The sequence below is a fragment of the Carlito syrichta genome, unplaced genomic scaffold (genome assembly GCF_000164805.1).
Source record: "Carlito syrichta isolate Samal-C Ts95f unplaced genomic scaffold, Tarsius_syrichta-2.0.1 Scaffold135610, whole genome shotgun sequence".
In the NCBI taxonomy this organism is placed as follows: domain Eukaryota; kingdom Metazoa; phylum Chordata; class Mammalia; order Primates; family Tarsiidae; genus Carlito; species Carlito syrichta.
Window position 1 is genome coordinate 138,768 of NW_007079706.1, and position 52,712 is coordinate 191,479.

Here is a 52,712-nt window from a genome sequence, read left to right on the forward strand (position 1 = left end):
GGGCTCCGGCGATCCTTCCGCCTCAGCCTTCCAAGTAGCTGGAACTACAGGCACGCGTTATCATGCCTGACTAATTTTTTTGATTTATTAGAGAGATGAGGTCTCGCCAAGTTGCCCAGGCGGGTCTCGAACCCGCGAACTCAGGCAATTCACTCACCTCGGCCTCCCAAAGCGCGGGATTACAGGCTGAGCCACCAAGCCCGGCTGCCATCACCTTTTTGATGGCTTTGTCCAGGCCACCATCAGCCTGTTCCCTACAGGGACTCGAGGCCTGCCTGTGGGCCCAGGTAGGCCACCTGCCAGTGCACAGGGGGCCCCTACTCCCCAGGAACTCTGCCAGGCTGGCACAGCTGGGCATGTGCTCGAGGCAGGGACTCACCTTCCTGAGCCCTGGTTGCTGGACCCCACTGAATCCAGGTGTTCTGCCAGCTCCCCACCTCCACCTGTTTTTAGGATGCCAAGTGTGGGTGTTGGGGAGGGGGCTTCTGGTCATGGGGCCTTGCCCAGATTTCACATCACGTTTTCTTTAAAAGCAGCAGCTAAGGAGACAGCCTTTCTTGTTGAGTCTGCCTCTCTCGCCTGTTTCCGAGAGCTTGTCCTGTTGACTGCCAGAGTTCCCCTTGTCCACTCTGCTCTCCTGCCCCACGCCCCTTAGCAGGGCCTAGACTCTTCAAGAGGGAGCAGTGCAAGGCTGCTGGACAGAGACCAGGAAGTCCCCCAGGGGCAGGGACACTCACTCGTTTCATTTGATGCTTTGGTCTTTTAGACTCACATTGGCCCCTTCACCAGGTCCCAACGAGCTGAGCTGCCCCATCCCCTTTCTCGGAGCTGTCTCCGTTTCATTTAGGGGCAGGGGGTGGCGGCCATATCCAGGCCCCTTCCCTCGGAAGGCCTTGTCTTCTCCTCCCAGGACTGAGGCAGGCTGATCCCTAAATAACAGGGAGGTGCTTGTGGCAGGGGAGGGCAGCAGGCAGGCCGAGGGAGGTGGAGAGACTGATTCTTACTGATCGTTTGGATTCGCCAACATGGTCTGTACATTAGGAGAACAACAGAACACTGCAGTTTAAAGGCTTTCTCTCTCGGGCTGATCTTGTGTGTGTAAGATTAATGCTGTATGCTTTTCATGGGTCCCCTCTGTTTCAGCCCACTTGGGAAATTGAGCCGTACAGGCCTGCTTGTTGCTGCAGCTGAGAACATTTAGGAGACTGCCAAGGTAATTTTTCTATGCCACTCAGAAACTCACGTGACTGTTCATGATTGTTGTTCAGTTGTGGCCTGTGACTGTAGCCCCGTACTGAGTAGAGTTTGAACGAGGTGGTTTTGTGGGACTTAAGACTGTAAGTTGTTGCCACGTTCTGGAAGGATAGCCTCCAGAAAGAAATCTGTAACTCTGTGGCCTTGATTCCATGCCCTGGCAGCCATGCTGAAATTGACATTGCCATAACTGATCTCACTGCTTCCGAAGAGAGAGGCATTTCGGAGGCGGTGTTGTCTGTCGGAAAGGGTGGTGGCACTTCTGTCATCTGTAGGCCTGACGAGAAAACAAAAACCTTTGCGTCTGGGGAGAAAACAACTTAGATCATGTTCCTTCCTCCGTCCGTTGTTTAAAAGAGAAAGCGAACCCCATTCCTTGCTGTGGGAGCCCCACATTTTCTGGTCCCCGTGGCATCTCAGCCACCCCCTTGCTCTCGCCCCAACCAGCCTCTGCTGCTCTCGACACAGCAAGCATGCTCCAGCCTCAGGGCTCCAGCGCCTGCTTTCCCTCTCTGGAGGGCTCCTCCTGCGGAGTCTTCATCTCTGGCTCCCTCGGTTCCTCTGGTTCCGGGTCTCCTCCTTCGGAGGCCTCCCTGCTCAGCCTGGCTGTGGCGATCCTCCCCCTCCCCCTCGTCTCCCTTCCCGGGGTGGCTTTCTCCACGTCGCATCGCGTGTCACTCTGAAATGGTTTTGTCTTCTTTCTTCCCCCTTTGATATGTTTCAGGAGAACAGGGACTCACCCGCCTACTGCTTTGCCCACGTGGCTTAGTGTCCAGCATCTCAGTAGCGGCTGGCGTGTGTGAATGACGATGCCAGAGTACTGTGCTAGGCTCTGACAGCATGAGGAACAAGGAGGCATGGCTCCTGCCCATGGGGTCTCTGCTGGGCGTAGAGTGGGGTGGCAAAGGGGGACCGTGTGGCTTGTTGTCCAGCTGGGTCACATCTGGGAGTGGAAGGGTCACCACAAACACTTAGGCCAGGACAGGAGGCCACCCCAAGGATACGCCACCCAGCTACGTCCAGCTTGGCATGCAGCTCGCCCCACGTGCACGTGACGAAGGTGGAGCTGCCTCTGAAGTTGGGACCCTGGAGCTGGGCTCTGAGCAATGGGCAGGAGTTTAGGAGGTGGGGCTAGAGAAGGGAATCCTGGCAGCGCAAACAGCATGAGCAAAGGCCCTGGGGCAGAATACTGACAGCGTGTTTAGGGCACAGCATGTTCCCTGGGCGTGGCTGCTTGGGAGAGGCAAGGCTGAATGGGTAGATTGAGGCTACAGCAGCAGCTGGAGAGGCCACTTTCCGAAAACAGGAGCTCGGAATGCCAAGCCTAAGGCATTATCCTGTGGATAGTAGGATGGGGTATCAGAAGTGGTTCAGAGGTGGGGTAACCTCGCAAGAGGCAAAGGGAGAAGTGTCTGCAATCCCAGATTGCTGGTGTCTCTAACTGAGCCTTATTTATCCATCCAGTTCGCAGCTCTTCCAGGAAGCCCTCCGTGATTGCCCCAGCCCACAAAAATCTCTGCCATCTCCCAAGTCCAGCCTAAAACCAGAATTTGGGCACCAGTGTCTGGCTGGGCTGCACCCTCCAGGTGTCTGTTGTGCCAAATGCCTGTTCCCGATGCTCCCGGGGAGTCAGGGCAAGCCGCTAAGCATCCTCCTGATGGTCCTGGAAGGCAGTGAATCCTGTGGCTTGCGGGTACACTCTGGCCCCTGCAGCCCCAGCATGCCCTTCCGAGACGGTGGCCCTGCGCTAGGCTCCGCAGCAACTGCATGGCCCGCCAGCCCTCTGGGGCGTGAGCCTCGTCCTCAGCACCCAGCCGTGCTTGCCCAACCCGTTCACGCCTGGTCATTTGTTTGTTCATCTCAGCACCTCTGTGGTGGGCTCGGCTGCTCTGGCTGCTGCCCTCAGCAAGTTCGGGTCCGGTGGTGAGGCTGATATATGGTGACGACCACCACCGTTTATTGAGCACCCACTACGTGCCAGAGCATGTGTGGCTGCAGCAGGCAGTGGCTCCAACCCGAGTCAGACGTATGCTCCTGCTCACACCCAAAGGCCCTTGTCTCGCCCAAGCAGCAGCTGCGTGCCTGGCGGCTTGCAGCAGCCCAGAATCTGACCTCCAGCCGCCTCGTTGCTTCATCCCGACGCGTCTCCCCTCCAGGTCCCTTTCCAGCGATGCCAGCCTCTTGCCAGTTCTCGAGCCTTGCTTAGTCTTGAGACCTATTCTCTCTGTCCAGAATGTTCATCTCCAAATATTTGCATGCTGGCTCCCGGCGTCCTTCAAGGTTTCCTTCCTGGTGCTCATGTTCCGGTTTCACCTCTTCTGGAGAAGCCTTCTGTGGCCCCCTCTCTAGCAATCACCTGTCGCTCTCCCTCCTTTTCGGAGTTGGATTTGTTCCAGCACTTCCAGCCACCTGAGATTATACTGTGTGTTCATTCATTTGTTTTTCTTTCTACACTCTTCAGGGCTTTATTCACTGCTGACTCTCCCTTACCTAGATTAACACCTGACACAGTTGGGGGCTCAGTAACTCTTCATGAGATGAATGAATCTCCACATCTTTGAGGCTCAGGAGGGTCTTCCAGGTGGGCAAGGGGAAGACAGGCAACCTGCCAAGGGGACAGCACATACAAAGGCCTGGACACAGGCAGGAGGTTCCCAGTGGAGGCTTTCTCAGGGCAGGAGCTTGCTGGACAGAACTCCAGCGTCCAAGGCAGAACTGCTCTTTTCCAGGCAGTCCTGGAATTGAAGCAATGAATGTCCGCAGGCCTGTTCCAGACCCCTGCAGCCTATACGTCCCAAGGGTGGAGGAAGGAGGCCAGGTGGGGAGGGGCTTCCTCACCTTCTGCCTCGGCTGTCTCCCTGTCTTGTTGGCCTGGGAAGGAACTTTGGACAATTTCTTTTTCTTTTCTTTTTTTTTTTGAGTTGTAGTCTTACTCTGTCACCCTGGAGTGCAGTGGCTCGCTCACAGCCACTGAAACCTCGACCTGCTGGGCTCAGGCGATCCTTCTGCCTCAGCCTCCCAAGTAGCTGGAACTATAGGTGCGTGCCATCATGCCTGGCTAATTTTTCTGATTACAGAGATGAGGTCTCACCAAGTTGCCCAGGTGGGTCTCAAGGCCCTGGACTCAGGCAATCCTCTTGCTTCTGCCTCCCAAAGTGCTAGGATTACCGGCATGAGCCACCGCGTCCAGCTGGACGAGTTCTTTTCAATCTGAGAAAAATCAATCTTGGAAGTACGTGCCATCTGCTGCTGCCCTGATTACAGCTTGGGGGACTCTGACATTTCCTTCAAGGACACCATTTCAGCACAAAACTCAACAAAGTCCCGGCGCCGACCTGTCCTTGCTCAGCAGGACTAAGCGCTGCCTTGATCTGGGGAACTCTGAGGCCCCGCCATCAAAGCTCAGTCTCGGAGTGGAAGGCCGCAGGCCACGAGGGGCTACCACTGATTCAGGCCTGTTCCCCACCGAGCCGCCTTGGGCATGTCTGTTTGCAGGTCTCAGCCGTTTCCTCATCCAAAGGAGAAGCCTGGAGTCCCTGGCAGGGGAAGAGCAGCCTTCCCCTCCAAATACACCCCAGCCCTCCAGGTGGCTGGTGCAGTGACAATGCCTTTGGGGGCATTTCTAAACAATAGACTTGTCCCCCTAATGTTAATATCCAGAGAGGAGACAGGTTGGGGGTTGTTTGATTCATCAGCTAAACGATGTCTCCAAGGACTTGACCTTCTTCTCTGGCCTGCCCTCCTTTTTGTTGGTTCCACCCTCAGGATGGTGCCAAGATGGGGGCAGCAGGTCCCAGTGTCACACTGCAATATGGCAACTCCAGAGGAGGAAGACTCTTTCTTCCCATGACCCCTGTTAGAATGGAGGAAACAAGGCCTGGTGCAATAGCTCACGCCCGTAATCTCAGCGCTTTGGAAGGCTGAGGCGGGAGGGTCGCTTGAGCCCAGGAGTTTGAGACCTGTTTGGGCAACATTGTGGGATCCTGTCTCTGTAAAAGCATTTAAAAAATTAGCTGGGGGCGGTGATGCACGCCTGCCGTCTTAGCTACTTGGGAGGCTGGGATGAGAGGATCATGTGAGCCCAGGAGATCAAGGCTGTAATGAGCTATGCTTGTGCCACTGCACTCCAGCCTGAGTGTCAGAGCAAGACCATGTCTCTGGAAAAAACAAGAGCAAAAACTGGAGGAAACCTTTTCCAGAAGCCACTGTGGACTCTCCTGGTCCTGTTACCTTACTGGCCAGAGCTGGGTCACATGCTCACTCTTGAATCAGTTACCGGCAAGGAGGCCCACGACTTGCTTAGACCAAGCACTGGGGGAAATGGATGTCTGCTTGTAAGGTTGGTGGGTAGACCATGGCTCCTGGAGCATAGTCATAATTTGGCCCTTCTGTGGGACCCTAGCTGGCATTTTCACCCATGATGGCCCTCAGGGCTAGAGGGTGCTGACTTCTGGACCAGTGCAGGGCCAGTGGCAAATGTTCTGGACCCAGAAATTTCCTTGAGCTGGAGCCACTGCCAAACGGACTTCTAGGAGGCAGGCCCTTTAGGATCCCCTTCAGGGGGTGAAGAGGGAATAATGACCGAGCACCTCCTGTGTGAATGGCCCTTTCACTTACGGAACTCATCCAGTCCTTCATAGAGACTGATTTTTGTTTTGTTTTGTTTTTGAATTGGAGTCTCACTCTGTCACCCAGGCTAGAGTGCAGTGGCACACTCATGGCCCCAGCATCGACCTGCTGGGCTCCGGTGATCCCTCTGCCTCAGCCTTCCAAGTAGCCGGAACTACAGAAGCATGCTACCATGCCCTGCTAGTTTTTTATTTTATTGTAGAGACAAGGTCTCGCCAAGTTGCCTGGGATGGTCTCGAACCCATAGGCTCAGGCAGTCCACTCGTCTCAGCCTCCCAAAGTGCTGGGATTACAGGCTGAGCCACCGAGCCTGGCCGAGACTGATCTTACAGGTAAAAAAGTCAGCCACAGAGACTTCTGTTTCCAGCCAAGATGAAGTAACAGGGATCAGATTTACCTGTCTACCCGAAACAACCAGAAAAACCAGATGTAATACCCGAAACAGTGGTTTTCAAAGCACCGAATGTCGAACAATAAAGAACAGAGTCCAGAGAGATGGGAAGTGAGGCGACCCCCATGATCCCCCAACCTTGAGGAAGTTTTCAGGCTGCATAGGAGGAACTGAAGGGAGCCAGGGAATGCTTTGAGTTGAGATGGAGCTGAGCATCTGGGGAGACCAAGTAACTAGAGTTAAAGGACAGAAGACCCGAGAGGAACAAGCCGCACAGAGAAACCTCTGGCAGCCTGCAGAAGGCCCCCTTAATATTCAGCAGAATGTTAATCTGCACACGTGTGAGGGACCTGCCCAAGGGCAGGTGAAGAACATCAGGAGGGGTGAGTGCAAGCAGTGCCTGCTGCTCACAGGTGGGGAGTTGTGTCACTCCCACCAGCCACTGCAACGTCCAGAGCATCATGGGATATTATTAGGGAGACCTCAGGGAGGTCTTGCCTCAGGAATGTCAGATCATCACCTCTAGAGTGAACACTGGCTGGCTTTGCCTTTAAAAAAATCTTGTGAGCTTGAGCCAAAAGGATTAAACTGTTCCCAAGGAACTCAAATGTCCCAGAACAAAGTTCAAAAGGATTTAGATTCCAAATAAATCTGGCACCCAACAAGGTAAAATTCACAACGTCTGGCATCCGGTCAAAGATGATCAGGCTTACAAAGTGGCAAGCAATACAATCCATAGGACGGAAATAAGAAACAAGCCAGCTCACAACAGAAACAGTTGCTAAGAGGGAGTTACTGTCTAATGGGTACAGAGTTTCAATTTGAGATGATGAAAAGTTCTGGAGATCGATAGTGGTGATGGTTGTACAACATCGTGAATGTGCTTAATGCCAGTGAATTGTACACTTTAGAAAAGTTAGAAGAGTAAAGTTTTATGTTGTGTACATTTTTCTGCAACAAAGGAAAAGTAGAGATGGAAGACATGGAAAAAAACAGCTAACTCAAATATCTGGAGAGAAAAAATTCACCGGGATGGGATTAATGGCAGATGAGCGAATTGGAAGTCATAGCTATAGAAACTATCCAAAAGGAAACACAGATAATCAAAACAAAGGAAAAGAAAAAGAACAGAGTGGGCAGGACATAAGTGGTTGGAGAGTTCAAGCAGCCTAACGTGGTTGATAAGACTTGCTGAAGGAAAGAAGAGAGATAAGGTACAGAAAAATAGTTCAAGAAACAGTGGCCTAAAACTTTTCAAGTATAATGAAAACTATAAATGCACAAAAGCAAGAAGCTCAACAAATTTTAAGCACAAGAAACATAAAGAAGCTGGGCCCAGTGGCTCACACCTGTCATCCCAGAACTTTGGGAGGCTGAGGTGACAGGATTGCCTGAGCCCATGGGTTTCAGACTAGTCTGGGCAACATGGTGAGACCTCATCTCTACAATAAATTAAAAAATCAGCTGGGCATCGTGGTGCGCGCTTGGGGAATGGTTCCAGCTACTTGGAAGGCTGAGGTGGAAGGATCACCTGAGCCCAGCAGGTTGAGGCTGTGGTGGCCATGGGTGTGCCACTGCACTCCAGCCTGGGTGACAGAGTGAGACTCCAACTTAAAACAAACAAAAACAAAAACACAAAAAATACACTAAAGCATCACATAAATGGCTCAAAAACAGTAACATTCTTTCTTGGAGATATAAGAGGAAAGGAGGAGGAGAAAGAGGAGAAGAAAAAGTAACAGAAAAGCTTTTAAAAGCAAGCAGAGAGAAGACTGTTACATATGTAGGGAACAAAGATAAGGACAAGATCACATTTGCTGTTGGAAACCATGTAAGGGAGAAGACAGTACAGTAACATCTTTAAAGTACTAGGAAGAGCCGGGTTCGGTGGCTCAGCCTGTAATCCCGCAACTTGGAAGGCTGAGGTGAGTAGATTGCCTGAGTCCGCAGGTTCAAGACCCGCCTAGGCAACTTGGTGAGACCTCATCTCTACAATAAATAAACTAGCCGGGTGTGGTAGTGCACGCCTATAGTTCCAGCTACCTGGAAGGCTGAGGCAGAAGGATCGCCGGAGCCCAGCAGGTCGAGGCTGCGGTGGCCAGGAGCTGCCACTGCACTCCAGTCTGGGCGACAGAGTGAGACTCCAACTCAAAAAATTAAAAGAGCCAGGCTCGGTGGCTCAGCCTGTAATCCCGCGTCTTTGGGAGGCTGAGGTGAGTGGATTGCCTGAGCCCGCGGGTTCGAGACCTGCCTGGGCGGCGAGATCTCATCTCTACAATAAATCAAAAAATCAGCTGGGCGATGGTAGCGCATGCCTGTAATTCCGGCTACTCAGAAGGCTGAGGCGGAAGGATCGCCGGAGCTCAGCAGGTGAGGCCAGTGGCCACTGCACTCCAGACTGGGCGACCGAGTGAGACTCCATCTCAAAAAAAAAAAAAAAAAAAAATTAAAAGAAGCCGGGCTCCATGGCTCAGCCTGTAATCCCGTGCCTTTGGGAGGCTGAGGTGAGTGGATTGCCTGAGCCCACAGGTTCAAGACCCGTCTGGGCAACTTGGCAAGACCCCATCTCTACTATAAATCAAAAAATTAGCCAGGCGTGGTAGTGCGCGCCTGTAGTTCCAGCTCCTTGGATGGCTGAGGCGGAAGGATGGCCGGAGCCCAGCGGGTCGAGGCTGCGGTGGCCGGGAGCAGCCACTGCACTCCAGTCTGGGCGACAGAGTGAGACTCTAACTCAAAAAAAATAAAATAAATAAAATAAAGTACTAGGAAAGAAAAAAAAACCTTTCAACCTAGAATTCTATACCCCGCAAAAATATCTTTCAACAATGAAGGCAAAATTGAGATGTTTTAGACATCCAAAAGCTGAGAGCATTCATCATCATCAGATCTTCACTACAAGAAATGTAAAAGGACATCTTTCAGGCAGACGGAAAATCACACCAGATGTAAATCTGGATCTACACAAATGACTGAAGGTCATTGGAAATGGTAACTACCTGGGTACATATATAACATGTTTCTATCTAAATTATTTAAAGACAATTGTTTAAGAATTACAACAATGTATTGTGAGGTGGTTTTTTTTTGAGTTGGAGTTTCACTCCATCGTGCAGTGGCACACTCACGGCCACCCCAGTGTTGACCTGCTGGACTCTGGCGATCCTTCCACCTCAGCCTTCCAAGTAGCTGGAACTACAGGCATGCGCTATCATGCCTGGCTAATTTTTTATTTTATTGTAGAGACGTGGTCTCAACAAGTTGCCCAGCCTGGTCTTGTGCCCACGGGCTCAGTCAATCTACTCGCCAATAAGCCAATAAAGGGATTAAATGCGATCACAAAGCATACTTTATTTCTCTAAAAGAAGGCAAGATTATAGAACACAACCAAATCAATCATCACTTCAAATATAAATGATCTAAAAAGCAGAGATTTCAAGACTGGATAAAAAAGCAAGACCAAGCTATATGCTGGCTATAGGAAAAAAATTTTTTCTTTTGAGTTGGAGTCTCACTCCTTTGCCTAGGCTGGAGTGCAGTGGCACGCACACTCACAGTCACCCGTGTTGACCTTCTGAGCTCCAGCAATCCTTCTGCGTCAGCCTTCAAAGTACCCAGAAATACAGATGTGTGCTGCCATGCCCATCTATTTTTTATTTTTATTGTAGAGACAAGGTCTCACCAAGTTGCCTGGGCTGGTTTCACACTCGTGGGCTCAGGCAATCCACTGCCTCCACCTCCCAAAGTGCTGGAATTACAGGCTGAGCCACTGAGCCCGGCCAGAAAACACATTTTTAAATATAAAAATGCAAATAGGTTAAAACTAAAAGGATGGAAAAGACACACTATGCTAACATTTGTCATTAGTGTTGTAGTGAGTAAAAGAAAAAAATGAAAGACAATGGATTGGCTATATCAGTACCAGACAAAATAGATAAACTAGATAAATTACAAGGGATACATTGATCCAAAGAATAATATGTACCTAACAAAATACATATAAGCAAAGACAACTGCCAGGAGAAATATACAAATCTACAATGACAGAGATTTTATCAGCCTTCTCTCAATCACTGACAGAATAAGCAGGCAGAAAATCAGCAAGAGTATCACAGAACTGAACACCACTATCAGTAAACTTGACCTGACTTACATTTACAGAAAACTTTGCCCAAGAACACAGAATATCCATTCTTTTCAATTGTACAAGAATGTTTACTAAAATAGAGCATTTTGGGGCCCTAAAACAAGTCTCAATAAAGACAAAAGGATTCAAGTAATACCAAGTCTCTGCCCACAATATAATTAAATTAGAAATCAGAAGTAAATAAGTTAGATCCTTGAAAAAAATCCCCCAATATTTGGAAACTAAACATGAATCAAAAAAGAAATCAGGCAAGTGCAGTGGCTCATGCCTATAATCCCAGCACTTTGGGAGGCCGAGGTGGGAGGATTCCTTGAGGCCAGTTTGAGACCAGCCTGGGCAACATAGCAAGACTTCATCTCTTTAAAAAAAAAAATCATGTAAGAACAAGGAGGAATCTCAAATAAGTATGCCGAATGATAAAAGTCAGACAAAAAATACAGTGTATGACTCCATTTATAGAAAGTTCTAGGAAATGCAACCCAACCTGTAGTGACAAAGACCAGTGATTTCTTGGGACAGTGTCTTAGTCTACTTTGTGTTGCTATAAAGGAATACTTGGGGTTGGGTAATTTATAAAGAAGACGGCTGATTTGGCTCATGATTCTGGTGACTGGAAAGTTCAACATTGGGCATCTGCTGCTGCTGAGGGCCTCGGGTTGCTTCCACTCACTGCAGAAGATGGAGAGCTGGCACGTGTGGTGATCGCATGGTGGGAGAGGAAATAGGGTGAGGGCACCAGGCGGGAACTAAGAGTGAGAACTCACCCCCGAGGAGGGCATCATCTACTCACGAGGGATCACATTTCAACATGAGGTTTGGAGGAGACAAACATCCAAACCACAGGAGGTGGTGAGAGACAAGAGGGCAAAGTCATGAAGGGGCCTGAGGAAACTGGGACATGCCCACCATGATTGTGGTGATGGTCTCAGGGGTGCATCAAAATGCACCAAACCATGTGGTTTATTTTACATCAGTTACATACAATTTTATACATGCACACACATGCATATGACTTTTAAAAGGCAGCACAGTTGGAAGCACAGGCTCTGGAGACCAGCTGCCCAGCTGAACACTTCTTCACCACTCACCTGCCATGGGACCCACAGCAGGTCACCTCAACAGCTTGGTCACTTTCTGGTGACCTCCTCTGCAAAAGTGTGATAGTGGAGCCTGTCAGCAGCAGATCTTCTCTACTGTGGAACAAATCTGAGATCCATGGCATGTCTGGAACAGTTGGGAACCCAGGCAGCAGCACTTCTTGAACAGTGGCCAGCACCCTTTTCCCTGCAGGTGAGGAATCTGAGGCTGGAATGGCAGCTGTTGATTTTGTCTGAGTTGCATCCATGGCCATGGGAAAGTGCCATTACCCATCCCAAGTGGTTCCAGTGGGGCAGAAATCCATCTGATACCTTCAATGTGGCCCCTAATCATGCTGTCCCCCCAGACATAGTGATTGGTGCAAGAGTAATGTAAAGAGTAATCCAAGCTGGGCCAGTCAGAGATGTTATGCTTCCTGGGACTTATCTATATAAGCAAACATATATTGATTTTTTTTTTTGAATTGGAGTCTTACTCTGTCACCCAGACTGGAGTGCAGTGGCCGCTCCCGGCCACCACAGCTTTGACCTGCTGGGCTCCAGCGATCCTTCCGCTTCAATCTTCCAAGTAGCTGGAACTACAGGCTTGCACTACCACACCCGGCTAATTTTTTTTATTTACTGTAGAGATGAGGTCTCACCAAGTTGCCCAGGTGGTTCTCAAACCCACGGGCTCAGCCAATTTGCTCGCCGCGGTTTCCCAAAGCGCGTTATTACAGGCTGAGCCACTGAGCCCAGCAGCAAACATATATTGAATACATATATATATTTTTTTGAGTTGGAGTCTCACTCTGTCGCCCAGACTAGAGTGCAGTGGCCGCTCCTGGCTACCGCAGCCTCTACTCACTGGGCTCCGGCGATCCTGCTGCCTCAGCCTTCCGAGTAGCCGGAATTACAGGCACGCGCTACCACGCCCAGCTGATTTTTTGATTTATTGTAGAGATGAGGTCTCGCCAACTTGCCCAAGTGGGTCTCGAACCCGCGGACTCAGGCAATCCACTCACCTCAGCCTCCCCAAGGCGCGGGATTACGGGCTGAGTCACCAAGCCCGGCTATATTGAATATATTGAAGTAAGGAGAGACATGTCTTCTTCCCCCGCTCTGGGCATACCTGACTAGGTAATGCAAGCCCAGAGAGATCTGCATCATGCCCTGCCTGCCTCCGCCATCAGGAAGAGGACTGTTGACAATGGGGCCAAGTAAGACTAGTGAGAAGCGCAGTGGAGAAAGGGAAGGAGCCCTACGGCTGTCCTTTGAGACCCTGGAACCAGCCAGACCAAGACCAGCAGTGTCCCTGATGACTTATGAACCAGTCAACTCCTTTTGGACGTAAACCAGGCTGACCAACATTTCTGTTGCCTGCAGTTGAAGGAGTCCTACATGCTGAAGAGGGTGAGGTAAGTTGACAGTAAAATATTGGAGCTGGGAATCCCAAACCAGGTGACACTGCTACCGGCGGCTCACACCTGCACCACTTGCTTGTGGGGCCAAAGGGGCTGAGTGGACGCGAGGGGCCACGGACTCGTGCCAGGCAGAAACACCAGTGGCTGAGCCCCAGGCTGCTCAATGGGAGCCTGGGTTTCGAGGGAAACCCCTCAGCTCAATCCCCCTGGGGAGCTGCCTCACCTGGCCTCCAACCCCTGCACGGCATCCAAGACAAAACCATAGGACAAGGGCATGTTTATTTACAACTGGACCAAAAAAGGCATACAGGCATTTTTTAATGAAAAATAATAATGATCATGATTTAAAAAGTCAGAAAAACTGATGATGTCTGAACTCTTTGAGGTGTCCATTTCCCATCCCCCTGAAATGAGAATCTCTTAGGGAAGCCAATCCAAGATTTGAATGAACGAGATTCCGTATCACTCTCTACTGCTTGGGTTCCCTGTCCTCCAACCCGATTCTTGGCAGACACCGCTTGGCACTGCAGAGTTGCTGTGAGGCAAGATTGAGAAATTCACTGGGTTGGCTGGTGGAGCTGGCGGGGGCTGGAAGGATGTGGGGTGGGGCAGGCGGGGCACTTTCCTGGGACAATCCTGAGCTTTGTCTTGTGGGAGCCCCAGAGGAGCTGGAGCGAGGGTGAGTGACTACCACCTGAACTTTACTCCCAGGTGGATTTGGTCTCTTGCAACTTAAGAGCAAATGTGTGTGGCTTGCACAGGGTGCAGAGGCTGGGGGCGCAGGGCCTGTAGAGGAGCCAAGTCAGCCACGCGAGCCCCCTTTCTAGCTGGGGAGACAGGACTGCTTGCCTATTCCTGGGAACTGGGGAAGGAACGATAGAACTTACCTCCCATCTTCCTTCTCACAAGCAGTTTTTTGGGTGTCCCAAAAAGGAGGCAAGGACTCAGGCGGGGGTGGAGGGGACGGGTCTGGCTAAAAGAACGAGCATGAACATCGAGGTCGGGGAGAGCGCCAGCCGCCTGATGGAGGGATCTGCGGCCTCCAGGCCTCCTCATTCTGCCCTGGAAGTGGGGAGGAGAGGGTCTGCCACCACAGCAGCCCCTGAGGAAGGGCTGGGGAGCTGTCCTGAGGGCGAGGAGCCCAGCAGCCTCAGCCATCCCCTCCCAGACACAGACAAGGGAACGTTTGGCTCTGGAAATACTTGGCCCCAGATCCTGGATTTCTTGGCACAAAAAAACAGGTCAATGCAAGCCTCTCTTCTTCCTCCTTGTTGGTCCAGCAAACTCCACTGCTCTCAACAGGTGATTCCTGCTGTCCTGGGGAGCCGGGCCTCCAGCACTTCCAAGGGGCTTCCTTGTAGCAACCAAGACTCGGGCCTCCTCCTGGTGAGAAGATGACCCACAGGCCTGGCTGGAAGCCTGCCTCAGGCAGCCCTGGGAGAAGGGAGGAGGGAGGAGGGAAGCAGAGGGCTGGTGAGGCTGACAGGCCCTGAGGGGCTGTCCAGGCTGCAGCTGTGCTTTGTCGTGGCCTCAGTGGTGAGGATGGGCAGGGAGAGGCCAGGAGACCTCACTGCAGCCCCAGTGTTTCCTCTTCCAGTTAGTGAGTCGTGGGGCGGCCAGCAGCCCTGAGGAACTGAGGTGGAGACAGTGACCAAAACACATAGCTTGGTAGATTTATCCATCCTGGATCCATTTGTGGAAAACAAAAAAGGAAAAAAAAAACCCAAACCAAAAATATACCTGAATCAACAGGTCAGAGAGTTCCAAGGCTTGAGGGAACTTTCTTACCACGGAAGAAAAAACAACTCACAAAAAACTCATCCCCCACAGAACTGGAATAAGATGAAGAAAGACAAGATTTATCTACAGGCCCTCCCGCCTCCCACACAGCCCAGGATCCAGGAACACTGTGCCAGGAGTTACATTCCAAACGAGCAGGAGTTATTTTATTTCGCGTGCCTGCAGTCCCCCACGTGGGTGGCTTCCTGTCCGAGGATGGGGTGGACCTGACCATGGTCCACCCCATCAGTCTATCTTCACAGCAGCATAGATCTTGCGGACAAACATGTAGGCTGCGTAGAAGCCGATGGTGCCCGTGAGCAGCCAGAAGGACAGGACCATGAGAGCCGTGTAGCCAAAGTAGAGGAGGGAGGGGATGAACTCCACAATGTCCAGCTGCAGCAACAAACAAGAGAGTGGACACTTAGTGCCAGGTCCCCACTACTGACAGCACAGGGAAACTGAGGCCTGGTGAGGAGAAGCAGCTTGCTCCAGGTGAGCAGGAGGGGCAGGCAGGGTCACAGCCGTAGCCCAGCCTCATCTGTACCAGGGCCTCCGTGCTGCCCTGGTGCTCGTGGCCTCGGGAGCCAGGACCAGGATGTCATAGGCAGGAATAGCCACAGCTGTGCCCTTCCTGGTCCCTCACAGTCCCCAGAGCAGTATGGCAACAGCCTGGAAGGCTGGAGCAGCAGTCAGGGTGGGGACAGGGGGTAGAGGGGAAGGGTGTCCGAGGGGCCCTGCTTAAGGACTAGAGAGCTAGCCATCGGCCTGCTTCAGCTGGCAGTCCTGTCCTCCTGAGAATGCTTGTCACTCCTGTTAACATCTCAGTGATCTGTACCTCAGAGCCTTCTAGACTCCTCTGTAACTAGGGTAGAGTTTAGAGGCCTGGGCAGAGCTGCTAGGAATCTGTGTTGTGTTGTTTGCTGGGAAGAAAGGAGCTGATCTGGAACCCTGACATCAAGATATGCCTGGTGCACCAGGACCTGAATGGTGCCTGTCCCAGGGCTCATAGGCAGACACATGGTCATAGAATGCCAGGAGCCCAGAAGAAAATAAAGAAGAAGAAAACAACACAGGGCACCATGTGAGGCCCTCTCCTCAACCTGAGAGGTGAAGGCCCTGTGTTCAGGTCAACCGCTACCTTTTCCTATAAGCATTCTCGCAGGGAGGTGGTAAAAGCAGGCAAGTGGGGCAACCCCTTCGGGCCCACTGTGGGAAATTTTCTGTTCTCTGTCCTCTCAATAAATCCTGCATTCTCCAAAAAAACAAAAACAAAAACAAAAAAGCAGGCAAGGGTCAAGACAAAGAGGCCAAGCTGGAAACACCCTCATTTTGTAGACGAGGCACAGGCCGGGAGGAGGATGTACAGGAGCTGTGATGCGACCTCTAGTTTTTGTTTGCCCAGCAGTGTTCCCCATCTTCCCTCTTCCAGGTGTTTTAGGGTGGGGGGGAGGGAGCACTGCCCCAGATGATCCTTCAAGTCTTCTCCAACCTGGAGATTTTTGGGAAGGGGCATTCTAAGCTCCAACCAACTGACTTATAACTCCACCCTGCAGATACATCCCGGTTGCAAGCGGAGGACAGTTTACTTTTGGGCTTTGGAGACCCAATGTATAGTGAGTGAGAGCAAGTCTTAAGTGTCAGCTCTGGAGGCGAGGGACCCCCCCCCACCCAGAGTGCCCTCCAACTCCTCTCAATGGCCTATCTGGTAGAGGCATGAATCTTCGAGAACTGTTGTGGGGACATTTGTATCTTACCCATGGCACTCCCTGGGGACAATAAGCTCTGTGAGTCTGCCCTCTCAGGTAAGCCAGGCTGCCTTGTACTGCTGGATGACACTTGGCCTCTGTGGGCTCCCAGAGTAGGCTCTGAGATAAAGCCTTGTCTACTGTCCTTCAGTCTTGCCCCTCCCTGCCTTCCTCTGCAGGTCTACAAAGGATTTGTGAAAAGGAGGGAAGGCGGCCTCTGGAACAGGATGCCTGAGGTCCTCATTTTAGGTTCTAAAGGCTATTTCAGCATTTTCTGCTTATTTATTTACACTATAGAGATGGGTCTTGCTATGTCGCCCAGGTTGGTCTCAAACTCTTGGTTTCATGTGATTCTCCCGCCCCAGTCTCCCAAAGTGCTGGGATGACAGGTGTGAGTCACTGCACCCGACCTCGCTTTTACCTTTATTAACTCCTTGCATCTACTTTTCTTCATGCTACTGTTCTCTCTTCCTAGTTTCTTGAGGTACATACTGTATTATCAGTCTCTCTTACTTTCTGTTAAAAGCAGTGCAGGTGACATACTGCTTTCAAGCCCTGCTCTGGTCAAATCCCCTAAGTTGTACATGTAGTATTCTGTCATTTATCCTGACAGCTTTTGTCTCCCCAAAACACAGCATATGGATTCTCTCTCTGAGAAGATGCATGTTCTACAGCAGAAGCAGTTCCAGATGGCTTGGGTCTTCCCTACCAGGGGGGAATAGGGTTCAAGCATGCAGGCTTTCTCCCAGCATCCATCTCTTGACCACCTAGCCCTACGAGGACCAAGGGGATCCCCTCAAGGGGGGCAGTACCTTGTTCACAAAATAAAAGACGGCATAAACCAGGACGTAGAAGGCAGAGCCCCCGGAGACCAGGAAGTTTCTCCACCACCAGCGGTAATCCTGAGGAGGAAACAGAGCAAGGGTCATTGAGGCCTCCAGGCAGAACCCCTTCCTGCCAAGTCTGATGGCCGCCCGAAGGGTTGAAGACTCTGGAGAAGAGCAGCAGCATCTGGGATGATGGAATGCGCTACAGACTGTGACAGTGGCTATAAAGCTGTATGCATTTCTAAAAACCACAGACTTGAAGACTAAAAAGGGTGAACTTTACTGTTCACAAATTATACCTCATTTAAAAAATCAACACAAAGTAATATTTCTGAGCACATGCTTACCAAGTGCCAGGTACCATTCTAAGGTACTATAGGCATGAATCCACTTACTCAATCCTGGTAGCAGCCCTCCGAGTTAGGTCCTATCATTACTCCTGCCATATGGAGGAGGAATGGATGGCACTGGGGTTAGGCAGCCTGCCCAAGATTCAGAGCTACTAAACGTGGAGCCCGGGTTCCGGCACAGGCATTTGTCCCATATCCCATGCGTCACCCACTCTGCCAAGAGTTAGTTCCCAGAGGGAAGGCAGGTCACCCAATCTGCACCTGAAAAATTCCTACTGGAGTGGACTCGGCTCTCGCAGATCTACTGTCCTTTCAGAAGTCATGGTGACTCTCCCACACAATGAAGCTGGAAGGCATCAATGACTCTGAGGAATGGCTGAACCAAAGGAGGTGCAGCGATGCAAGGCAGCATGCTGGCCTGAGAGCTCATCGCCAGAAGTGGGGCCTCTGTGCCTAGCCTCACCAGCATGCTCAGTGCTGGATCCAGCTCCCCTACCTGTACCTCCTGGCCCCATTCTCCTCACCTCTGCACACAGCTGGAAGTACACCATGACGATGCTGATTTGTGAACAGGACACCACCAAGATGATGAAAACCAGGAACAGGAAGCCAAAGAGGTAATAGAACTGATTCTCCCAGATTGCCTGCGGACACACCACAGTGGACCTTCAGCCGGCCTGCCTCCACCCTGCTGCTCTTTCCCCTGGCATGCCGCCTGTCACCAGGGCAGGAACAGAGACCTCGTCATGATACAGTCAGGACCTGTGAGTCTGGAGCATGTCTGACCCTGCTCTGGGTGGGCCACAGCCTGAACTCGGCAGTTTGTAGAAAATGATTCTTATCGTGATCAAAATTATGCAGCAGCCACCACTACCCAGGGGCAGCTTAGCCACAGTCACTCAAGGGCAACTCAGCAAGTGCCACATGCTTTGTATACACCTTCACATGTGAGCCTATGAAAGCCTGCCTTTTGTGGTTCAAGTCAAGGCTCAGAGAAGCCAGGAGCTGGCCCAGGGTCACAGAGACAGAACAGAGGGGCATCCCTGGAAGGTCTGCATGGGCCAAGGGGCAGCGAATCCATTCTGTGACGTTTCTTTTAGGCAGGCTTGAGGGGGGCAAGATGGTCTGAGCAGGGAAGGGCTGAGCTACTACTCTGGAATAGCAGACACATGTCCAGTAATGACTTGGTACGAGGCACCATGGGTGCTGGACACTGAGCTGGGTTGACCAGACTTCCATGGCTCTGAAGAAGCCTCCTACCAAGTTTCATCTTGGCCCTCCTGGGCACGAGTCACTGTCACCACAACAGCACTACCTAATGCCTAGCACCTTTCCAGACATTGCTCCAGCCACACAATGATCCTGACCACCAAGGGTCATTCTGTCCACTTTCCTGGGAGTTTTGAATAACGGAGACAGGTAAAGGCGTGTAGGGGACTCAGACATCAAAGCAGATGCAACAATGCTATCAGTTATGGCCGTGAATGACTGCAGTGTTAATGAAAGCAGCTTCTGTTTACTGGGTCCTCTCCACACGCTGTTCACACGGCATGTCTCACTGAACTTTCAGAGCTGTCCCGAGAGGCAGGGCTGTCACCCGATCTCAGGGTGAAGAATGGGGCTCCGAGAGGTCACACGGCGAGCCTGCAGTTTCTGGCAGTAAGCAGCAGAACACCTGGTGGACGGGGAGACTAGGCTCGGGGCGGGAGACAGCAGTACTCACACTGAAGATGAAGAAAAGTTCGATGAACATGGCACCGAAGGGCAGGATCCCGGCCATGAGGATGCTGCCACAGAACAAGAGGGTTAGCACCACTGAAGCCAAGCTCTCTACCCAGTCAGTGTGAGGAGGGTGCCCAACAAGTGTGGTGGCTCTAGTTCTTCCAGCATGCCTTTGTACCATTATAACCTCTCAAGGCAGGCAGGATGAGCACTATTCTCTCCATTTTGTAGATGGGGAACCGAGGCACAGGAAGGCAGGGTGACTTGCCCCAGCTCCAGGAGATGGTCTTAACTGTTCCACTGTACCCTTCTATCCTACTCTTCTCTGTCCTGGCTCCCAGGTCGACACCAAGTCTGGCTACAACCTGGTCCTCTGATCTTGGTGTGAGGCTAAGTTTTTACGAAGTCTCTCAGAGCTGGCTGGAGCCACAGGAACACTAGTCACAAAGCCCTTTGGGGAGAATACTCTCTTCCATGTCCTCCTAAGGAGGCAGTCCAGGGAGTGCTGGCCTTGCCCACTTGGAAGCATTCTGCTCTCGCCCCTGCTGGCAAACTTACCCCACAAATCGGTTCATGTACCACCGCTGCTCGGGGATCTGTCGGGGAATCTGGTTGGTGCGCACAGGGTTGTCATACGGCTGCTTGCGAAAGCCGAAGTAGTAGCCTAAGTAGACGAGGGGCAGGGAGATGCCGAACCACATGCATAGCAGAGCCACCATCGTGGGGAAGGGCACCTGCGAACAAAGCACCATGAGCCATACGGGGCCCTGATGCCCAGAACGGGGCCGTGCAAGGGTGAGGGGACCTTCCAAGCTCCAGGAGGTAGATGCCACATGCACAGCAGAGCCACTGTGGAGGGAAAGATCCTGCAGAACCACACCCCTGCCACAGGGCTTCTGGCCAGAATCTCCTGGGGCTGACCCCAGCCCTGGGCGCCATTTGGACTCCTGGTGAACAAGGAACCTCAGCACCCAGAGGAGCTCATCATCCAGGGAAGTCGTGGGGAAGAACAGGGAAGGAGAGGACAGCACGGGAAGACGGAAAGATCAGAACAAGAAGAATTACATGTGGTACAGGAAATGAAGAAAAAAAGGGAAAAAACAAAAACTTACAAAGTGTTCCCAAACATGTTAGAATAAAACACCACAATATGCCATGAAGTGAAAAAATCAGGTTATAAGATGGTATATATAGGAGGATTCCACTTTAACGGACACAATATGGTTGGCCTTTATCTGTGGGTTCTGCATGCATGGATTCAATCAACTACAAAAATCAGAAATATGAAAAAAAAGACAGTAAACAAGACAATGAAAAATAATAAAAGAACAATACAGTAGAGCGAGTATTCACATACATAGAGTATTGATGCTGAATTAGGTATTATGAGTAGAGATATCTTAAAATACACAGAGGATGAGAGTAGGTTATCTATGGAGGCTATGCCATGCTCAAACAGGGACTTGAGCAGCCTCGAGTCTTGGTGTCTGCAGGGGTCCTGGAACCAATCCCCTGTGGATGCCAAGGGACAACTGTATTTATTTGTGCCTGGAAAGGTCTGTAACAAAAAGTTAACAGCACTTCCTTAGACGGAGCATGGGGGATCAGAACTGATTTTTCATTTTCTTTATCCTCTTCTGTATAGTTTTTACTAGAATCATGCAAAAAGAAATGAATTAACATACATAAAAATTTTAGAACGGTACTTATTACAAAGTAAGTACCAAATAAATGTTTGCTATTATTTTCTAATTTTTTTATATTTTTAATATTTATTTATTGTAGAAATGAGGTCTTGCCAGGTTGCCCAGGCTGATACTGAACCTGTGGGCTCTGGCAATTCTCTCATCTCCACCTCCCAAAGTGCTGGGATTACAAGCATGAGCCATCACACATGGCTTATTTTATAATTTTTTTTTTGAAGTCTCACTCTGTCGCCCAGACTGGAGTGCAGTGGCATGTCCCCAGCCACCGTAGCCTCGACCTGCTGGGCTCCGGTAATCCTTCCGCCTCAGCCTTCCAAGTAGCTGGAACTACAGGCGTACGCTACCACACCTAGCTAATTTTTGATTTATTGTAGAGATGAGGTCTTGCCAAGTTTCCCAGGCTGGTCTCGAACCCGCAGACTCAGGCAATCCACTTGCCTTGATCTCCCAACGTGCTGGGATTACAGGCTGAGCCCCCAAGCCCGGCCTATCATTTTTAAATGATATAATTCCACTTTAAATATATCTATAAAAAGAAAAAAGACTGAAAGAACATACACTAAAGAACTACATAGAATTTATCTCTGGGTGGCTGGATTATGGGTTACTTTTAATTTCTTCATTAACTTCTCTGTACTTCCCAACATTTCTACGAATGTTTACAATGAGAAGTTGGTAAGTGGGAGAAAAATGCTGAAAGGGAGAAGGAACACAGGTATAAAAAAGAAGCAGCAAGAGGAGGGCACGACTGTCTTTCCTGAGGATGGTTTTCTAATGCTGCCTGGACGGAAAGCATCATCCACAGGCCTTCGACAGGCTCCGGCTGACAGCAGGGAGATGCCTGCCTGCTACGGCTGGGAAGGCAAATGCCTGCCCCATCTCTCCTGCAGCCCTGCCAACTGACCAGATGCCATCGCCTCCACTCCCAACTGAGCTCAAAATCCCACTCAAAAGGAGTCCTGGGCAGAAGCCAGCAACGTCCTGGACCGGGCCTGGCAGGGTCCCCACTCTAAGGGGAATACAACCTCACTTTCCCCTTTCTCTTCCTCTTCCTGCGGGGGCTGGTGCTGAAGGCAGGACACATGAGGACAGCCTTGTTTTGGGATACTGGCCTTACATACTCACACTAGGCAACTCTTTCTTGGTTAAGACAATGGGAAATTACCCAGTTCGCCCCTGGACTATGGAAACCTCCCTTTAGGGAAGTGAGTTTTGGCCAATTGTCTGAAAGAGCACTCAGGAAGGCCAGGGCCAGGGCATGGGCAGAGGATGGGCAGGACGGGGAAAACCCCAGCCAGACCTCAGCCCTTAGGGCTGAGAACAGAACTCTGGGGACTCAGAAAAGGGAAGGGAGCAGCAGGAAGTGGTCTTTGGGAGTGGGCTGAGCACAGTGGGCCTCCCTTGCTGGGGAGGGACTGGGTGGAGGGGGGTACTTACGGCTCCTGATGAGTGTTTTCCCCAGATGAAGCAATTCAATATGAAGCAGATGCCAAAGACCACACCAGGGTATAGCGTCGCCGTCTGGAAGCAAGAGGGCTGGTTGAGGAGCTGCGTCCAGGGAGCTCCCACCTGCCCTGGTGCAGCTCCCAGACCAGGAGTTCTCAATGCCTCCTCGTCCTTAGGTCTTAGCTCAAGTATCATTTCCCCACCAGAAAACATCCCCTAACCCTCAGAGTAGGCAGGCCCCCGCTCTATGCCCTCTTAGGTCCTTGAAACTACCCCCTCCTTGCTCTCATCCTAGTGTGAAATTACGCGTTTGTGCCACCTGACCAACATCTGCCTGTCTGTCCCTAGTAGGCTAGGCTCCTTGGGAGGGTATGTCTACCTTGTTCTCTGAGGTACTCCCACCACTGAGAACACAGTAGCTACTCAAGAAGTGTCTGCTGAGCAAGTGAATGAATAAAACTTACAAAACACATATGTCTGGGCCCCAATCCAAACCACTTAAAAGGGTGGTTAAGCTTTAACTTAGTCTTAGGGACGGCATATGCTGGGCTGTACACACATCATCTCACCTAATTTTCACTGCAGGTCTAGAGGGGGAGAACTAGCATCATCCCATTTCATGAGGACAATGAGGACCAGCAGGGTGGAAGACCCTTCCCCCAACTTCACATGCTCTGTTAAGGGCAGAAGTACAAACCCAGGCAGCCTGTCCCCAGAGCCCATGCCCTTCAGTCAGAATCTCTGCATTCAGCCAGCATCTCTTGAGTCCAGGCACAGGGACCCAAAGTCCCAGACTTACAGTGGACCCTCCTTCTTGCCACACTGTGACCGCCAGGCCAGAGATGGCTGTGGTGGACCGAGCATCCAGGCAGGTCACTGACCACAATGATCAAGGCCCTTTGCAACCTGGCCCTCAGCCTGCACTGCCAGGCCCACTGCCCCTCGTACCCAATGCCTGGTCACTGCTCTGGCACACTCCTGTCCCCGGACCTTCATGCGGATCAGCGATGCCATAGGGTGTCCGCTTCCCTCACCGAGTGCTAATGCTGCACCAAGGGCCTTCTGTGCACGGTCTCTTTCCATCCATACAGCAACCCTGAGAGGCAGATGTAGCTATCCCCCCGGCAAGATGGGGAAACTAAGGCTCAGAGAGCTGAGGGATGTTCTCAACCAAGGAGGGAACAGAGCCAGGACTGGGACGACTCCAGCACGTGAGGCCCCTCGACTGCCTCCCTCCTTTTGAACTCCTCTTCAAGGCACAGCTCAAACTCACTTCCTCCCTTTGTGCTCCTGCTTTACTCTGCTGTGCAGTAGGAAATTCTTCCTCATCTGCCTTCCGGTTGACATTTATTTATTTATTTTTTAGAGACAGGGTCTCTGTTGCCCAGACTGGAGTGCAAAGGCACAATCACAGCTCACTGCAGCCCCACACCCCTGGGCTCAAGTGATCCTCCCTCCTCAGCCTCCCTAAGTGCTGGGATCACAGGTGTGAGCCACCATGCCTGGCCCCTGGCTGAAACTTCCTGACTGGGCATTGTGCTAGGTACCATGGGTACAAACAGGAAAAAAGTTCCAGGGACGAAGCCAGACCCCCATATGTGAAGAACATACATGGCACTACTTAGCTCTGCCAAGTACTACTTAGCTCTCACCAAGGTCCTGCCCAGGCACCAAGGAGGACACTGAGGTCAAAATCGGGGGAGAGGGTGGAGAAGGAGGTGGCCACTAGGAATGATGCTGGAGCTTAAGGATAAAGTGACACCAGCCAGGTGAGAAGGGTGGTGTGACCTGGGCAGAAGGGATGGCGCAGGTAAGGCCAGAGGAGAGAAGGGCAGTCATATATCCCCTGCAGGCTGCTAAGACGTATCCCCCACTCCCCACCGGTGGAGAAGTACCAGGGAAGTGTCAGAATCTGTATGGAGACCACGGAGGGCCAGGATCTTGCAAGTAAGAGGCAAAGATACCTGAATCTGGGCCAGAGCTTGGAGATGGAGAGGTGGGACATTTGGTAGAAAAGCCCTTGACGTTTGACATCTGAGAATAAGCAAGGATGGAGGGAGGAGGAGGAGGAAGAAGGCAGCTCCCCAGGTTTCTGGCTTGGGGGATTGAATGGAGGCAGGGGGTGGTTCTGGGGAAGAAACTAGGCTTGATGTGAGACCTGCTGAACATCTGGAGGGAGACCTTGCGGGGGTTGGGGGTGGGAATATGGGGGTGGGGAGTGATGGATTTTACTAGAGAGCCCTGGTTCTTGGCACACAGTAGCCTGAGAAAAATGCTTGCATCATCAAGAATTCAGGGGAAAAAAGCAGCCTTTTCCTGTCACAGCCTGTGTGAAGTTAGCTCACAGGTTTATGTATGATTCATGAAAATTGAGAGCTTCTTCGCACCCAGAGGCTCTCTGCCCATCACCATGCCACATATTTGAGTATACTAGATTACACTATAAATGCTGTGGATGTTGCTTCAAGAAGCCCATGAATGTTCAAGGAAGGCAAAGATGAAGAGTCTAAAGGCCTAGTTCTACTATAGACAGTGCCATCCGGAGAAAATACAAATGAAGGTGGTGACCAAGATATATGAAAAAGAAATAGCAAGAAAAGAATGATGGTAACTCCACAGGGAGCAGCATCTGTCCATCTGCTGGACAGAGAGGGACAGCCCTGAGCTGCAGCACCTTCCAATTAGTAAACAAAAACAAAAGAAAAATCAAGAGATGGGAACCCTCTCTATCCAAAGTTTGTGCCCAGGAAAACACTCCAAAGTATCAAAAGTTGTTGGAGCAGGAAAGAAAAAGAAGAAGGCATGGCAGAGGACAGTCAGTACCTTTGTTCATTTGCTTATCTATCCACACGTTTAACAGAGGATGGTTACTAAAGTCGGCTTTGTGGGAGATGGTTTGATGAGAAACCACCTCAATGTGAAAGATTCATTAGCCAGTGGCTGTCGTTTCAAGAAAGCCTGTGCAACACAGCCTGAACCAACAGTCACCTTCTACCTGACAATGCTTACTGTGAAGAATCCCTCACCCCATTAATCACAACTGCACATATACAATCAAAGTTGCTGTCATGGGGGAAGAGGCAAGGTTATTTGGGAGAAATATGCCCAGGTGATCAACAATTCTGAAAATGAAGGATGCACAAATGTAGTCTTACTGGTTTGACAGCAGTTTCATACAAGTAACTTATAATTACTGAAGACTACACACTAATCGGGACAGACACCATTACTGGGATGTTTCTGAATACTGCCAAACAGCCTTATGTGTGTGCAATCACCAGGAGAGCTATTTATTTATTTTTTTATTTTATTTTATTTTATTTTATTTTTTGAGTTGGAGTCTCACTCTGTCGCCCAGACTGGAGTGCAGTGGCCGCTCCCGGCCACCACAACCTTGACCTGCTGGGTTCCGGCAATCCTTCTGCCTCAGCCTTCCAAGTAGCTGGAACTACAGGCGCGCACTACCACGTCCGGCTAATTTTTTTATTTATTGTAGAGATGAGGTCTCGCCAAGTTACCCAGGCGGGTCTCGAACCCGCGGGCTCAGGCAATTCACTCACCTCAGCCTCCCAAAGTGCGAGATTACAGGCTGAACCACTGAGCCCGGCTTGGAGAGCTATTTATTAAATTGTAAAATACATTTTTAAAAATTTAGGAAGCTCCCTCTCCACCTTCCAGAATGATCATGAGCACTGCGTTGCTTCACTGAGAGCACACTAAGCGTCAGAAGTGTAACAGGCAGCGCCAACAGCCTGAGCTCCTCTTGAGCCCTTGCTGGCTGTGAGAATGGCTTCACAATGCTTCTTCACAATGCTTTTCTGAGTGTGGGCACCCAAGGGTTCCCAGTCCTCTTACCAGACTCACTTGCTCTAGAAGAAGGGGCCAGGGCTCCCTGGGAGGCGAGGTCGACCCCAGACCCCCTCCGGTGCCTACAATCTTTTCTGTTGCCAAGATCTCTCCTAACGTAACTCCAGGAGGACGTGGAAGGGCAGGCACCGTCCTCAGTGGAGAGGACGGGAGGTGATCAAGCCTGCAAACAGGCGATGGTAACGGGGACCTAGCCTCTTCTGCCTTCGCGGGCAGGTCCCTCCTTCCTGTTGGCCAGGGTGTTCTCACAGCGCCCTGCTACTCTAAATCCTGCCATTCTAAATCCCTATTTCTTCTCTTGCTTGAGCCATAGATAATGTAGGCTAAAAATTACCCAAATTTAAATCCACAGACAGGGCAGCTGAGGTCCTAAGAGGTCCTGCTACAAGCCTGTGGGTAAGAGCCCCATATTCTTGACCTCTGGGCCATGGTCCGCCTGCTGCATGACACGCTGCCACTCAGCATCTGGCCTGAAATCCCCCCAAGGGACTGCCTATGTTTTTCCTGGGAGCGCCTGCGGAAGCTCCTCAGCTCCTCACCAACAGGGAAGGTTTAGGACACTTACACAAAAGGCTCCTTTCTTCCACCTGTGGCCTTTCAGAGTGCGGTACAGACGGCCGGCAGAAAATCCACCGAACACCCTGTGGGGAGACAGCAGGGGCCACACCAAGGGGACTGTTAGCTGCAGCGGGGGGCCTGAGTCACCCGCGGGGACCCACTCAGACACACCTACCCCATAAACATGAAGAGGAAGCAGGCTGTAGTCATGAGAGCTCCCCGGCTGGAGGGCGACAGCATCCCAAGCATGGCCACGACTGTGGAGGGAGGAGGGCAGAGAAAAGCAGGGTGGCTGATTGCCAGGCCCTCTCAGTCCCCAGCCCCCACCTCGGGCAGGCTGACAGGACCCTGGCGGATGGGCTAGATGAGGCTCCCTTTTGAACTGGGACCTTCCCCTCTGCAGAAGGCTGGGCCTCAGCTGGGGTTCAGGTGTGAAGCAGGTGCTAGGCCTTGGCTGGGCCAATCTTCCAGGCCACAGAGCGCTTGCAGGGCGCCACGCACAGAGCCAAGAGCTTTATGAATGCCAGTTCACAGAATCTGCCTCCTCAGTTCTGCAAGGTGGAGCTTAGGTTCCCCATTTTTCAAACAAGGAAACTGAGGCTCACAGAGATCAACTGTCTTGTGCAAGGTCACAAGGCTTGGAGGCATGAGGCTGAGATATAAAGATAGGCAAACTGACTCCAGAGCTGTCTAAACTACTTAAATGAGAGGGGGTTTTTTGTTAAAGAAAAAAGACCCGATTACAATCCTGCTACTGACTTTGGGTAAACCACTCAACCTCTGACTATGAAAGGGGACCAACCTCACAGCAGCGATGTGTGGCTTCGCTGATGGAGTGAACATGGTAGGGCTGCAGCAGGGAGGGATGCCCACCTGGTGCCAAGAGCGTGACCCCCTTCTCTAGGGAGGGAAGCCCACCATTCTCTTCCTGAGGCGCACAGAAGAGGCACCAGGTCTCAGAGCCAGGCCCCACACCCAGTCCTGCGGGCCTACTCACAGATGACGATGAGGATCATACAGAAGAGCTGGATGCCTGAGCCCAACAGGGAGCTGAGGATCATGGGATACTGGGGGGGCCTGAAGACGTCACCATGCACCAGCTTCCACCCAGACTCCTCCATGGTATCTTCCTACAGCAAAGACCCAAGAGAGAGGCTGGTTCTTGAGGATGAAAGCAGCTCCTGTGGGGCCCACCCCAGGGACCCAGGCCCCAACCCTGGCTGAGCGCCCTTCAGATGTCAACCAGCTCTGCTCTGCCCTGACTTAGCACTGCAAAAGTAATATGAGGAAGTGCTTCTCCATGAACTGTCGATGGGAAAAGGGGGCCACAAACATGCCTGTAGCTGCATAAAAAGAAAACCTCCCAATTCCACAAACCTAGGGCATGGGAAAATAATGTAGATACATGGACACACTAGACTGTTAACTGTAATAGCTCTTGGGTGGGAGATTTAGAAGTAACTTTCTATCTTTCTACCTACCTTCCTACCTACCTACCCACCTACCCACCTATCTATCTATCAACTGAGTCTCACTCTTTCACCCAGGCTGGAGTGCACCTACCTACCTACCTATCTATTCAGAATCTCACTCTTTCGCCCAGGCTGGAGTGCAGTGACACACTCAAGACCTGCTGGGCTTAGGCGATCCTTCTGCCTCAGCCTTCCAAGTAGGTGACCTATAGGCACATGCCACCAAGTCCAGCTTATTTTTTGATTTATTGTAGAGACGAAGTCTCACCAAGTTGCCCAGGCTGCTCTTGAACCCCTGGGCTCAGGTAATCCTCTTGCCTTGGCCTCCCAAAGTGCTGGAGGATAAGCCACCATACCTGGCCAACTTATTTATTTTTTATTATAAAAGAAATATGGGCCAGGTATGGTGGCTCACACCTGCAATACCAGCACTTTGGGAGGCCAAGGCGAGAGGATTGCCTGAGCCCAGGAGTTCAGGACCAGCCTGGGCAACATGGTGAGACCATGTCTCTACAACAAAATAAAAAAATTAGTCAGGCATGGTGGCACACACCTAAGTCCTAGCTACTTGGAAGACTGAGGAGGAAGGAACACTTGAGTCCAGCAGGTTGAGGCTGAGGTAGCCCTAAGTGTGCCACTGTACTCCAGACCAGGCAACAGAATGAGACTCCAACTCAAAATAAATACAAGAAATATGGATCCTTATTTGTGTAATAAAAAAATTAAAAATTAGACATTCAAATGAACAAAAAGCAATAAATGTTTATTACAGAAAAAGTTTAAACAGAAAGATATAAAAGATTTATATGCCCACTTAAAGATATCACTGTCTTGATAGATTTTCTTCAGTCTTCTATGCATGTATATATGTATATGTACGTCTTAAACAATGTAATTAGGGTCATACTATGTATTTCATTATTTTTAGTTGATATTTGATTGTAAGCATTACCTCATGTCAATAAATAATCTTTGACATTGTATTTCAAAGCTGTAGTATTTCTAGACCAAGTCTTTGTATTTTTTTTCATCTTTCCTTAGGAAAATTCTAGAAGAATTTCTGTATAAAAGCGAGTTTGTTTTTCGAGTTGGGGGTTTCACTCTGCTGCCCAGGCTGATGTACAGTGGCATGGTCATGGCCCACCATAGCCTTGACCTCCTGGGCTCAGGCAATCCTTCCACCTCAGTCTCCTGCGTAGCTGGGACTACAGGTGTTTACCACCATGCCTGGTTAATATTTTGATATTTTTCTTTTTTTGGGGTAGAGACGAGGTCTTGCCACGTTGCCTAGTCTGGTCTTAAACTCCTGGGCTCAAGCAATCCTCCCATCTCAGCCGCCCAGAGTGCTGAAATTGCAGGTGTGAGCCACTGCACACCGTACCTGGCACACTTTTCAGAAGACTGCCAATTTATATTTCCATGGGTGGTATGGGAAGATGCCTGTCTCACGTTAATCTTGCCAACAAGCTTTGGGCTAGTTGAGGGCTAAGAACTATCTTTTTTTTTTTTTGAGTTGGAGTCTCACTCTGTCGTTCAGGCTAGAGTGCAGTGGCACGCTCATAGCCACCGCAGCCTTAATCTGCTGGGCTCAGGTGATTCTACCGCCTCAGCCTTCCAAGTAGCTGGAACCACAGCCATGTGCCATCATGCCCGGCTGATTTTTTAATTTACTGTAGAGACAAGGTCTCCCTAAGTTGTCCAGGCTGGTTACAACCCCCTGCGCTCAGGCAATCCTCTTGTCTCCGCCTCCCAAAGTGCTGGGATAACAGGCGTGAGCCACTGTGCCTGGTCAGAACTATCTTCTTATGACTGTTTGAACCTGCATTCTTGGGGTCATTCCTGAGGTAAAAACAGTTTTTCACATGCTTATTGTCTATGCGCAGTTTCTTGTCTGTAAATTTCCTAGTTCATCATTACATTAGGTATTTTAGGTTTTTAAAAGAGATTTTATACAAATGCTTTCTACTGTACCACTTTTTTTCAAATTTGTTGCAAATATTGTTTTACCACTTTATTTTTCTATTTTATGTATCTGACATGCAGAATAGTTAAAAAATTTTTGAAGCTGGGTTCGGTGGCTCAGCCTGTAATCCTGCGCCTTTGGGAGGCTGAGGTAAATGGATTGCCTGAGCCCGCGGGTTCGAGACCCACCTGGGCAGTGAGACCTCATCTCTACAATAAATCAAAAAATCAGCTGGGTGTGGTAGCGCTTGTCTGTAATTCTGGCTACTCAGAAGGCTGAGGTGGAAGGATCACTGGAGCCCAGCAGGTGAGGCTGCGGTGGCTGGGAGGGGCCACTGCACTCCAGTCTGGGCAACAGAGTGAGACTCCGACTCAAAAAAAAAAAAAAATTTCTTTTGAATGTCAAATACATCAATCTTTCTGTAACTTCTTCCATTACTCCTTTCTCTGAAATGAGAAAGCCCCATCCTCATCACTTTGGGCAAGTTCAATTTTTCCCCTCCCTTTCAGTATTTTTCTTTTTTCTTTTTGAGAAAGCAGTATTTATTGAGAGGACAGAAAAGTTCCCTCAGTGGAGGGGATCCAAAGGGGTTTCCCTATTTTTCTTTTTTTTTAAACTTTTTTTAGGGACAGGGTCTCATTATGTTGCCCAGGCTGGTCTCAAACTCCTGGTCTCAAGCTATCCTTCTGCCTTGGCCTCCCAAAGTGGTGGGATTACAGGCATGAGCCATCACGCCTAATGTCCTTCTCAGTATTTTTGAGGTTTCCCCTGTGAATGATCACATGCACATGTACACACACACACACACACCCCTCCTCTCTGGTAGGCCCCGAGCCCTACGCTAGACTACCCTCCCTCTCCAAGTCCCTCCCTCCCCAGCCAAGACCTCGTACAATGTCATCCTCCTTGTTATAGTTGGCGATGTCCTTCCGGAGGGTCCGAATGATAATCATGCTCAGGATGCCTGAAACAGACGGGGTGAGGAGGAGGAGCTGGCGAAACCACCACCTTCTGTGCTCCGTGCCCTCCTGGACTTGGTGCTTCCAGCTGTGTAACAGCTGCCATGGGTGGCTTGTGGCAACAGGATGCAGCCTCCTCAAGTCCTCTTCTGGGCAGAGCTCCACTCCAGCCACTCAGGGAAGAGTGCCAGAGGGTCACTCTCAGGGGAGGAAGAAGGGAAAGGGGCTGCTGGGTAGCTGGCAGCAGCCACAGGACCCAGTCTTTCATTCCAGGGAGAAAAGCATCCCAGCTCTCTCGAGGTGAGGGCCTACTGACTTCCAGAGTCAACTCCTTCAGGCTAGCCTCTCCCTCTATCTCTGGTTATCCGCTGCGTTTAGTTATCAGTTCACAGCCCCATCACCTCACCTCCACACCTCTGCTCTGGCTATTCACTTGCCCAGAATGTCCCATCATGCCATGCTGAACTCCTACTTATGCTTCACAACTCCCCTGGTATCTGCACTGCTCAACACCCCAAACTATACAGAGATGCTCCCTGCTAACACCATTTGTACTTCTCTGTTCTCTCTCTAGGCAACAATGAGGTGGCCAAGAAAATGGGGTGTATGACCCTGAGCTCACGTAGCGTTTTTCCACTTAGCTCATGGGGCCCCAAGGCCCGAGATATTTTAAAGTGTGTAAAACAGCAGCTGGTCACTTGGTAACTGTTTAAGAAACAGTAGCCAGCTCTCACTTCTCATTTGATACTGAAACTGTCAGTGTCATTCTGCTTCTGCCCACCACCCTCTTGCCTCCTGATCTCCTGCCAAGCTCATCTCACTGCAGGGCCATGACTTCACTGGCAGTCCCTCCTCAGGTCTCTGAATGATGGCTCCTCCTATTTTCAGAGATTTCCCCAAAGTAGCCTTCACACTTGCCCTGGCTGTCATATATCTGGTCATCCTGTTATCAGCTTAATAGCACTCATCACTGTCTGGAACTCCACTACCTACTTGCTTTTTTGTTTTCCCCATCACTGGAATACAGACTCTGAGAGGGCAGAGGCTGGGTGGGCTGGCTTACCACCAAATCCCCAACACCGGGCATAGATTCTGGCACAGAATGAGCAACAACAAAGTCTTATTGAATTAATCAATGAATGTGTGCATGAATGGGTATATCTGTCTTCCACTAGTGAGCTCTCCAGAGTTGTAGAGCTCTCTAGAAACTGAGCGAGAACTTGTTTCCCTATGTACACCGGACACCTAGCAGAGCCCTGATGTCTGGGCTTTTTTTTCTTTTTTTTTTGAGTCAGATCTCATTCTGTTGCTCAGACTGGAGTGCAGTGGCACACTCATGGCTTACCGAAGCCTTGAACTACTGGTCCCAGGGGATCCTTCCACCTCAGCCTCCCGAGTAGCTGGGTCTAAAAGTGTATAACACCACACCTGGTTAATTTTTGGATTTTTTTTTAGAAATGAGGGCTTGCTATGTTGCCAAGGCTGGTCTTGAATGCCTGGAGTCAAATGATCCTCCCATCCAGTCTCCCCAAGTGCTGGGATGACAGGCATGAGCTGCTGCGTCTGGCCTCATGTCCTATTTTTGACTCACACTGGCCTGAGAACACCAGACGTCCCTCATGGTGATGTACCGCCCAGACCCTCAATCCCCACTTGTCATCTCCACCCATCAGCCCCCAGACCTCTCACCTGACAGGAAAAAGACCACCACGACAGAGTTAATGATGGAAAACCAGTGGATCTGCACGTCACTCATGGTCAGGTAGGTGTCCCAGCGCGAGGCCCATTTGATATCGCTTTCCTGGCAGGTGCGAGGAAGCACTTGGATCAGAGTCAGCCTTCTGCCCAAGAGCCCCTCATCCCCTCACCACCCAGGAGCTCCAGCCTTCCTCACCTCCCAGTGCACGGAGTAGGTGAAGTATAGCTGGTTCTCCTTGGCAGGGTCGATCTCTTGGGGTGAGGAGCTGGAGCCCTCGGGCAGGGTGCAGGAGCCCTTCTCATCCACTCTGAGGTCTGAGAGAGACAGAGACTCGGTCAGCTCCTGCAGTGACCAGGGCCACTACCAAGGGCTGTTCCAGGGGTGCCCCTGAGGCTTCCTGCTGTACTCAGCCTACAGGTCAGAGTGGAGGTTGGGAGCCCAGTGGGCTACAGTGGGTTTTAAGAATTATGTTCCAGCCGGGCTCGGTGGCTCAGGCTGTAATCCCATGCCTTTGGGAGGCTGAGGTGAGTGGATTGCCTGAGCCTGCGGGTTTGAGACCTGCCTGGGCAGCGAGACCTCATCTCTACAATAAATCCAAAAAAAAAATCAGCTGGGCGTGGTAGCACATGCCTGTAATTCCGGCTACTTGGAAGGCTGAGGTGGAAGGATCGCCAGAGCCCAGGAGGCGAGGCTGCGGTAGCCGAAAGTGGCCACTGCACTCCAGTCTGGGCGACCGAGTGAGACTCTAACTCAAAAAAAAAGAATTATATTCCCTGGAGCCCTGACCTTGGGGGCTGCAGAGAGGGGGTGGGACAGGAGGATGAGAGATGGAGCTGGGGGAGGATGTGAGCATGAGACTCCCTCCTTTTTTTTTTTTTCTGGAGATAGGGTCTCACTCTGTCACCCAGGCTGGAGCACAGTGGTGTGATCATGGCTCACTGCAGCCTCAAACTCTTGGGTTCACGCAATTCTCTCGCCTCAGCCTCCAGAGTAGTTGGGTTCACAGGCATGTACCACTACACCTGGCTAATTTTTTGATTTTCTTGTAGAGACGGGGGTCTTCTTATGTTGCCCAGGCTGGTCTTGAACTCCTGGCCTCAAGTGATTCTCCCAAAGTGCTGAGATTACAGGTGTGAGCCACTAGGCCCAGCCCCTTCACTCAATTCAAACATTCACTCCCTCATTCAGTCAGTCCCATTCAACACACAACACAATGGTCCCACGATGTTCACTCATTGGTTTAGTCCATCCCCAAAGCCCCTGCACTTTGTAATCCAATCACTGAGATGATCTCTCTCTTCACTTACTCATTTGTTTACCTGTCATCTGGCTATTCATCAAACTAACAGACCAAGTACGTGCCAGGTACTATGCTGAGTGCTGGAGACAAATATGGTGGGAACAAGAGACAGAGACTCCAGCTCGAAAAGCCAGTGGGGTAGAAGATGACTCAAGACAATCACACATAAACACAGTACTGTGCTCCGAACACTCGCAGCAGGAGATGCAGTGTGGCGAGCTTAGAGTACAGGGTCTGTGCTTGGGACTTGTGTAGATTTTGTTTGAAAATCAGGTTCCACAGCTTTTTTTTTTTTCTTTGAGTCAGAGTCTCACTCTGTCGCCCAGGCTGGTGTGCAGTGGCATGCTCACTGTAGCCTCAACCTGCTGGGCTCAGGCAATCCTTCTGGCTCAGTCTTCAAGGTAGCTGGAACTACAGGCATGAGCCACCATGTCTGGCTAATTTTTTGATTTACTGTGGAGACAAGGTCTCGCCATGTTGCCCAGGCTGGTCTCGAACCGGTGGGCTTAGGCAATCCTCTTGCCTCAGCCTCCCAAAGTGGCTGGGGTTACAGGCGTTTAGTCATCCCCCCTGGATTTCACAGCTTAAAAAAAAACCCCAGAAGGCCACCACCATAGACAAAAGGCAGGCCTGTGCTTCAGTAAAAAGCATGCATGGTGATCGAGGGGTTGACAGGTAAAGCCTGTCCCAGGCAGCCCTACAGGATTGGTTGGGCTCTCAAACTCCTGATAAGTGTTGACTCTGGGCAGGTTTTGGTCTATGCTAATCACACAGAGGCAGAGAAACAAAGAAACTCACTGCCCACAACTCTGTCTGGACCGTTGCCCCTCTGCTTCAGCCCAGGGTGAGCGGGCTGGTTCCTGTGAGGCCCAACGAAGTGCCAACTTGCAGCTCGGTTCAGGCAACTCTCATCTCTCTAAGTCTCTGTTTCCTCATCTGTAATCGCCACACACCTCCTGGTGCTGCCGCTGAGGGTACACTCATCAGGTGCCCAGTCGGCAACCCAGATGTCAGCTCTCCCCTTACCTCTACCTTCTCTAATGGGAATACTGGGACCCTACCTTGGCTGGAACCCTACGCCACACCCGAGCCCATCAGCCAGCTCAGGAGTGAGAAGCATGAGAAATCCTGGGTGTGGAAGTCAGGCCCCTCCAGCCCTGCCCCTCTAATCATCATACCTCCCCACTCACCCTCCAGCCTGATGCTCTGGGGAATCACCTCGAAGCGGACGACACGGTATGTGTGCTCCTGGTCCTCTTCCATGTCCTCCCGATGGTAGTAAAGGATAAACGAGAGGTGATTGTGCAGGTAGATCTAAAATAGAGCAACAGAAAGAACAAGACGGCTAGAAGCCAAGAAATAACCAGAAACCCACTCAGGAAGACCACCAGGTTATCAGGTACCTCTCTTCGTTTAGTATGCCTGGTTGTACCAATCTTCCAAATACTCTTCTCATCACTACACTCCTCTGCTTGGAAACTCCCAAGAGCTCTCTGGGGCTTATCAGATAAAAGCCCAATTTTCTTAGCCTGGTATTCAAGGTCTTTTACCATCTAACCCTGATACACCTGGTTATTATCTTCTAAGTCACATTACTTTACCTGGCCACCCAGCACTCTGTACTCCCATGAACAGTCCCTACCCTGCATCTCTGTTTATGGCACTCACTCCAACTAGAAAGCCATCCCCAGCTTCACTCAGCAAAAGGCGACCTATTTTTCAAAGCCCACCTCCTTGTGACAACCTGAGTGCACACCGAGCTCCCACTGAACTCCTCGGGCACTGACAATCAGTAGAAGGCAAATGGACCTTAAGATTCAGGGCCTCAGCTGGGCACAATGGCTCATGCCTGTAATCCCAGCACTTTGGAAGGCAGAGGCAAGAGGACTGCCTGAGCCCATGGGCTCGAGACCAGCCTGAGAAACCTGGTGAGACCTTGACTCAGCAATAAATCAAAAACTTAGTTGGGCATGGTGGAGCATGCCTATAGTTCCAGCAACTTGGAAGGTTGAGGCAGAAGGATCACCTGAGTCCAGCAGGTCAAGGCTGCAGTGGCTGTGAGCATGCCAATGCACTCTAGCCTGAGTGACAGAGCAAGACACCAACTCAAAAAAAAAAAAAAGATTCCGAGTCTGACACTGTCAATTATCTTCATTGTTAGGACACAAACCTTTTGAAGACAGGGGTTGTTTCTCAAAAGAAATGTTTCTTTTATTCCCTAAGTAATATATGTCCAGTTTAGAAAGTCAGAAAGGTAAGTCAAGAGAATGATGGTTCTAAATGTTGTCATTATCAGTCTATTCTCAGGGGCTGTGCTGTGAAGTCCTCACACAGATGATCAAATTTACTCTGAATAACATCCCCAGAGGGCAGCTATTATCATCATAGACACTTTACAGCTAAGAAATCACAGGGTCAAGGTCACTCAGACACCGGTAAGCACCAGTAAGTGGCAGAGGCAAGACTTAAACCCAGGGAGCCTATGCGTCTTGGCCACTACTCAGCCCTCTCTCTTACAGACTGATGAAGTTCCAGGTTTTGTTTTTTAAATCCTATAAAAATGGAAGCTGACATTTTAGGGACTTTGCCTTCACCTCCTTGTGGCATTTACCAGGGCCTTATCCAGAGCACTCAGAAACTGAACAGACTGTCATTCCCAGGGACGCGGAAAAACTGCCTTGGCTGATCCCCACCATTCCTGTGCTATGGGCCTAGAGCTGAATGTCTCCCTCTTCTCAGGGCCCCAAGTGCTGGTGACTTGTGAGGCACGGCTCCCCAGCCCTGTGAGCACAACAAAGACACTCACCTTGTTGACATCTGTGAAGCCGAGCCGGTAGCCATGTTCAAACTGCACATCCTTTTCCTTCTTTTTGTCTTCGCTGTCTCGGTTGGAGTAGAGCTCCAGCCGGGTGGCCACAGGCAGGTTGTCGGCAATGCTGGAACCCAAGGCCTGCTCAGTCCCCCTGGACTGCCTTTCCTGTTAGCACCCTCCCAGTGTGAAAGCGAGGCCAGCAGGGAGCAGAGGACAACTTACAGGTGGACATAGTAGTCTTCTGTGATCCGCTCTGCCACCAGTCGGCTCTGCTCCACAGTCAGGGTCATTGGATTATTGGACCGGCTGCACAGAACTTCACACTTCTTCTCGCTGTTCATGAGAACCTGGAAAGGGGTGTTGACAATCCGGTCCCCTCTCAGCACCTCTCCTGCCATAAGAGAGACAGATGGAGCTCAGAGCTTCCGCCTTGAGGTTGCTGAGGTCACAGAGTCACAGAGAACACAGGACTGCAAGGCAGAATGGACTTCCAAGGACTTCAGCAGTGCCCCAGCCTGGCAATCAACACCCTTCCCTATCCATTCAGGCCCAGCTCACCCTCACCTGTCACCTTCCTCCTCTGTACTCTCGTGCCACCAGACCCCAAAGTGCTCATCAAACTATACTCTTCCAAACATCATACCCCTCCATGCCTCTGGGCCTCAGGCACTTCCTCGGCCTGGAGTGCCATTCCCTGGCCCATGCGTCTGGCTGCAAGCTCAGCTTCCACTCCTCTCTAGGAAGCCCTTCCTGGCTCCTTCAGAAAGGCGAGTCACTCCCTCCTCTGACCTCCCTCTGTGTGGAGGCAGCACTGGGCAGTGCAGAGAGAAGGGTCTGACTCCAGACTGCCTGCTACTGATCCTGCCTCTGCCACTCACTTGCCTGGCAGTCTTGGTAAGTCACTCAGTCTCACAGGGCCTCAAAGTCCTCATCCGTAACATGGGATAATAATAGCATCTACCTCATGGGTTATGATGAGAAATAAAGTAGTTAACCTGAGTACAGCACCGGGCAGAGAGTGGGTGGGCCGCAGCTATCTCTATCCTCAGCACCTCATAGACGTCAGGGATGCTACCTGGGGCACTGTGCTGATTGGTTTCTGTTTCCAGATCCCCTCCTGCCTAGGAGTACTTTAGGGGCAAACTGCTCCTATTTATCTCTTCAGATCCTGGTTCAGGTAGGGAGGTGGGGTGACATCCAGCACGATAAAAACACCTTTTGACAGGATGAAGCAGCATGCTTTGTGTGTGCCTGCTGCCTCACAGTAACCTGCTGCCAGATGTCAGCAGGTTGACAGGTGCTGAGCAGTTAGGGACTGTCACTAAACCCAATGGGGCTTTCATGCTGAGCAGCTCAACAACTGATCCGATTCTACTGTGATAATGTGAAACTGGGGCAAGACGAAGGAGCCTGACTGCAGCCCACAGGAAGGACTAACACTTCCATTCACATCTGGTCTAACACTTGTCCACAGCAAGACAATGCTTGACAAACCCCCTACTTAGTCGTCAAGACATTCATTCATAAACACATCCTGGGTACTGGCTATGTGCTGGGCTCTGAAGACACAGTGGAACAACATACTCAGAGAGCTTACAGTCAAGTGGGAAGACAGACTTTGACTGAATATTCAGCAGAGCAAGAGTATATGACATAACCTGCTAGAGACATAGGGGAGTTGGTTTAGGCAAGTTTCTGTAAGGAAGTGGCACTTGAAGAGAGCACTAAAGGGAGAGAGAAGTTAACTAGACCAAGAGATGGGGCAAGAAGGGACAGTATGTGCAAAGGCCCCTTGAGGGTAGGGAAGCTGTAAACCTGAGAGGCCTGTGTGGCTATAATGCAGACAGCTCAGGACAGTGACTCGGATGAGCTGAAGAGATGGCCAAGGGAGGTAGACTTCAGGGCCTGTGGGCCACACATAGTTGGATCCTCATCTAGAAAGCAGCAAGGGCCAATGAAGATTAGGGGAAGACGTTATCTGAGCCTGGCTACAGAAAGGTCCCTCTGGCTGTCTTGTGAAGAAAACGGAGGCTGCATGGAACTGGCTGGCACACCGTGAGTGATGCTGGAGGCCAGAGTAAAGGGAGGTAAGGGTGGAGGAGAGTCTGGGAGCCCTGTGCTGACTGGATGGACGCAGGGGTGAGTGAGGAGTGGTGCATGTCAGGAAGATGCTGAGGTTTCTACCACCAGGTTCCAGGTAGGAAATAGAGCAGTAATGTAGATCAAAGGCACTTTCAGTTTTGGTATCTCAAGCGGGCAGATGGATGTCAAGATTTACGGTGAGAGGAGAGGCCAGAGCAGAAATGACCTGTGAGCTATGGGTACACAGTGGCCAGCAGCGGGACCATGAGCTGCCCCGCTGTAGGGGCTAGCACTGGAAAGTGGTGCTCTGAGTGTGGATGAGGCACCATGGTGTAGTGGAAGGGGAAGCAGGGGAAGAGGGGCCTGGACGAAGGCCTCCTTCCCCTCTGCCCTGTTGGAAAGTCTGGCAACGCGAGCCTGCAAAACCCAGGGCTGGAGTGCCCGGGGATGGGCAAGGACACAGCAGGACGTCTCTAGAACCCACTGCTGAAAGGGCATTTTACAGGTGACAGAGCTGAGAAGACAGGGATAGAGTTGCAGTTGTAGTAATGCTGAACTCCTGGGCTCGGTCCTCTACACCCTGTCCTATTGCCTACTTCTCCAGTCACAGGGTCCTGCTCGAGGAGAGGGACTATAGAGAGAGGAACAGGGCCACAAGTCAAGTAGGGTGGTGTCACTTCTTGAGGTTTAGAAATTAAAATTAAACCACGGAAGAGGATATACTGGGTGGGAATGGCTCATTTCCAACACAAGAGAGGAGGAGACAGCTAGAGTCCAGGCAAAGCTGGTCTGAGTAGAAGCCGAAGTTTCAACTCTGGAGACTGACTATATGGACCAAAGTCCACTTAGCCACCAACTGACAATGTAACCAGAGGCAGGGCACCTAACTTGCAAAATAGGAGTCAACACAGCGACTATGCCCAGGCTGCTGAGAGGATGAAACAAGCAAGCAGGTAGAGGAGTGTCTGGCATACAGCAAGGTCAACTACTAGCACAGTTGTACAGATCATGCTGCATTCCTCCTGGGGACAGGTTGACAGCAGTGTGAGAGAACTTACCCAGATTCTCTGCCTTGTAGGTGATTTTTCTGGGCTGGCAGAAGGGCAGTGAGTAGTATTCGTAAGGGAGCTGGGTTCGGGAGCTGGTGAGCTTCACAGCCTGAAGGGAGAAAGAGCCTGCTGTTCTACCGTCCAAGAGAAACCAAGACGACTGTTTCAGTGATTTCCTCATCCACACACCCTTAGTTCTACCAGGCAAACGCGTTATAGCAGGCACGACCATGGTCTACATACATTTACTGTACTGCCTGCAATTCTAAATTAATTCACATTTCATTAGACTGCATTACAGATTTAGTTTAAAAATCACAACCAAATCCAATATATAATGAGAGTCTTAAGAACGCTGCTATCGCCAGGCTCGGTGGCTCAGCCTGTAATCCCGCGCCTTTGGGAGGCTGAGGTGAGTGGATTGCCTGAGCCCGCGGGTTCGAGACCCGCCTGGGCAGGCGAGACCTCATCTCTACAATAAATCAAAAATTAGCCAGGCGTGGTAGCGTGCGCCTGTAGTTCCAGCTTGGAAGGCTGAGGCGGAAGGATCGCCGGAGTCCAGCCGGTCGGGGCTGCAGTGGCTGGGAGCGGCCACTCCACTTGAGTCTGGGCGACAGAGTGAGACTCCAACTCAAAAAAAAAGAACGCTGCTATCATCTGACACAATAATTTCACTTTTTTGCATTTTTCCTAAGGAAATCACTCTAAATGAGAAAAAAATGTTAGAAACAGCCTCGAGCTTGCTGCTTTTTCTTCCCTCCCCGTGCATATCCAGCTGCTCCTCACATCAGCTCTCAGCTCTCAGTCGCTCACCTGGAGTCCTTCTCTAACTAGCAGATCTGAAGAATGCTCGAAAGTTCTCAACTCCCACACTGTTTCCTTCATAGCATGTCTGATAAAATGTAATTATTATTATTTCCTTAAATCAGGTTCCACCAACTAGAATCTAAGACTTAAGCTCCCTGAAAGCAAGGCCCATATGTGACTTGGTCACCTGTAACCCCTGTGCCTTAGAGCTAGGCACAAAGTAGGTGCTCATTAAGTGTTTGCTGAATGAAAGAAGGAAAAATGAAAAACAACCAAAACCTTCTACAATGAGAAATTGCTCAATAAGCTATTATATAGTCATCCAAATACATGCTGTAAAGCCATTAAAAATAAAGTTTAGAGCCAGGCTCAGTGGCTCAGCCTGTAATCCCGCACTTTGGGAGGCCGAGGTGAGTGAATTGCCTGAGCCCGCGGGTTCAAGACCCGCCTGGGCAACTTGGTGAGACCTCATCTCCACAATAAATCAAAAATTAGCTGGGCGTGGTAGCGTGCGCCTGTAGTTCCGGCTACTTGGAAGGCTGAGGCAGAAGGATCACCAGAGCCCAGCAGGTCGAGGCTGCAGTGGCCGGGAGCATGCCACTGTACTCCAGTCTGGGCGACAGAGTGATACTCCAACTCAAAAAAATAAAAAATAAAAAATAAAGTTTAGGGCCGGGCATGGTGGCTCACACCTGTAATCCCAGCACTTTGGGAGGCCAAGGTGAGAGAATTGCCTGAGTCCACGAGTTTGAGACCAGCCTGGGCAACTTAGTGAGACCTCATCTCTACAATAAATCAAAAAATTAGCCGGGCATGGTGGCACGTGCCTGTAGTTCCAGCTACTTGGAAGGCTGAGGTGGAAGGATTGCCTGAGCCCAGCTGGTTGAGGCTGCAGTGGCCATGAGTTTGCCACTGCACTCCAGCCTGGGCGATAAGAGTGACACTCCAACTTTTAAGAAAAAAAAGTTTAATGGAGAATTCGGAAGCAAAATAAACAAACAAAGCAAAAAAAAACAAAAAAAAAAGAGCCGGGCTCGGTGGCTCAGCCTGTAATCCCGCGCCTTTGGGAGGTTGAGGTGAGTGGATTGCCTGAGCCCGCGGGTTTAAGACCGGCTTGGGCAGCGAGACCTCATCTCTACAATAAATTAAAAAAACAGCCAGACGTGGTAGCACATGCCTGTAATTCTGGCTACTTGGAAGGCTGAGGCGGAAGGATCGCCAAAGCCCAGCGGGTCGAGGCTGCGGTGGCCGGGAGCGGCCACTGCACTCCAGTCTGGGCGACAGAGTGAGACTCCAACTCAAAAAAAGAAAGGAAAAAAAAGTCAAAATAATAATTAAAAAAAAAAAAAAAAGGTTTAAGACAATGAAGGAGGAGGCCAGTGGCTCACACCTATGAGACCATCACTTTGGGAGGCTGAGGTGGAAGGATTGCTTGAGGTCAGGAGTTCAAGAGCAGCCTGGGCGACATAGCGAGACCTTGTCTCTACAAAGAAACTTTAAAAATTAGCCATGAGTGGTGGCGCATATCTGTAGTCCCAGCAACTTGGGTGGCTGAGGCAGAGGGATTGTCTGAGTCTGTGAGGTCAAGGCTGTGGTGAGCCGGGACAGTCCCCCTGTACTCTACACTAAGCCTGGGCAACAGAGTGAGACTCTGACTCAAAAACAAAAACAAAACAAAGACAATGAAGGAGAATGTTTAGGAAATGATACAAGCACACAGAATCTAGGTCTGGAAATGGCAGCAGTCCCAGGAAACCCCCAAACTACAGAAAAAATATAGCCCATGAAAATGTCAAAAAAATAACATCTTAATCTAAATGCAACAAAAATTATCTTTACTTTTTTTTTTTTAAACAGAGCCAAGGTCTCACTATGTTGCCCAGGCCGGCATCCAACTCCTGCACTCAAGTGAGCCTCCTGCCTTGACCTCCCAAAGTTCTGGAACTACAGGCATGAGCCACTACACTCAGTCCATATCTTTACTATTTAAGAACTAATAACCATTCCTTATACACCATCTAAAAGTATAAATAATTTTTAGAACCCAAGTCTATAACCCTTATTTAAAACTCTTGCTTTGAAATTAGGAGTTTTCTGGATTTTGAAGGGCAATGTGGTATTCCTGCCAGAGTTTTTGAAACATTCCCTGGCTAGGTCTGGACTAGTACCTCATATTCAACGACTATTTCTACAGAGACATGCAGAAGTAGTCATGCTAGGTAGGATTAATAAAGTACACAGGCCAGGCATGGTGGCTCACACCTGTAATCCCAGTACTTGGGAAGGTCAAGGCAGGAGGATCGCGTGAGTCCGGGAGCTGGAGACCAGCCTAGGCAACAGAGTGAGACCTCATCTCTACAAAAAATAGAAAAAATTAGCTGGACATGGTGGCATACTCCTATAATCCCAGCTACTTGGGAGGCTGAGGTGGAAGGATCATCCGACTCCAGAAGGTTGAGTCTGGTAAGCTGTGATTGTGCCACTGCACTCCAGCCTGGGTGACAGAGTAAGACCCTGATTTTAATAATAACAATAATAATACATTAAAAAATAAAAGTATCTAAACAGCTTCGTGCTCAGTTCAGAACAACTCTTGCCTCCAATGAACTGAGGAAAAACTTTTCAGGTTTGAGAGTTTTCTGGAGGTCAGACTGAGGAGATTAAAAACCTCTATTAAGCATTTCATGAACTGCTTGAGGAAAAATGGCCATAAAGTTATTGTCTGTGATAACAATTTTGTGTTTCTTAGCACACACTCTCCGGACAATCACTGCAAAAGATAAATCCCACCTTCATGCTTTTCCCTCCCCCTCTCTCCCCACTCCTGGTTCCGCCTTCACATCCTCAGCCAGGCAGGACTGGAAGCCACAGCAGCCCTGCTCTGGAGGGAGCTCATGGCAGCAGCAGTGGAAAGAGGGTGCTGCACGGCTAAGAGACACGGTCTGAACTAATCCTAGGTCTTCTTTGCTCTGTGTCCCTAGGTGTGCTGACTTGCTTTCCTGGCCTCAGTTTCCTCGTCTGTAAAGTGTAGGTAAAATCTGTAAAACATATAGAATTAGCCCCAGAGGACTCTTGGGGGCATCTTGAGCTAAGCTATGCATTAATGCCTTGCATGCAAATCATCCTCAATAAATGCTATTTTTAGGATTGCTTCTTCAAGCTGCAAGTCTGACTGCCAAGGAAGAGAGACGCTCACAATGTAGGAACACCGTGAGCAGATGCTGTGAGCTATGCAGAGAAACCTGGAACAGAGAGGCGGATGGAGCTGATGAAAGGGGGAGCAGCGAGGTCAAAGAGATGCACAGCAAGAGAAGATGCAGGAAAGATGAATACAAACATACGAGAGACAGAGAATGCTCAAGAGCAAAAGTGAGGGGAGGGACAGAGGTATGCATGAACACAGGCATACCCAGAGACACAGCCTGGCATGGGGAGAGAACCCAGAGTCAGAGGCACAAGGAGAGAAGGATAACAAGGCAGAGTGTCTGGGATGTGGGGCTCCCATGGGCACTCCACTTCCAGCCTGTGAGGCTTCTCTCCCCAGGGTACTTGGCACCACTCTCTGTTCTCTGCAGTCTGGAATGGACACGACCAGCTCACCATAGTTCTCTACCCAGGCTCCTAGCACAGAGGCATCAACAGTCCAGGAACACACTTACCTTGATTTCTACAGGGTTGTTCTGGTGGAAGTTGATTGGTGCGACCCCAGGAACATAGAAGGCGCTTGTTTCACACGTGAGAGAGAAAAGCAGCAGGGACCATGGCAACCAACCCTGCTCAGAAGAGAGGTCACAGTTGGGATGGGGGAGATGTGACATCCCCCAGGGCAGTCAAGTCATACTAACTTTATGTCTCTTTAGCTGACTCTATCACGCCCCAGCAGATGCCTGAGGACCTCGTAAATGTTGCCTCCCACATGCCCCCAAGAGTGCCACAAGACGGCAACTCTGCACTTCCAGGAATGAACCACAAAATGAGTCATCTGGACAAAAGGGGTGTCACAGAGGAGCCACACTGCCCTATTTCCCCACTTCTGGGTCAATATTTTTTTTTGAGTCAGGATCTCACTCTGTCACCCAGGCTGGAGTACAGTGGTACGATCATGGTGCACCACAGCCTCCACCTCCTGGGCTCAGGCAATCCTTCAACTGCAGCCTCCAGAATAGCTGGGACTATAGGTGTACACCACCGTGTCCAGTTAATTTTTTCATTATTTTGGTAGAGACGAGGTCTCCCTGTATTGCCCAGACTGGTCTTGAACTCCTGGGCTCAAGCAACCCTCCCGCCTCAGCTTCCCAGAGTGCTGGGATTATGGTGTGGCCCACTGCACCCGGCCTGGGTCAGCATTCTTTTAAACATTTCACAGTGTATCACTCCCCAGTATAGCTAGCGGGAAATAAAACTCCCCAGCGTTCCACTAATTTCCATTTTTCTTCACAGCCACAGGCTACTTTGTCAGAAAGCTCCTGTGTTACTAATATATGTTCCCATCAGCTTCTCCCCGACTGTGCAGGCCTCTCACCACCTCCACTCTCCTCCTCACTCTGCTCCAGCAACACAGACCTCTTTGCTACCCCTTGACAAGGGCCTTCATTTTTACTGTTCCTCCTGCTCGAATGCCTTTCCCACAGATACCTGCATGCTCGTCCTTTCCTTATTTTGTTCGGGTCTCTCTCAACTGTAACTTCCTCAGAGAAGCTGTCAGGACCGTCCTATCTAAAGAGCAGCCTCAGGGCTCTCTTACCACCACTTCTCCGGCCCCTCTCTCTCTTCATGAATTCATCTACTCGACACGCACGATATGTATTTATCTGTGTCCCCCCTGCTTGAATGTGATCTTTGTGGGTGCAGCACCATGAACGGTAACTGGCACAGAAGGCAGTGAACAGCTGCACGCAGGGCAGTCACCTAGGAGTCAAAGGCAGAAAGAGCAAGCCTGACCTCAAGAAATCCCACCTCAGCAAAACATGCCTCCTTCTTCACTCGTCCTTCAAAAGAACTAGAAGCTTGCCCGAGGCTCCCCCTCCCGCCTGCTCTGAACAGGGCATTTTGCCTCGTCTGCGCGTTTCTACACCTGCCTTCTTGCTCCCCGCTTTCATTATACGTCAAAGGCTTATTCCCTCCCCCGGGACACTGGCCGTAGCCTCCTGACCATGTTGTCTCCCAGTTCCTTCAGCCATCAAGTCCCATTCCCACACACATAGACGAGCCTTTCTGAAACTGCTCTACGGGACATCAGAACCGCTGAGAGGCTTACCAAAAATGCGGGCTCACCTATACTTCTACCTGAACTACAAACTGTGGGGGGGGGGGAAGGCTTCAGAAATTTAAGGTTCTGAGTGTACTTTTTGCAGACACAGCTTGTTCAAAGTCTTTTTTTTTTTTGAGTTGGAGTCTGGAGTGCAGTGGCACACTCCCGGCCACCGTAGTCTTGACCTGATGGGCTCCGGTGATCCTTCCGCCTCAGCCTTCCAAGGAGCCAGAACTACAGGTGCATGCTACCACGCCCGGCTAATTTTTGATTTATTGTAGAGACAAGGTCTCACCAAGTTGCCCAGGTGGGTCTTGAACACGCGGGCTCAGGCAATCCACTCGCCTCAGCTGATCAAAGTCTTGAAAGCAATATGTTCATGGAGTTTCCCTCTGACTTATTGTGAATGTTTGTAAGTATCTGTCAGCTGATGTTCAGTAGGAAATAACAGTCTGACCCCAATAAAGACTGGGACAAGGGCTAAGACAGGTGCATCGTGGTTGGTATCAAGAGGTCAGCAGAATAGGAGTGAGAGCCAGTGAGAGCGAGGAAAATACTTCAAAGACACAAGACTAGAAGGTAGAAATGGTTTCATGGGAAGAAGTCTGTAGAGGAACACAGTGATCTTCCTCCTTGTCCTTTTAAACAAGAATTTTATTTTTAAATATATTTAGATGTGTAGAAGAGTTGCAAAGACACTACAGAGCATTCCTATGTGCTCGTCACTCAGTTTTTCACAACGTTAACATCTTACAACCACGGGTGACTTTTAAAAAATAACTATCTTTAAAAGTTTAGCCACCTGAGACCCAGTCCCCACCACTATACAATATGTCCATGTAATGAATATGCATGTGTACCCCCAAATCTAAAATAAAAAAATTTTTAAAGTTTTTTAAAAAGTAAAATATAAGCTGGGCTCGGTGGCTCAGCCTGTAATCCCGCATCTTTGGGAGGCTGAGGTGAGTGGATTGCCTGAGCTCGCAGGTTCGAGACCCGCCTGGGAAGCAAGACCTCATCTCTACAATAAATTAAAAAAAAAAAACCAGCTGGGCATGGTAGCGTATGCCTGTAATTCCAGCTACTTGGAAGGCTAAGGCGGAAGAATCGCCGGAGCCCAGCAGGTCGAGGCTGCGGTGGCTGGGAGCGGCCACTGCACTCCAGTCTGGGCGACAGAGTGAGGCTCCAACTCAAAAAAAAAAAAAGTAAAATATATACAGTAAATAGGCCAGGTGTGGTGGCTCACGCCTGTAATCCCAGCATTTTGGGAGGATGAGGCAGAAGGATTGCCTGAGCTCAGGTGTTTGAGACCAGCCTGGGCTACTTGGTGAGAATTCATCGCTACTATAAATCAAAAAATTAGCCAGGCATGGTGGTGCATGCCTGTAAGTCTGGCTACTTGGAAGGCTGAGGCAGAAGGATCACTTGAGCCCAGCAGGTTGAGGCTGCGGAGACCGTGAGAGTATCACTTCACTCCAGCCTGGGTGACAGAATGAGACTCCGACTCAAAAATGATTAACAATAATTATCATTATTTTTATATTGGGCTGGGTGTGATGGCTCATGCCTGTAATGCCAGCACTTTGGGAGGCAGAGGCTAGAGGATTGCCTAACCTCAGGGGTTTGAGACTAGCCTGAGTAATTTGGCAAGACCTCGTCTCCATAATAGGTCAGAAAACTAGCCAGGAGGTGTTATGCTTATTTCCTCCCCTGGGACACTGGCTGTAGCCAGCTACTTGGAAGGCTGAGGTGGAAGGATCACCTGAGCCCAGCAGGTCGTGGCTGCAGTAGCCATGACTATGCCACTGCATCCCTGGTGACAGAGTGAGATTCTGAATCAAAAACAATAACAACAAATCAAAACGGCTGGGCTCAGTGGCTCAGCCTGTAATCCCGCGCTTTGGGAGGCCAAGGTAAGTGAATTGCCTGAGCCCGCGGGTTCGAGACCCGCCTGGGCAACTTGGTGAGACCTCATCTCTACAATAAATCAAAATGAGCCGGGCATGGTAGCGTGCACCTGTAGTTCCAGCTACTCGGAAGGCTGAGGTGGAAGGATCGCCAGAGCCCAGCAGGTCGAGACTGCAGTGGCCGGGAGTAGCCACTGCACTCCAGTCTGGGCGACAGAGTGAGACTCCAACTCAAACAAAACAAATCAAAACAAATCAAAACACCAAATCAAAAGAAAAAAACTCAACCCCGAATTTTTGAAAAGCAATGCAGAAAACAGTCCTCACACAAAGATGCTATCAACAAACCACAAACCAATTTATCGTAGGGGAAGGATCAGAGATGAAAAACGGCAAACGGTATCTTCCTAGTATGCCAGAATCTTAGAACACAATACTTAAGTTGGCAACCAAAAGCAATTCGGAAGTTCAGCTTAACACTAATGACTGTCTCCAGATGACATGTCCATCTTGGATATTAAAACGCCACTGTTCTGCTATTTTCACATGGCTGGAGGGTTATAAACTGAACACTTCTGGGGTCAACGAGGCACTTGGTATCCAAAAGCCTCCCAAAAGTGTACAGTCTTGGCCCTGTATCCTACATCCAGACACGCTAAAAAAACAGGCAAGGGTGCCAAAACATGCACATAAAAGAGTGGTCACCACAGCATTGCTTAAGGTAGTGAAACAGTTCACAACAACACTGAAATGTCCAGTATTAGTAAAATGGGTTTAAACTCAAGTCCATTTAAGTTGTCATTAAAAATGATGTACTTCTTGAGTAGGAACGTCCAAGCTTCAGATTCAGGTAGAAATGGCACAAGGGATAGGACATTGCATGGCAGAATTCCTTGTTTTTTTAAAAGTTATCTTTGGGAAAATGTTTAGGAGACAAGTGTGCTACCTGAGTGACAACTTTTTTTTATTTCTTTGTACATTTGTACTTTCTAATTTTCCTTGGAGGATCATACAGTATTTATACCACTTAAAGTAATAAAATAAACGAGGTGAAGAGAAACCCCACCGTTCCAAACACTTGGGTTAGTACAGAGCAACCACCGATCACGATGGAGGGACCTCGCCTGTCACCTGGGTTAGAGCAACACTTGCATGTGACATAAGGACCCCTGCCTGTCACCAGGATCAGAGCAACCCCCGCGTGCAATGGAGGGATTCCCTCGTGTCACTCATGTTAGAGTGAACCGTGCATGTGATGGAGGGACCCCTGCCTGTCACCTGGGTTAGAGCAACCTCGCTCACGATGGAGGGAGCCCTGCCTGTCACCAGGGTTACAGTGACCCTCGCCCATGATGGAAGAACCCCCTCCTGTCATCAGGGTTAGAGTAACCCTCGCTCGTGATGGAGGGACCCCCTCCTTTCACCTGGGTTAGAAACCCCGTGTGCGATGGAGGGACTCCCGCCTGTCACCCGGGTTAGAGTGACCCCCATCTGTCACCTGGGTTAGAACCGCTGCGTGTGATGAAGGAACTCTCACCTGTCACCCAGGTTAGAGTGACTTCCGTGTTTAACGGAGGGACCCCCTCCTGTCACCCAGGTAAGAGCGAACTCTGCATGCAATGGAGGGATCCCCTCCTGTAACCCGGGTTAGAGCGACCCCTGTGTGCAATGGAGGGACCCCCTCCTATCACCTGAGTTAGAGTGACCCCGTGTGTGATGGAGGGACCCCCGCCTGCCACCTGGGTTAGAGCAACCCTTGTGTGTGGAGGGACCCCCGTGTGCAATGGAGCGATCCCCACTGTCGGCCCTCATGCCTTCCACCTGTTCTTCAGCTTTCAGGGCGGCCAAGGGACTGTCCCTTCCCTTGATGAGCAGACTCTCAGGTTGTTTCTGGCACTCGATCTCGCTTTATTCAAGTCCTACCTGTCCTCTGAGGTCTAGTTGAAATGTCTCTTCCTTCAAGACCCCCCACCCCCAGAATTCCAACTCTTTTCCTTCTTTACCTTTCAAGGCACTTCGTAAATATCTCTATGAAGGAGAGAATGGAAAATCACCCAACACCCAAATGAACTTCCACACCCATACATGTTCAAAGCCTGCTGCTTAAGTCGTGTGGCAAATAATTAAATCTGTACGTGTTGAAGCCAACACTACAGCACTCTTCATATTATATTACGGTCATTAAGTAGCTGCTCTGCTCCACCTGCATGAATTGTTTGTTTGGCTTTACTGATGGGGGAGTCCATAAATACTTCTCAAACTAATTAATAATAAGCACTAACCAACTTCTGATCTATAATCATATTAAAGCCATTCATTCACACTCAGGTTTGAGACTATGGTTCTTAATCTTTGCTGTATCTTCTAAGAATCTGATTTCTTAAAAAATTCTCCCATTTAAGGAGTTCTTGATGCCTCCTACCTTTCCATCTGTCCAGGACTAGGTTGAGACCCTGGGAACATCTTATCACCTCTAAACCCAATTTGTATGTCTAGGAGTGGTTCCCTAAACCAGATTTGTATATCTAGGAGAGTGGTTCCCAACCCACTGGGAAGCTTGGAAACATACCAATGTCAATGAGAGAGAGGGACCCGGAATCAGTTTTGTTTGTTTGTTTTTTAGTCGGAGTCTCACTCTGTCACCCAGGCTAGAGTGCAGTGGCATGATCACGGCGACCACAGCTCATGGTAGCCTCCACTTCCTGGGCTCAGGCGATCCTGAGTAGCTGGAACTACAGGTGCATGCCACCACACCCAGGTAGTTTTTTAAATTTTTATTTTTTGTAGAGATGAGGTCTCCCTATGTTGTCCAGTCTGGTCTCAAACTCCTGGGCTCACGCAATCTGCCCACTTCAGCATCCCAAAGTGCTGGGATTACATGTGTGCGCCACTGTGTCTGATCAATATTTTTAGAAGGGCTCTCGATCCCTGCACTCAAAGTAAGCCCTGTGGGAGTAGCATTATTATCAAATGAAAGCTTATTAGAAATGCAGGTTCTCAGGTCCCACCTGAGAACCTGCATTTCAGCAAGCTCTCCAAGTTCAAGTTTAAGAAGCACTGTTCCGGGTTCGAGACCCGCCTGGGCAACTTGACGAGATCTCATTTCTACAATAAATCAAAAAATTAGCTGGGCGTGGTAGCGCGCGCCTGTGGTTCCAGGCTGAGGCGGAAGGATCATCGGAGCCCAGCAGGTCAAGGCTGCGGTGGCCAGAAGCGGCCACTGCACTCCAGTCTGGGCAACAGAGTGAGACTCCAACTCAAAAAAAAAAAAAAAAGCAGCACTGTTCTAGGTAATCCTGAAATTCAGTCAGGGCCAGGTAGAAGTATCTATCCCAGATAATACAAGCCCCTTGGAAGGAAGGCAGTGGGACTGGATTTCTCTGAGACCAGATTTTAAACTATATCTTGACAATCAATAGGGGGTTGGTTGTCATATACTGGGGAAAAGCACTAAGTTTGGGGCCCCAAAACACATGCAGGCAGTGGCTCCAACCCCCCAACTGTGCGGCCTTGGGTAATCGACTTTGCTGGGCTCTGTGTCCTCATTTATTAGGATGATTTCAGGTGGCAGAAGTGAGCTCAAAAGCGAACATGGATAAAACACTTAATAACCAGCAAGCCACTACCCTTATATGTAAGATATTGTCTTTATTTCTGGCTCACCCATAACCTGTGTTCTGGTTTTTCCCTCCTAAGATGTCAGACACTAGACCTTTCTGCCTTATCTGGTATGTGATTTGATGCTGGGGCAGAGGATTACAATCTCCTGATTATCAAGCCAATTAAATGTAAGAAGTCACTTCAATTCCACCTTCTTCTGAAACAGAACCCTCCAGATTTAACTGAGAGACACCACCCTGGGGACTTGAGGGCTCCCTGAGAGGTTCAGGTTGCAGAGGAATGAAAAGCAAATCCTGAAAGACTTCAACACCCTTTTGTTCCGGCCTCAAACCAACGGAGTAAGTACATACACAGAAAACAAAAACAAAAAGACACAATGCCAGGGACAATACTCAGAGAGCACGCACCACCAAGAAGCAACCAGAAGCCACAGTCACTGAGTGTCCACTGGGTACCAAGCACAGGGGCAGATACGGCTCCTCCTGTTCACCTACCGCTCCCTGAGCTGTGCTAAGCACTTCACAAATACTGGTTTGTGCCATCCTCACAACTCCCAACTACCTGGAGACTTTTATCGTCATTTCACAGATGACAGCCAGTTAATCTGAGACCCAGAGGTTAAATAACTTGCCCAAGGTCATCCAGTCAGAATGGGGAGGAACTGTATGCTCTTTTCAGGCAGGGAGTCTCATTAAAAGATGAGAAAGTAGCCGGGCTCGGTGGCTCAGCCTGTAATCCCGCGCCTTTGGGAGGCTGAGGTGAGTGGACTGCCTGAGCCCGCGGGTTTGAGACCCGCCTGGGCAGCGAGACCTCATCTCTACAATAAATCAAAAAATCAGCCGGGCATGGTAGCGTGTGCCTGTAATTCG

General features: G+C 50.1%; 1 protein-coding gene across 2 annotated transcripts; it reads right to left on the minus strand.

The window, feature by feature from the left end:
- Positions 1 to 13,178: 13,178 nt before the first annotated feature.
- TM9SF4 (transmembrane 9 superfamily member 4) lies at positions 13,179 to 44,841 on the minus strand. 2 transcript variants are annotated; one of them, XM_008049443.2, is made up of 18 exons: positions 44,724 to 44,841; positions 40,267 to 40,366; positions 37,349 to 37,517; positions 37,121 to 37,250; positions 35,505 to 35,628; positions 33,210 to 33,328; positions 33,005 to 33,116; positions 31,250 to 31,320; positions 27,919 to 28,051; positions 27,097 to 27,178; positions 26,929 to 27,004; positions 22,488 to 22,571; positions 19,903 to 20,078; positions 19,346 to 19,409; positions 18,147 to 18,266; positions 17,258 to 17,347; positions 13,806 to 15,093; positions 13,179 to 13,453 (listed from the first exon to the last, which is right to left on the minus strand). In XM_008049443.2, exons 3-17 carry the CDS (start codon positions 37,465 to 37,467, stop codon positions 14,944 to 14,946), a joined length of 1,650 nt encoding a protein of 549 aa, XP_008047634.1. In that variant the 5' UTR covers positions 37,468 to 37,517; positions 40,267 to 40,366; positions 44,724 to 44,841; the 3' UTR covers positions 13,179 to 13,453; positions 13,806 to 14,943. The 2 variants fall into 2 exon arrangements, with proteins under 2 accessions (XP_008047634.1, XP_021563915.1); XM_021708240.1 differs by lacking the exons at positions 40,267 to 40,366; positions 44,724 to 44,841 and having other exon boundaries at positions 37,349 to 37,541.
- Positions 44,842 to 52,712: the final 7,871 nt, after the last annotated feature.

Excerpts from the sequence above, each read along its gene's own strand:
- TM9SF4 (XM_021708240.1), bottom strand. The coding sequence starts at position 37,524 with ATGGCAGGAGAGGTGCTGAGAGGGGACCGGATTGTCAACACCCCTTTC. Across the intron at positions 28,052-31,249 it reads ATAACAAGGAGGATGACATT|GAAGATACCATGGAGGAGTC; the intron begins GTACGAGGTCTT and ends TCTTTGCTGTAG. Across the intron at positions 17,348-18,146 it reads ACTTCCAGCTGTGTGCAGAG|GATTACCGCTGGTGGTGGAG; the intron begins GTGAGGAGAATG and ends TTTCCTCCTCAG.